This window comes from Embiotoca jacksoni, unplaced genomic scaffold (assembly GCF_022577435.1).
Source record: "Embiotoca jacksoni isolate LCO1_2020_lvr unplaced genomic scaffold, fEmbJac1.0.p SCAF_11, whole genome shotgun sequence".
NCBI lineage: Eukaryota > Metazoa > Chordata > Actinopteri > Embiotocidae > Embiotoca > Embiotoca jacksoni.
In genome coordinates, this window is record NW_027185241.1 from 2,363,029 (window position 1) to 2,421,797 (window position 58,769).

At 38.0% G+C, this 58,769-nt stretch overlaps 1 protein-coding gene across 2 annotated transcripts; it reads right to left on the reverse strand.

Moving 5' to 3' along the window:
- Positions 1-10,699: 10,699 nt before the first annotated feature.
- rspo1 (R-spondin 1) lies at positions 10,700-29,382 on the reverse strand. 2 transcript variants are annotated; one of them, XM_069141929.1, is made up of 6 exons: positions 29,170-29,382; positions 24,369-24,979; positions 22,108-22,302; positions 19,733-19,876; positions 18,227-18,451; positions 10,700-14,138 (listed from the first exon to the last, which is right to left on the reverse strand). In XM_069141929.1, exons 2-6 carry the CDS (start codon positions 24,463-24,465, stop codon positions 13,885-13,887), a joined length of 915 nt encoding a protein of 304 aa, XP_068998030.1. In that variant the 5' UTR covers positions 24,466-24,979; positions 29,170-29,382; the 3' UTR covers positions 10,700-13,884. The 2 variants fall into 2 exon arrangements, with proteins under 2 accessions (XP_068998030.1, XP_068998038.1); XM_069141937.1 differs by having other exon boundaries at positions 24,369-24,982.
- Between the last annotated feature and the right edge of the window lie 29,387 nt (positions 29,383-58,769).

Below are 58,769 nucleotides of genomic sequence, written 5' to 3' on the forward strand. Positions count from 1 at the left end.
TATAGTTTCAGGATATTTTTTAAATGGGAAAAAAGTAGAGTGAGTGCATATTTGTACAGATGTGTGTATGTGCTTCAATGGGTACACAGTACATACACTTCTGTTTATGCTGAGTCGACTGTTTCATAGCCTTGATGAAGCACGTATACACAGACCACGAGATACACTCTCCTGTTGGCGTTGGTGAAATGTCCTCCTCCCTGCCTCGGTTTCAGATTTTTTCACCAAAAAAGGAAATGGAAAACTCGTAGCTGCGTGGGGGAGGGCGGGTGCACTGGTGGTCGAAATAGGAGAGAAAATACTGTGGGAGACAGAGAGGAGAGAGAAAGAGAGGGAGGATGTTCACATCTGGAGTTGCTCCACGGCACTTTCACCGGGGGTTCAGTTCCACACACGGCCCCCTTCGGATTTATTAGAAGGAGGAGACAGGCTAGCAGGAAGGGTCAGAGGCAGACAGTTAACTGTGTCATATGGTACACACACTCTACATGTAGGTCAGTCATTTACAGTTGTTACAAGTGAGAGGAGAGAAACGAAAAACTGATTATATGAACAGCCTCATTCTGTCTTTGGTTTTCAGAAACAGTATGTTTTATTCCTTTTTTTTTTTTCTTTTTTTTATCACCATCTTTGTTGTCTCTGTCACCCGGAAGTTCAACTTCCAACAGAAGTTCCTGGAAAAACAGGACAAGTTTGAGAAAGTCTGGCATTTTGTTTGGGGTGAAGTGTGCAGACAGCAGTAAAGCTGGGCGCGGTGTCACGTCAACGACTGTAGTTCACCCGTCAGTCCACTGGAGGATACTGTGTCATTGTTGCATTTTGCCTTGCTAAGACGTGAAAAGTACACACATGCATGACCAGGGTTGAAAAAGGAGGTCATGTGATGAAGCATGAAGAGTAATAAAGAGAGGTGATTGGTTGGAACAAGCCCAGTACTTTTATCTCGATGTCCAGTGTTCAGGTTTGTGAGAAAGCAGAAATCAATGTGGATTTTCTTCTGAGCAATGCAAGTAAGTTACGCACATAAAGTTTATTTATGTTAATTATGTTTTAAGGGCTTTGTGCTTCGAGAAGACAAACACATTCATGCGTCCAGTGCAAAATCTTTTGTAGTGAATACATATTATAGTGAATACTAGATTATAAACAGACACTTCGCCACACATTGTATCACCAAGCTATCAAAAATGACAGATCATAGAAAATCCAGCATGGCACGAACCGTTGCTGCTGAATTGCACATGTTGCTACTTGTAAGGTCCATAAAAGATATCAGGAGATGAGAGAGGCTGATAAAATATGTTACTACAGGCTCATATCCCAAAGGCACTTCTCACGGTTTGAGAAAAAGTATTCTCAGAGTCCAAAGTAAATGTGCAACAGAAGTATTATTTGTGTTTAATCTACAAAGTGCAGTCAGTTTAACAATCATAGCCCTCTAACGTGTTAGATTTAAAATTAGGAGTATGAATTAATGACTGTATAGATCTATCCATGGCAATTTTTTCCACGGCTATTTCAGTTTCTTATTCAGAGCTACTGTTTTACGTAGCTAATCATATTTGTGTTAATCTCAAAGGCTTTAATGTTTACATGTTTGGATTAAATTAAATGGATTTCAGAGTATTACATTATTTACGGAAGGCTAATTATGTTTGTGAAACAAAAACTCATCAGATGTCTTTCGGTAGCCTATATCCACCAAACTATGTGGAACATAATTGAACTGATGCCTCGATATGAGAGGACAAAATAGTTTGATAGATCCATATCACACACTTTTTACTTGATACACAACTGATGCCCAGTTTCTGCAGTTTGGCAGGAAAGAGCAGATGAGGTTTGTCACTTTCAAACTGAAAAGTTTACGCAACCGGAGTAACAGTATAGAGTATTAGCTGTGTCGAAATGCTAATTCTACCTCACCAAGGGGTCAGTCTTTAAGGAGGTGTGTTTGTGTGTATAAGTGTACGGTAGGGATATTCTCGCAAATGACACAAAAAGGTAATATCAGTAAAGCATTTTCTGAATGGCCAGAAAAAAAAAGTAAAAGCCAGAAATGTAAAAACTTTATGGCTCCAAAAAGGCTCTGGCTCTATAGACTCCCATTCAACTTGTCTCATGAAATACAAAGTCCGTAAATTCATTCCCTTGGTGTTGTTAGCTAAAATCCTTCTTTCTTATTAGTATTCTGGCGGTCCATCTGAAAATAATCCCATCATTAATTAGAAAATAGGCCTCATCAAGGCATAAACTATCAAACTGAACTGTACTATAAACAGTTGTTTTGCTCCACTGGGGTACAAAGGGTTTTTTAATACTCAATGCTCAACATACAATAAACCACATCTTGAGTTTTTCTGGACTCCAGTTTGTTCTTCCTTGAATTAAGGCTTCATTTTCAGTCATCCTTTGCTCTGACACTGTTACAGAGATAATTACTGTAACCGTTGTCTTTCAAAATTGTGAAGTAAAATTTTTTTTTAGGATGAAAATGTGTTTGTAATTGCTTATGTATGTTGACCACTTGTGATAGTTTGGCAACTCTGAGACCTACGAATCAGAGTAAAGACTTAAAAGAAACTCGATAAGCAAGTGAATGAAATAATGGAGTGAATGACAATCCTCCTGATTTTCATTTGTCAAATATCAAGGCAGACATAATCAGAGAAACATGATCAAGCTTGACCCAGCTACAGTGAATGTTGCAGCAATTTGAGGTCATGTCATGTAAAATGTCTAGACGAGCACACCGCAGCATGAGTCAGTTGTACAATGCTACTGTTCGTACTGCAGCACGTTGTACTCCGTGTTGCCAATACACTTCATCAGTCTTATTTGTCAGGATGAGGGGACGGGCGATAATTTGACGAGCCTTGCTTTTCTTGTTGTATCTTTAAACACTGAAAATATTTGTTCATATCTGACTCATTTATTTGCAGAAGAGTCCCTCTGACTCTTGTCTGGCTGCATTGGCAACTGACACACCTGGTGGAAACAACAATTGTGTCAAGTGTGTCTCACCGGTTGATTACCGATTGGGAAGCACCTGTGGTGAGTGAAACGGTCTATATATACTGAGGTGTGTGCTTTACTGTTCTCGCCACTTGAAGGAATTTAGTAGAAACAAAACAGTGATCAGAATGTTGTTGTTTTTTATGTTTTGTTTTTTAATTTTTTTTTTTTTTTTTTTTTTAAGACAACTGTTATTTCAATGTTGTGCAAATTCATGAGGAGTTTGAGCAAATTAAGGAATTCCTCCAAGTCGTCAAACTGTGATGTCACATTAGAACTGTTGAAATTTGGATTCCTCAGAAACAATTAATATTTAATATCAGTTAAAATTTGATTGTTGTTCTCAAAACAAACTAACATCCAAATATCATTGATGTAGTAACATCTTCAGACATCACATAACGACACGAATCCTGGTCCTAATCATACTTCAGGCCAACCTTGAGTAAAGTTGATATTGGATAAACAGATCTTTCTGCTGATATTGTAAAGGCAACACTGTAGTGACTCCAGCAAGAAATGTATGAGTCCCTCTAACTTCCCATAAATTCGGGACCTATTCAAACTGCATCTGCCACAGATTCATAGATCCTCTTTATCAATCCAATCGCTGAGTGTAACAGGAAGTGTGCGAGTCTACAGCTTAATTATCATCGGTGACACAACAAAGGTTCCAGGTGAGGAGGGCAAGGTCTTTCTTTTCACTCCAGACCCGTCACTGGGTTTCTGTTGTGTGTGTGTGTGTGTGTGTGTGTGTGTGTGTATAACATTTATTGTTATAAAAAAAAAGGTGATGTTCTAACGTGTTAGAACACATTAGAACATCACCTTTTTTGATTCACATATAGATTAGAATGAGGAAGAACCAAGAATTTACAGAAGAAGCAATGGAGGCAGTAGCTAACTAAAAAGTATTTTGTTTATCAAGCAGCACTCCGTGTTAGTTTACAATATTTTTTGTTTTCCATGTGCAGTTTGGGAGAAAAAAAAAAAAGTAGTACTTTTTGACAGGAAACTGACTTTGAATATTTTCCACAGTGAAATGTGAAAACTGCCACAGCTGTCAGAAGAGAGCATAAAACCTGGGCCATACCTCTCCAGAGTTTCTCCATGCTCTCCGCTGGCCTGTGTATTATTCAGTTTAGTGTCTGGTGTCCACTTGACAAAGTGCACTGGTCCACCGCAGTCACGTCTGTAGTATGTAACCTCAGCAGACGTGGGTTAACCCCAAATGTCTGAGAGATTATGCTCGCATTGGTAATTCAGCATACCTCAGTGACGACTTAACTGCATGTTTGCTACTGGAAGATGGGGTGACACAGAGTCAGGATGAAATTAAGTTACAAATCATGACAGTGTGCAGTTGAACTAAAATACTTAAAATGTTCCTATTTGATAAGATATTTTATAAAAGAGTCGCAAACACGATTTATGCAGACCGATAAGTCACTGAAGCCCACTTTTTACTTGCCTCTTTTCAGAGGGAACACATCGTTGTTAAAAATGTTATCACCTTCAAAAAGCTTGTTAAAGTTTATGGTTGAATTATTTTAAGGTACACTGCCATAAGGTTTGGTGCTAACATTCACATCCCACTAAAGATGCATTCTGATGACTTTGTTAATCCCTTAACTTTTCCTTTAGCACCATCATCAGGTCAAAATAAAAAAAATATATAACTGGCAAATGTTCGCATGCTAATGCATTAGACGATGGACAAGGCAACTTTGTACCTTCTTAACATGAACATATTGCCATTTTATTTGTGAGTAGCATGTTGCCAAAGAACAAGTAACAGTGATATTTCCCCATTGGTTAACTTCCAGCAGACACTTATTGATCTCCTACTTACAGTATTTTTCTAAATTCATCCTCTTCCTTTGGCTGAAGTACCCCAACAATACGTAAGGCTACACAGCAGCTGTGGTGGCTCACAGTGAGGGTCTGTGATGCTGTGGATGGAGTAAAAAAACAACAACAACAACAATAACATCCATCTGTGTCCCAAGCTAACACTCACAGAGCTGGTGCTTGTTGGTGAGGTTTGGAGTCGGCCTGTGGCTTGGCCCAGGCCTTCGTCCTTTCCACTCACTCACTTCCATCTGAGGTTAAGGAGTTGTGCTTGCTTATGGGAAGCTCCTTATACTGTCATGTAATGAGTGCTCTCAGCAGGAAAACAAGGCCTTGTTTTTCCAGAGTTCAGGGTCCGTTAAAATCTTCCCTGTCCTCAGGGTGACTGAAGACAACTCCAACTTTGGATGGCATTCTAGTTTAATATTCTTATACAGCAGATGTGACGCTTCAGTTCTTGTAACTGACCACATAAATGCATTTCAATTAAAATACAAAAAAACATCGCGGCTACTAGAAATGTTTGTGTTTAAAAAAAAAATCCACTCATACTGTTAAACGTCCAGTAAATGTTGTCTATACTGTCAACCTATATTCAGTGTACTTGCGTCTCACACCCACGCTGCAACACTCACACATTGGGTGCAAAATGTGTTTGTACACACAGTTTATTTGTTCTACGGCTGTTTACTCCCTCCACATACATTTTACACTTTTAAGGATTTGATGTGGCTTTGGAGTTCAAACAGTGAATTAATGTGGGAGCGTAGGAATGTGATAAATTCTCATAAAGCAATTTAGATTTGAATATCCTCCAGACACGAGAATATTACGAACATCTTTTGTCTGACTGCGGTTTGGAGCTTTGTACCTCTGTTTGGTCTGGCGAAAAACATAAAAAATATAATGCCTAAAATGTACTGTATGTTGTAAAAGCTTTTTTCTTTCTTCCTGAAGAGGAGAGCAATTTGTATCAGCAGATTATTAGATTAGCATACATCGTTTTTCTTACACTTTTGGACTACATTATCTACAACTATCTCTTGAAGATAGAATATATATTTGTTTAATTGTAATGTCATTCACAAATACTTAAGCAATATTAAGCAATGCTTTAGATTTTGTTTAGATTTGTTCAAAAACAAACGTTGGTCAGCACATAAGGAAGTTGTCAAGAAGTGACATACATAAAGACATAAGCCCTGAATAAAAATATATTTATACTTTTTGCCTGACTTTGAGGCTGAGTGGTGCAGGTGCCCAGATAGCAGTCCGGTTTGTCAGTGATGTAAGAAGGTAATGAGGGTTTTTTTTGGACTGAAATGTGAAGGATAGAAAAACAACTGTGTTAAGTATCAAAAGGATTCAAAGCAACAGTGGAGTGTGGATCACAGTTCAATGATTCTCCCAACGATTGTTTGGCAAGAATACACCAGTCAAAAGCAGATCAGCAGTGAGCGTAGTGAGGAAGACATTGAAAGATGTATCCAATGAGCCAAAGCTGTTGACAGGAAATGAGGGACCTCTTGATAACTTTTCTGCTTCAGTGGAATTGAAGGAGGATGAGTCTGAATCTGCAAGCTTCATAAAAAGAGAGGTGACTTAAGGGACAAAGGGTAAAATTGAAATCTTCTGACCATGCATGCTTTTCTTTGATCAGTTTCAGCTTAACATTCATACAGATGCATCGTTTACCCTCTTGGAGCAGTCCAGCTTAACTACAGTCCTTTACTGCTGGCAGTCGGGCAGCACAGTTGGAACAGTTGTTTGGAGATGAGATGTTTGGAATGAAAGACGTTTGAGGAGTGGACTGACCATGACTGACTGCAATTCAAAATGTTAGAAAGATTAAGTATTGAAAAAAGCAGGAAAACTCTCCAGGTTTATGTGAACAGTGATCTGATTCCTGTCTTTCTAGAGAGATTCCAGTCTTTATTCTCAAATAAAAAGAGATCAAAACTTGTTTGAGAGTATGTTGCTAGTATGAAAGAGAAAAGCAACAGGGGATTTACACAGACAGGCAAACTGAGATGATATGTAAGATTTCAAGCAACCAGTTTGCCAATGTTTTGAATATTGTGAACTGAACAAATAGTGCAAAGTAAGTTAAAAAAAAATGTCTTTAATTATTTTTCACCATTTTCATAAGCTGCAAATGCCTGCCCAAACAATCTCCCATAAAATTACAATAAAAGAATGAAAAGAACTTCCAGAGGAATGTGTAATGAAAGGTTGAGGAAAGAAAATGAAAGTCACACAACACCCATTAAAGGCAATTATCTCTGTGCACAGATAAATAACATGTAGGTGTAAATATAGCTCTGTGACAGGTTTTTCTTTGTGACTATTTCTGTTTGACATACTGGGGGAAAAAAAGGGGGAATTTCGATTCTCTGTGAAATATAGACAGAGACCGATCATAACTTATAGGTCACAACATTACAAATTTTCCTTTCAAACGTGGCACATCGAACGACTTTTATTGTTTTCTTTTGTCTCTTGACTTTATGTCCTTCTTTCCCCGTCTTAAAACTTTCCAAATTTCTTTGAGAATACTCTAGAAAACAATAAAGACTTTTATATGAATTATTTTCAAATATCACATTGTATATGACCTTTCACTGTGATCTCTTAATACAACAAACCTTGCATCAGTTTCAGATATTAAAGCCCTTTGTCTCTGTCACTAATATCTAATTTGTATAGGTTGACAGCCCCCTCTTGTGGTTATGTCTTTTTTTGCAACTATATACCAAGTGGACCAAAAGACTGAATCTGTTCGCTGAATGAAGCTATTGTGCACATAAAAATTCAATTGTAAACATGAAATGTTTTTTTGAGTGCTGTTTCACAAATCTCGAAATGATCATGGTCAAGCAAATCTGCTCTTGCTGCTTGTATAGGATTTCAATTTGAAAAAAACCTATGAAAATATGTTTTATTTATTTACAAACTAGCTAGGGCAAATTTGACAATCAATCATGGTTTCTCCTGCTGTAGGCCTGTAATGTTAGAATCTGTTCATGCCACACCAAAAGCCCTTCACGGGGAGGAACTTCATCACAAACGAAACAATGACTGCAAAGGCATTTAGGCTCTTTTCATTTAGATGTATTGTCAAAATAGATGCTATTTAGTTGTGCTTAAAGAAGTATGTTGTCGAAAATAATACTACATTTTACAGGCAAGGAACACATTTATATGAAACAATAATATGAAAAAGGTGTTTGAATACTGTAAGTTTCATTATGTTAAAAACTCACTGACAGTTAGACTCTGTTTCTCATTTTCTATTTCTTTTAACATACATCAATAGAGAGCCATAGACACCCTGAACTCAACTGTATTAAAGACACTGCAGCTTCCTTTCTATGTAGTACTGATTAAATCCAAAAGGAGGCAGTACATATCAAGTATCTTGTCTAATATTCTGCACGAGTCCTCTAAACTCTTCCTCTCCTGTATCAAAAGTTTTGAACCTTTTTATCAGCCCAAGACATTTGTGGGTGGAATTAAATTAATTAAAGAGAAATTAAACCTTCTTTAAAGTGCTTGTCATTTATTATTGGAAATCATGTTTCTTGCTTCTTTCTGCAGTTAGTGATTTGCGGTTAGTAAAATGTCTGGGGCTGACACTAAACATGGAACCCTGAAATATGTCTCTGCAATACCTCTGTTCTGATTTACATATCAAATGACTTTTGTCTGTTAAATATTATCCAGTGCAGATTTTCTTTCTCCGAAAGACTAATGCCTTACCTAAATCACAAAATAGTTATGTTATTTTGACTTAACAGACCTAACTTTATAGATATCTGTTGCTGATCAACCGTGCCAGGCTGTCAGTGTTGATGTACAGTTCTCTGGAACAGTTTGAATCAAAGTGGACATTTTTCTCTCTGTAGATTTCCAGAATCAACCTCTCAGATCTTGAGCCAAAGAGAGATGACGTTTGTGGAAATTATCATGGATCAGTGGGAATTCTGATGGGACATCTGCAAGGGCAAATCTTTGAAGTGATGGAAACCACAAAAATGGGAGGGGAGAGTCGAGTGGATGCTGCTGGTTGTCACTGGGCACTCTAGTAGGGCCCATATCTCTTCTTCACCCGGCTAATGACAGACAAGGGCGTAATAATGGTATCAATATTGCGGGGGTTCAAATTACATTTCGTCCCACTGTCATTATACACAGCGGGGTATACATATATACATTATACATGCATACATATAGACATATATATCAAAAAATTTCATGCTATAGTATGTCATCGTAAAAGTCCTAAAAATGTCATACTATATAGTATGTCATCCAAAATTTCCCAAAAAAGTCATAATACTGTATGTTGTCCAAAACGTCATAAGAATGTCATACTATAGTATGTCGTCTTAAATGTCATAGAAATGTCACGCTATAGTATGTCGTCAAAAATATAATGAAATTGTCATAGTATAGTATATCTTAATAAAAGTCATAAAAATACCATACACATGTCATCCTAAAAGTCTTAAAAAGGTCATGACATGTCTAAAATGTCATGAAAATATAATAATACGGTCTTCTATTGACCATGGTCATCAGGATAAACTTTGCATCCTTTATTTTCTCCACTTTGGAAACCTACAAACCTAAAGTATCACTGATAAATATCACTGATAGATAGCAATATATCTGTATTGTGGATGTTATGCTATATACCCATAGTCCCATATCGCTCTGTTCAAAGCCACCAAACTGAAGTCCAGTTAAAATTATTGTTTTTATTCATGGAGTTTAGTGGCTTCAAGCAGAGCAATATTAAAGCTGTTTTCTGATCTAACAGAAAGGCCTAACATTGTCGGAATCCTTTCCATAACACTGATAGACACTTATAATTACACTTTGAACTTGTCAGTAGCAAAACAAGGCGTGTTCGCTAACTTATCTAAAAGCAACAGTACAGTGGTAACAGTTGGCTGAGATGTCAGTTATTATTGCTTCTTCTGCTAAGCTGTTACATGTTCAGGTGTCTGTTACTTAAGGTGTGAAAAAATACATGTCGTCCAAAATGGGGGAAAAAGTCATAGTATAGCATGTCATCCAAATTGTGAAAAAAAAGTCATACTATAGAATGTCTTCCAAAATGTGGGAAAAAAAAGTAATAGTATAGCATGTTGTCCGAAATATTTAAAAAAGTCAAACAATAGCATGTCGTCCAAAATATGAACAAAAGTCATAATATAGCATGTCGTCCGAAATATTAAAAAAAAGTCATACTATAGGATGACCTCCAAAATATGAAAAAAAGTCATACTATAGCACGTCTTCCAAATTATGAAAAAAAAGTCACACTATAACACATCCAAAATATTACAAAAAAGTCTTACTATACGTCCAAAATATGAATAAAAAGTCATACTATAGCAAAATATGCTATTTGAGGTCATGATGCCAAGAGACTTTTTTGTACATCTTTGTGCGTTACACATGTCCACCGAGTTTCGTGCATGTAGGTGAAACTAGGTGCCGGGGCTGCAGTTTAAGGGGTGCTAGTGAGCCATTTGGCCACGCCCACTCGCGAAACCACTACAATATGGAAATGTTTCACCACGACTAATGCGGGTTCTACGTTTCATGAGTTTTTGAGTATGTTAAAGCCGCCAAAAAGGCGATTAAGCTTAAGGAATGAGAATAATAAGGAAGAAGAATTCCTTGAAGAACAATAGGGCTTTCGGACCATCCGGTGCCCGGGCCCTAATAAACAGCAAATAACAAGAGACAGAAGCGTTGATGGTGTTCATAAAAGGAGAATATATTTAACACGTTTTCTAGTCAATACTAGGTCAATGCTACATCCATCCATTATCTATACCCGCTTTATCTTGAACAGGGTCATTGGGGTTGAAATTCACCTTTTTTTTGGTAAGTGTTCACTTTCTTCTTTTGTAACCACCTTACAATGTTCCACATATTGGTCAGATGATAACATCTGAGCCAACTCCATTCACTGATGAAGATCATGATATGCACACAAACTATAAACAGCATTAGAAAACAAAAACTAATTAGATTAAGTTGTTTTCTTGTAGTAATCTTTATGAGCATGATATAAAATTCTGATCTGGAGATTTGGTGTAGTGGTGGTTACCTTCTGTTTACACTTGGATCAGGAATTCTGTGTTTAAGTCAAGCGGACATAGACAGGGTTTTCCCTATTGATGTGATACACTCCCTGGGGCCTAACTTAAAAGCCAAACTAAAGTAATGAAATCACTCAGTGTTGAGGATTCTGGCGTATCAAGGGCACCCATATACTCCAAAGATTTACCATTCATTTCTCTTGGAAAACATGGGAGTGGGGAACAAGAGAGCGAAAAAAGAGAGTGGGAGGTGAGGGAGAGCTCTGTCCAATGGAGCCAGGGTAAGAATTTATGGTCAGGAAGAGCGATGAATGTGTAATTTACGGTGCATACTCTCCCGTTCCCCCTGCCCTCCCCTTTGGTAATGAGAAACGGCTGTTTTGTTTTGGGGCCAATGCATGGTAGACCCCCTCCCTTCTGGCTATGACACACCATTAGTTTTTATTTCTGTCTCTGCCTTTACGACCCCTGCCCAGGCGCCAGCATTTGGCCAGTGATCGGGACCATCACACCATCTAAGCTCTTCCACCACCCAAGATGGCTTCCTGTAGCCTGAGCAAAACTTTACCGTAGCCACAGAGGGCTTTGAATTGGAGATGGATAACAACATACTCCCAGCAGAATTTATTTTTTCTCATAATGCTGGCGCCTTATGATTCTACTTAATTTACAATATTGTCAAAATATTTCCATTTGACCAGGAATGACCTTCCTCGCCATGTATTTGCTTCGTTTGGAAAACAAATTTATGATTACTGTTTTTAATTTTGGCTATCGAATCTATTGGTTATGTAACTGTCCTCGCCAAAAGTGATCGCTCAGATCTGAAAACAAGGCAACATAGCGATAGTTTGACAGGGCAGAAACAGAGCGGAGCAGCAAGACAGCTTGGTAACACAGCAACAGTTTAACCAGATAACTGCCATTTTAATTGGGGGCAAAAACAAAAAGCAAACCCACCCATGATGTGGATTATAATTTCCTCATTGCAAAGGAATATGATTGCAGTAACGTACAAGAGATCAAAGTAAAACCACAAAGTTGGTAAATTGTTATGGAAGTTTAGGATTTGGTTTTCCTGTTCCTCCTGAATAAGCTGGAGATTTTTTTTAAACCAGTCTGAGTTTGACTGATTGTGTTTCTTCTTTGCCAATGTTCCCAATGGGTAAAAGTAAGCATCCAAGTTCTAACAAACTATAATCAGTTCATTATTAACATTGTTAGTTGAGTTATCATTAGAGTTAGTCCTTATTTGTAAAATATGTCATTAATATTAAATGAGAAATATACAAGTATACACATGACTCTGCTATAGATTGTAAACAAGAAAATTGAAATAAAAAACAAAACAAAACGGAAGATAATTATATAGACAAAATTATTAAAACGCCATTTCAAAATCCAATTTGGTGGAAAATCAGTGCATGATTGAAATGTCATCGGCTTCATCTTAACTTTATTTAGGCTTTCACAGAATAAGCTATACATGTTGATACTAATACTTCTTACGTTTGATGATAAACACAGCTTGACATAGTCAGTAAAACGATCCATAGTATGAATGAATATTGTAGCATGTAACTTCTCCTGAAACCAATATCAAAACAAACAAACCCATGGAAAAGAAAAGTTTCGCTGTATCTGCGATGTCATGAAGCCAGCTTTTGGAGTATACATCTGTAAAATGCTATGATTGTTTTGAAATACGAGCAGTAGGAAACATTATAGTTGTGCAAAATCTTCAGACCCTGTTGCAAACATACTGATTACTGAACGGCTGTTGATTTGATGGCTTATATAGTCATTAGTGTCTTTTATTTACTGCATATTTGATATAGCATTTCCTCCCGCTTGTGTTCCAGACCTTTTTCCTTCTATCTATGAGACCAGTATTAACACATGTGCAAACATCAACACATATGTACGATCAACTAAGCTCCGTCGACAAACAACTCGAGTCCATGCAGGAATACACGTATAAAGTACACAAACACCCGGACTTCAGGTGGAGACAAACAGACGCACACACATACACACGCACATGCAACCTTGTACCATGCAAATACTCGTTTCTGTGCAGAGATATTTTCTGATACAAACATTGACATTTAATTCAACACAAACACTAAGCTATCGAATGGCAAAAAGTTCGTGTTAAGAGACCAGAGGAGGATGTGAGCAGTGATCCCAGTAATCCTCCTCTACATCTTTTCTTAGGCTTGCTTTGTATTAGATTCCCTCCTCAGAGTGATATATAGAAGACCTTCTGTCCTCAAAAACCACAAATGATTCCAGTGCCTTTCTTTTTGTTTCTTCCCTCAATAGGAAAGAAAGATACGAAGACTTAATGAGTAGTGATTCATTGTCTTTGCATCACGTAGAGCGACTGCTGAGAAAATCCATCTGCCACCTCTCACAAACAAGAATACAAATGAAGAACAGATTGTGATTAAAATCTGACAAACAAAATACATCATCAAGCAAAAAAAAAAAACCTTCATTCATTATCAAGCTTCCAGCTTGAATGTTGCGTTTGAAACACAGGATCTGTTCTTAGTTCAAGAGTGACATACTGTAGGGTGGGTTCATGACACAAACAAAGTCCACAAACCACAATCTTCAATGTGGTTTTGCTGTCCAACAGTGATCCCTTACGAACGAATATCAAGTCTTTCAGAGTACCACAAAGATACAAGTCTCCTCCAGATATGCGCACCTATTAAAAGGTTCAGGAAACCTTTTGTGTTGCAGCAATTCTCCAGTTCTCTTTGCATCTTCTACAATGCAGCATAGCAGCATTAATCCATTCCTTCATCGCGTCTCTGTGTCTGTGGCTGGTGCTGCCAGATGAGGCCATTGTCTCCGTTTTTCTCTCGGCCTCATCGGCAGGCGTTCGAGTTTAGGTGACAGAGCTGGTTGTGATGCTGGAAGCGGTGGTTGTCCTGCTCTGGCCTTTCCTCCGCTTCCCCCCTCCACCTCCCCCTCCACCTCCACCTCCTCCCCCACCTCCACCTCCTCCCCCACCTCCACCTCCACCTCCACCTCCTCCTCCTCCTCCTCTACTACCATCTTTGCCTTCTCGTCCTCGGCCACGTGCATTCTCCCTCTCTCTCTTGTTTGTATCATCTTGCCTGTCTCCCTTATTCTTCCTCTCTGAAATGAGAAAGCAGAGAAACTTGATTAATTAGGTTGTACTATTTCTCAAATAAAAGTCTTGTAAGGCTTATGTCATGTTGTATGTTGAAGTGATACTGCCTGGCTAAACCAAAGTAAAAACATTGATTCCTGAAGGCTGAGAGAAGATGATATGGGATGTGTGATGCATCAGAACTTGTGGTTGTGTGGTTTTTATTACCGGCAGAGTAAACATAAATCCTGCACATACAGGATATGTACAGCACAAGTGTGCAACAAGTAGCCAAAAACTAATAATCAAACCATATAGGACAAAATAATACATCTAAATATTTGGCTGCTAATTATTTTTGGCTGTGTTCACCGATTTGTCCACCACTGGACTAAAATATTGCAACAACATTTGGATTAATTGCTGTGAAATTGAGTACAGACAAGCCTCATTTCTCTGCCGATCTCCTGATTTTTACTGGCGTGTCACTGAGTTTCACATCTGTGTTTTTGAGTGAAATATCTTGACAACTACTTGAATTTGATACAGACACTTTTGTTCCCTGAAGGACAATTTGTGATCACATTGTTGATGCCTTTACTTTTCCTCTTGTACCAAAACAAATTTAAATTGTCTAATACTTTGGTTTATGACCAACTATCTGAATTGCCTCAGCTGTACTGTCTTGCTAAATATTAGTATGCTAAACATCATCATGTATTTTCAAAGCATGCTAGCAGGCCAATGTTAGCACTTAGCTCAAAGCACTGCTGTATCTAAGTGCACCCTCACACAGGTGCCATCCAAGGCTGCAGACTCTTAGTCAGTTTAATTGTCTATTTCAGCAGCCTCTCACTCCCTTATTCCACTTGACACACTTACAAGCCCCGCTCACCTCTCTGTAAGTACTCTTGCATTACAATTCACACCTGTCACACACTTTAAGAGTATAATTGCTCTCTAAATACAAACATCCATCACTGTGTGCCTAATGTCCACACATAATCTGTTCATTGACGGGAAGGGACCTGCTGATGATTTTAAATTGCAGCACATGTACGGACTGTAAGAGCTCTGAGGACAGTGAAGTAACAATTTTCCGTCACATTAATCACCTTAAAATCCCTTGTGGCATAATGAGTTAAACATTGTCAAGGGGCCAATAATGGCCATTAACAGCGAGAAGAGCTGTCACAAAGTGGAAATGGACATTATGTCCGGAGTGACGTGGCTGTTGTTTAGGCAGCACTAAAAAGTGTTTGATTTTGTATATTTGAGAAAGGGCAGTTACGCCGGAGGTTGTTTGTTATGAGCTTGTCCATTGAGACTCTGCACATGCTGAAAACTGAGTGAACACACGCCAAGAACTGGACAGTTTTCATGCACAGCTGACAACAGGAGAGCTTATGGCGCCACCATGTTTGTCTACTGCATTGCAGTAATACGCTCTATGTTTATCTCCCTACCATCATTTTTTAACTCGTACAAACTGGTGTTTTTTGGGGGGGGTTTAAGTGCAAACTACAGGAAAACAGCCCAAAGGTATAACATTTCACAAACTTCTGCAAAAGCATGTTTCTACAAAGCCAGTGAAAATCATTATGCGCTGATAAAGTAGATCTGGTGTAGTTGAATGTGGACAGACCAAACACAATAATATTTATTTACCGCTGGCCCATGCAGAATCCCAGTTGCTTTACTCTCAACTGAAAGCTATAAGGCTCAGTCCCACACAGTAGTGCACAAACTGGAATAACACATCTTTTTTGCGAGCCATTAGTGCCAGAATCATGAAAACATAACTGAAACCTCATTTGTTTAGTTGGCTCAAATTATAGATTCTGTCCTATCCGGTGTGCTCATCATTTATGTCTTGCATCAATAAACATATTTCCGAGCTTTTATAACAGCTACTCAAACAAACACTTAATATTGAGCAGTAATAGTTTCAATTTAAATCAATGAGGCATAGTGAACGAGAGTGGAGTCTGAGTGAAATAAGGGTCCTCAAACACACTCTGCAGCATCTGAGCTGATGTGCTTACTGTGTTAGGATTTAATTACTTCTCTAACAAATCACTAATGGAGCCAAGAGAGGGGGACTCCATCAGTTTATGACAGCCCTGATTGCACCTCCTCTCCATCCAAGCTAAACAATTTTGTCTGACAAATTAAATAACGCATCCAGAAAATTCTGTTTTCGCGTGAGACCTTTTTGTGGAGCGTCAGGAAAAGGGGGAAAAAATTTGCAGCCAAATCAACACAAAGCGTGAGATCTGCAGACCACTAAATCACTGATGTTATACAAGGTCTGCCCCCTGTGTTTTATATAGCTAGCCTGCCAGCCAACTCCCACAGATGAATCCACAGCTGCACTTTTTTTGCACAGTTTACCCACATGAACTACATTCAACGGAGTCATGGTACTATCAGCCATGAATTACCTCACAGAGGAAAATTCATTCCTATGCATGTTGGGAGCAACATGCATCTTATTTCCATTCAAGTTCAAGTATTTAGCAGCAGAATGGAGGAAAAATAGAACTCAAAGTCTTCCTAACGTCAACAGTCGACCATTTTACAGCCCACAAAGTTCTATGACACATCACTTATAAGACAAAACCTCACATATCATCCTTGCTTTTCTGATAAGACCTACCTTTGCTCCAAGTTAAGAAATTTGGCAGTCAACATAGCAGTTCTTATAGAGCAGTTTATAATATTTGACTGTTAATTATTCTTCAGAATCCAAGGCTGAAATATTTTCCAGGATGCAGGTGTCAGACCGAGTAAGTTTGCTTCTCGTTTCTCAAATTGTGCTGTCACAGCCTGTCCGCTGACGAGCCCGCTTCTCGCCAAGCACTTAGAGGCCACGCCAGCCTCTTTCCCTCCAGACATGACCACAGATCTACAGGGACCAGCATCAGATCGCGTTGTGTTCTTCACACTTAGAGCCTTGAATGAACTTTCCAAGAGGAGAGGATGATCCTGGAATATGCAAGCCGTTACCATGTTTACTCGTATATATCGAGGCATGTCATCTGTAACATTGCAACATCTGTACGGTCGCCAACACTGCAAATATTGTTATGCAATGTTGCTGCTGTGCTTGAAATCCCTTAAGCGTGCCATTATTCAATAAAAACTTTAAATACTGCTCATTTACAGTTTTCTTCCTCCTTGTAAATAAAGTTCAATTTCTAGCTCTGGTGAAAATTGCCACATTAAGTAAATCACATTAATATATGGGGGCATTTAGATACAAAGAAATTCACTAAAGAGTCTTCATTAGTAAAAAGCTCAATGCAGTTAAAAAGGACAAACCTATAAATAAAAAGGGTTTAACTGCTCCATTCTTATTAGTGGATTTTGTAAGGGATATCATTTGAGCACTGTTGTAGAAAAAGTCAGATTTCTTTGCCTCACTGTTAAAGACCAATTATTTAAAATGAAAATAACCAGGATCCTTGCTGTTTTTGTAGCACTTTTCATTTAATACACTGTCAACCAATTGGCCAGATCCCTCATTTAATAGCCTTAGCTGCAAATGATGCCAGGAGTGCCTAATAAGCTGTTATGAAAGTTGATAATGGCCACTGACTGGCAAGAATGACTGTTAACCTGCTGGAGAGAAAGCTGCTGTGTGGATGAAAAAAGCCCGAGCAAATATGTCAGGGTCGTGTAAACCTGCCGCTTCAACGGTCTTCAGAACAAATAGCTCTCTCCAGCTCTGATCCCGGTCCAGCTTTGCAGTGCGTAATGTCCGCCCTTCATCTGCTTGGCTCGTACATTAAGTTTTTTGTTTACATGCTGAACAGTCAAGAGATTCTGTATCCTTCTGTGCGCTTTGCCAAACCAAACCCAATCAACACGTTGCGGGTCACATACACACTGGCGTGACTTCAGGCCTTTGAATATTGAGTAATGGTTCCATCCATCATCATATTAACTGTGGAGGCTTTTCATGAAACGCATGCAATTTATTGCCTGCTCATCTGTTATCCGAGTGCTGTCATCAGATCACAAAGCTGACACTAGCTGTACTTTTTTAATTAGAAACTAAATATAATTTCTTCTTCAGTGTATATGTTTTCTGTACGTGTATTTGTCTTACCTCTGACACAAGGCGTCTTGGTCACGACACACTTCCTCCTCTCTGTCTCTTGAGTGCAGGTCTGTGAGGGTACAAAAGCAGGCGAGGTGTCCAGACTGTGAACCTGCGGAAGGGGCACACGAACCCGGGACTGGGAGCCTTTTTTAAATCCACATGTTTTGTTCTTCTTCATACAAGAACCCCATTGGCTCCACTCACCCAGTTCACACTCTGAAGCACGCTGACCTGGGACACAAAAAAAATTATACACAATTAAGGTAGTCAGGGAACAGTCTGCAGCTCCAAAATTTTAAATTTTCTTCATAGCCACTCTGTCTGCTTTATACAACTCAGGACAATGACTTATAGTCATTTAAAAATCTGAACATTTTAATTTTGTAGGAGAGAAGAATACATTGGGAAAATCGCTGGGAACATGAAAATGTACTGCACTGTATAGCCCTTGAGTATAGTGTGCATATGACAAAGTCTAGTTTTTTGGGTTTATTATCCATCCATCCATCATCTATACCTGCTTGATCCTGAACAGGGTCACAGGGGGGCCGGAGCCTATCCTGTCAGAAGGCAGGGTACACCCTGGACAGGTCGCCAGTCCATCACAGGACCAACAAATAGAGACAGCCGGAAACAAAGACCTTTCACGCTCCCATTCACACCTAAGGGCAATTTTTGTAGAATCACCAATTAACCTGAGATGCATGTTTTTGGAGGGTGGGAGGACACCAGAGTACCCAGAGAGAACCCATGCAGGCACAGGGAGAACATGCAAACTCCACACAAAAAGGCCCGGGCCCAGATTCGAACCCAGAACCTTTTGACTGAGGTGACAATGCTAACCACTGCACATACACTTGCCAGTCCACTAGAGGGTAGTGTGTCAATGTCACGTTTTGCCTCACTGAGGTGTGAAAAAAAGCACAAGTATAACCGTGGTTGAAGAAGGAGGGCATGTGATAGAGGTCATATGACAAAGAACAAAGAGGGATACAGTCCGCAACTCAGAAATTGTATTTAATTTGAATTACTAACAATTCACATTACTACTATGTTATCTACAATAAAATCACTTATTTTAACCCAAATTAATAATTTATTTCCTAAATCTAACCAAGTCGTTTTTGAGACCAAATGTAGGACACCTTGCTGAAGTAAGACATGACACTGACATGGTTTTGTGCAGTAGACTGACAGGTGTATTACATGCTTTGTGATACCGGGTTGTTCTATGTGGATGTGTAGGCTCAACTATAAGGAACATCGTGATGCCAAAAGGTCAGGTTTTCAGGTCTTTGAAGCCCTGTGCAAAGATGCCTGGAGAGACATTTCAATGTTAATACTGTCACTTCTAACTGATGACAGAATGATCAGCACCAGAAAAATAAGAACAGAAAGCAAAGCGCAAGTGTTGGTATTAATAAGTATGGTTTATATGTTACATGTTGCTTTCAGTGATGCTGTGTTTAAGTTTTGAAGTTGGTAAACAATGGAAGGTTAAAGGTCACTCACCGACACACTCCATGGTCTCATTGGCAGTGCGTTGGCCTGGAGGGCAGCTGACATAACATCTCCCACTGTGTGAATACAAGCCCTCCTTACATTTTGTGCAAAAATTGCGATTGAAACACGCTTCACAATTGTCTATTTTACATTCTGAAAAACACAGGGGAGACAAAAAGAGAGGATCAAATAGAGATAATTTCAGTTTAAAGTCACATTGAGTCTGAGGATGATGAGTGTTAATTTTATTGCTTTCAAATTTGTTTATTTTTTCTTCGAGAAAATTTCTGATGGAAACAGAAATAAGTATTAATTGAATATTAATTGTTCTCATTCACAGTTCTCAAGAGAAAGTACAAGAGGAACTTGAATTTTATTTCCTCTGAGAGATTTATTAGTGATTAAACAATAGATATATTTGAGGGGAATAAAACTCTTCTCTTAAAAACATATGGACCACAGGCTTTCTGTTTTTTTTTGGAAAGCCGGTGTGAATGAGTACAGCCAGAAGTCTATTGCTTCAGAGGACTTCTCAAGGTGGGTTTCTCCACATCGCTGACTCATTAAAATCTCTGACTCAAACAACAAACTTCTTGTAATTTAGATAATTACAAACACAAGAGGATAAAACCCAGTCATTGTAAAGGACTTGCAAAAGCTTCATCATTAAAGACACTTCCTTATTCTAGACAATTCATTTCATCAAACAAAAACAGTGGAGACAGATGGAAATCTCTAAATATCTGTCTGTATTTCTATATATGGAATTTATTCAGATCTAGACTGTCTGTATTCATGTCTGTTAAACTTAAGAATTTGTACTGCATTGCTGGTCTGATGCCAAGGTTAGAAATGATCTAACACTGACTCCCTCAGTGAAATCTTAATGTTCTTGCCTCCTGCTCCCAATTACTATTTTTAAGCCCTTGACAGCTAAATTTGACAGCACTGACATTTGTAGCCCTATAATGTAAGACAAATGTTATATTAACAAGAGACTCTGGGATGACATGTATAAAGTCAGATGATTAGATAATAATACAGGTTAGCCACTGGGGGCCTCCAAAAAGAATGTGTTGAGAAAATAAGCCCACTGTACAAAAAAACAATGACAGTGAAAGGATGCTGCATTTAAAATAACAATAATTCCAGTAGTATCACTTGTACAGATGCAACAAACTTTATATGGAAAATAAGATTACTCTATTAAGTATAATCTTTATTGTAAATGCAAATTAAAAAACGGAATCTATGAAAATATATTACCGATAAAGCTTTTGAAATCTCTTTATCTGAAATATTAAAACTTGAAAATGTTGCATGACCAAAACAGGGTAATGAGTTTTATCCTCATTAAGCTTATGCAGACATGGATTATCCAACAGACACTGTGTGGTGTATTAAACATGTGGAAATAATGACAGTCATTATACATCTTGTAAAATAATCTGGAGACCATGTATACAAGCCGTATATGACACCATAAAGAAGTATCATAATAAAATATGTGTCAAACAGAAAGCATAACAAACATGGATTGTGGCCTGGCATGAACCCTTGAGGCCAAATAAAAAACACAGACATCCTCCCAAAAGCAGACAAACAACACTGTATTAGAAATGTTTTTGTCGGGATTTTTGTTCCAATCCTGTTTTCTGCCCACACATAAGGGGAAACAGACAACGTACGGAGTTGCTGGCACTCCTCGCCTACAAGTACAGGAACAGTGCTACCAGATCCAGCAAAGTCAGTCTGGTAAGTATTGTGGCCACCCTTTTGCCCACTTTCCAAATGAGCCAAACTTGCCCATAACTACAATGAACACAGTTTCAGTTACAAATTGTACTCACATTTAGTAAATATTTTTCTGTATTTGGTAATTTTGTGCGTCTTGTTACTGGAATAAGAAGCAGCAAACAAAAAGATTTCATCATCATCAAGTATTTTTTTATATTTACTTATTGTTGGCCATTTGCCTCTTGTTAGTGCGCATTCAGTAATAGGGGGGTGCATCTTATTCACTCACGAGTAAGTGATCTATGTAAAGATGAGAATAATTTAGATCTTTGTTATACTAAAAAAGTGGCAAAGAAAAGTTAAAATATTCAAATAAGATACACAAGATAAAAAAAAAAATGAGCAGGAGCACCCCTGTACTTCTAAATACCCCCATGTTGTACATAAACAGGAGAGGATGAGTCAAAGATAAACAGATTACTTCCAAAGGCTGGATTTGACACCAGCTGTGTTGAGTTTTACAGAGTAAAGAGTTAGCTGGAGCCTTCATGTATCTGGAAGATTTCTCCACATTCGTATTTACAAATGTAATGTGCCCTCTCACATCCCGCTCACGTTAAGAGCCTACAACACAAAGTCAAACTCACGGGTGCATCGGTTATTTCCTTCTGGGTTCCTCATGCCAAAGTATCCCATGGGGCAGGAGGCGAGGCACACGCCTATCTGACGGATGTCATTGCGCTCCAGGAAGATGAAGAGCTTGGGCTTACATTTAATGCAGCCGTTATACTCAGAGCATCGGTCACAGCCTTTGGGGCAGGATGGTGGCCCCTCAGTACTAACTGTGGAGACATAAGGTAAACAGAGAGAAAAGAACAGCCACGTTGAGGTAGGTAACAGAACAGCATGGTGTACCATCATGTAAAAAGATGAATTGTTTCCAGCCACACATGAATTTTAATGACGAAATTCGGCCTGAGAACAACATCGGGGAAGTGCAATATTTCGCTGGCGTCCACACAGATAGTAATAAACATGCCAGCACTTTAACATTCCAACAAACAGGGGTTAAAGCTTGCAGCTTAATCTAAGGGAGGGCCCGGCCAAACATCTTTGTTTGAAAAGTTACTCACTGTTTACTTCAAACTGCTTGCCGGAGATCCTTAACAGATTTTCATTTGGAGAAACCCGGGTAATTGGGGCTGACACTCAACCAAGAGCCAGTAACTAACACTGGAGTCAGTCAGAAACGGTCTTGGCATAAGAGCACCGCGGTAGTGACAGACGTGAATACTGTATGTGCTTTAATCTTAGTGGTACCAACCAGCAAGTATCCCCTGTCCGAAACTACACTACAAATGCACTCTCACATTTAATCTCAGTCTCAGACATGAATCTTGTTGCTTTAAAAGGCAAAGATACACAACCAGAAATCAAGATCATTTCGAGGAAAAGTGTGTTAAAGTGCACATTCTTTTTCTGAAAACCATTCAGCGTCAAAACAACAGTTGTCCGAGTTGATTTAGAGTCCTGTACTACGTCCTGTACTATGTCAGCTCTAAATATACATACAGCAATCAATCTGCCGTCTAGCCTCCCAGAAATCAGATGGAGAAAGTGTTAAAAGGGTTCTTTTTTTCCACAAACAGAACTCCACGTCTGAGTCACGGCAGCCAGCAACTATTACAACCAGGTCTCATTGCTCTCTACCACTAATAACGTTAAAAGTAATAATTGTCCTAGGTAATCATTTGCAACCGAAGGAGTATATAAATCCACAAATGTGATTAAATGTGATGGTATAAAGTGTTTTTGACAGGTGGTGTATTGTAAAATGAGAGAGCTTGCAGTGTTTAAAGCACAAGGAGTAATGTGTTACAATGTCTACTCGCTTCTCCGATGTTTCCAGTTTAATGTTTGCATGATGCTAAATTAATTCAGAGAGGGAACACAGAAAGCCCACAGGGAAGAAAACAAGCCGTACTGTTCTCAGCTATTTGCCCACCAGGAGGGACGTTTAACAAAAATCTCTGAAAAAGCTGTAAATCAAATGTTAAATTACAAATATCATCTACATCTGAAGGGGGAAACGCCTCAACCGCCTGTGACAGGATAGAGGGCACTCACACAGGACTGGTGAGTGAGCCCAATCCTTCTGTCTTCATTACAGTGCCAAAAGATGAACTGTGACAGCATCACTGTGCATGTAGGCCTATATGTGAATGTACTGTACACTGTATTCAGTTCCTGAGACACAAACAACAGCTTTTACTTCCCAGTATGTGTGATTTTAAGAACGCCACATCTGCTGCTGTGGCCAGTCATGGTATTAAATTAATTCTGGTTCAGCGAGGTTGGGGTGAGCTTGGCATTGGCTGAAAGCTCCTCGTGTGTAAAAGAAAAATTATTTAAAAGCTGACACTAACACCAGCGCTGAGGCTCTGGGGCTACTCAGAGTATACTCATAGTCGACGTGAGGTCAGAAAAATGCTTACAACAATATCGGCAGCACGGTCCAATTGAAAGCTTAGAACTGTCAGGTACTCACTCCATTATGTGCCCACACAGCCAGACACGAAAAGAGCGATGGCTTTAAGAATGAATCCATCAAAAAGCCCTCTATAAACAACTCTAATGCCCATAAAAGTTTTACATAAACTGAGAGAGGGATGATCTTAAAAAGAGGAAGAAAGATGAGCCGTTCCAGGGAAACACTGAACCTAACACAACCCGCCTAGGAAAAACAAATAGGAATGATGAGAAAATAAACAAAATGTTATCTTTACTTTGCTGGTTCAATGTTTATAAGACATCCACCACAGTGACTCAGACCACAGAACGAAAAGCAGCAGTGCTGCAGTGGAAGAAAAACAAGAGATCAAAACAAACTGACAAAGTGAGAACTCACCGCGTCTCTGCCTTCTCGCCTTGGAGAGCTTGAGAACATCGCTGTGACCCATGGAGCCGAGAAAGACCATTGCCAGCGCCACCAGTCCCAGCTGCATAGTCCCTGCTGCCTTCCAGGCTATGCAGGGTCCCCCCCTGCAACCGGATGGATCAGGTGGGGGGGTCCCCCTTCCTCTGTGGGACAGGTGGATCCCTCTGCTGCTGGCGCTGATGATCCCTCCTCTCTCCCGCAGCACTGCTCTCCTTCTCTGTCTGTCCCTCCCCCCAGTCTCTCTGTATCTTTCACTCAAACAAGCCCGAGGCACAACAAGCCATCACGCTGGTGGTGGTACTGGAGCAAACAGAGCAGGGGCTGTAGGATGGAGGGAGGGGGGGTGTCATAGGATGAAGAGGAGGAGAGTGTTCAACATCTAGTGGGTCAACCCATGAAGCTTGTGGTGAGCTGGCAGGGGAGCACAGATTGAATGGCTGTTTGATGCAGGTTTGCTGTCAGTAAGTGCTCACAGGCATGTTTCCTGTTAGAGGAAGCTTTAAAATAAGGGCTCGCCAATTGACAAAAGATGGATGCAAGTTTTTGACTATGTGTGACTACACATTTGCTTGTAGCAGGACCTGCTGAGAAAAAAACGGGGCAGAGAAGACAAAAAAAAAAAAAAAATGGCAAGTTTACAAGCAGGAAAGATACAGATACTTTACAGATAAACTGTAAAGAAAACGGCAAAGGAATATTTTGACATTTTGTAGGCTTATTAGCTATCTTGCTGAAAGTTAGATGAGAAACTCTGTCAGGCTTTTCTAATAAATACAAAACTAAAGCCAGCAGCCCATTAGCCTAGAAGAAAGAGTGGAAAGAGTGGAAACAGAGAAAACAGCCTGCCTGGCTCTATCCAAAGGTGAAGTCTCATTAGCACATTATATCTTGTTTAATCGCTCCAAAAGTGTTGTGCATAAATGACAAATTGCAGTCTTTAGTGAGATTATGCCTGCACGTCACACTATTTATTAGCCAGGTGCTGTAACTCGCTGTAGTTTCTGCTAGTTGCCTAGCATCCTAATAGTTATGAAAAGACTACTGCGCCCAGCCAAGAAATATCCCCCAATTTAACCCCTCGTAAAACTACAAAAGTCCAGTGATTGTACATTTTTAGCTTCTCTTTTCTTCAGGCTTTATACAAAGAAAAGTTAACTGGCTGCTGGCGGTATCTTCATGTTTATAGTAGATATGAGAGTGGGATTCTTCTAAAGTCTCAGGAAGCAAGCAAATAAGCCAAAATTGTAGTTTGATATTTCCCAAAATATCAAACTATTGCTTTAATATGTTTTTCCAACAGTAAGAGAATAGCATCAGTGTGCTGTCAACACATCTGTGTACTCGAACCACATTAAACATTAGATTCTAAACTGATAAAACACAGTATTATTTGGCCTGCATTTATTTCAGTATGATGCATCAGAAGTCTCTGTGATCTGAAGAACTAAAATCATGATCGGCTAAACAATTGATCATTCGTGCAACAAAGAAACCAAACACCACAAACACTTTGGGGGAATTGCATTTCAAGCTGTGTTTGTCCCTGGATGACAAACTGAGCAGGTTTACCCTTCGATAATACAGTGAAGTCAGCGCTCTCTGGGGAAATGCAACACACACTCCGACTGACTGAGGGCCTTTGTCATATTTGGTGCTAAGATCATTTTTAGATAGTGCCATGTGCTGCCTGTATTTACAGCTTTTGTGTGAAGAGGACACACAGAACATGTTAGTATCTAAGCAATGGGCGGTCCTCCCTCGCAGCTCAATATAGAAAAATAGGACCGTATTTGGCCGCTGAGTTGGTTGTGGCTCTGAATCACACAAAGGACAATGCCATTTGGTGTGTCTAAACATTCCAGCATGCGACATTACATTCTTTGCTAAAGTATAAATCAAAAGAGACAAAATCATTTCACAATATTTCTCTTAGCTGGACAATGAACCAAAATATTTTTAGCATCCACAATATGAGTTTAGCTTGACACGACAAAAAAAAAATAAAAAAATAAAAATACAATTCCCATAAATAACATTCTTCTTTTAATTTTATTTCAAACTTAAACACAAGTACCAGTGAATGCAGACTGATTCCCAGTGCGGATAATAATGACTAGAAACTGTACTGTGAAGCTGTACTCTATTTCAACAATGGAAGAAAAGAGAGTCACTCGGCACAAAACAGTCATATTATTGCAAAACAGTTTATTACTACTTCATTTCATGAGCTAGATGGAGTTTAGTAGCATCGCTCGTAAAGAGTGGCATCTGTCGAAGCCTTTTGATGTTTAATGAATCAAGAAAATTCATCAAATACACACGTAACCAAGCACAATTTCCTAATTATATACAAATACATTAAAAAAAAAAAAGAGAAAGAAAAATAAATTCCTTTTCTAAGCATTACAATTCAAAAGATTTGCTTCATACCTAAACTTAGGTCAGGGGTATTTGTATCCTCTCCTACATGACAAACTGTTCACACTCTCAAAGTTTATTTAGCTCTTAACGCTAACGACTCAGAATCTCACCGACACCTCTCGGCTAAAGTCATATTTACAGGAAAGATCCAAGAGTGTCTTTGGCAGCACCTGTTTGTTCCTTGAGAGAATGGTGATTGGAGAGCGAGACATGCTCTCTGGATCAGTCAGAAAATAACCTTTCCAGTACTAAGTAACTCAAGACATGTGCCAGAGACTCTTTCATAACCCAGCACTCCTACGACTGTGATACCTGCCAAAAGCCCACCTCAGCCCATCCATACGAGCTCTCACACAGCAGAGATAAGTGACAAGCAGAATCAGGCGGCAGAGTACAGCAATCAGAGAAAAGTTGTTGTTGTGTAGTCCATCTGCATTGTTTGTAATGCCCTATTTTAACTTGCCACATCATAAACAAGCAACTGTGGCACCTGTACATTTTAAAAGTTTTCTGTCTCTGCTCGTTCATCCATTTAACTGCGTGTCTTTCCCCACCAATAGCCACATTCAGCTGAGCCCAATGAAACTCAGCCCGGCTCATCAAATAGTCAGGAGATAAAATTGCCTCCTTTGTAAGTCCAAAGTTTGATCCATCAATTATTCAAATCCTGAAAGGGAGCTCCCACACTGGGAATTTATTGAACTCGAGAAGGTGCCACAACTCTGAGCTCAGAGTTACAAATGCCTGTCGGTGAACTTTAAGCCTGTAACTTAACCTCCTGGTATATTTAAGAGCTGAACAAAGATCACCTATATGTTTCGTGTGTGCCAAATAGACCTACTGAGAAGGCTATGGAAGGACTAGAATTGGAAATGTCTGACAAGTCTGAGACAAAGTAAGCAAAAAAAAAAGAAAAAAAGCAAAGAACAATGATTTTGTTTAAGTCATTATATATTTTACCTCACATGGGACCCTTTTACTGTTCTGCTGCAAAATTACACAAACCAAAAAAACCCTCTTCCATTCAAAATTAAATTATTCTTAAGTGGCATCTACTACATGGACACCAAAAGTAGAATTAGCGGTAAACTCTTGTTTTTAAATAAGTCATTTGGTTCCTAAAATGTGGCTGCTCGTGTGTGCCGGGTATAAAGCGACTACAATTTGTGGGTGATTTCACCCGGTCATAGTGCTCACTCGGTGCTAAATTTATTTTGATATTGGTAAAATCCCTGACGTGTACATGCAAACTATAAGCTCTACTAGCATGAGACAATTTCGCCCACCATGACAAATGGAAAGAGAGGAGCAGAAAACAGAAAAAAGGACGACCAAGCTTCACTATCATCCTGATACAGGTTCTCAACAACTTTCTATCCAAGTCTGTAAAATGATGAGTCTGTCCACATCATCTACAAGGAGTGTGGCCGGCTGCGCCAGGTGTTTGTCTATCCACCTCACTATTCTGGTAATCATTTCCTCTGCTCTGCAGCTTAAAGAGTTCACAGAGTGAGAGGTCAAATATGAAGCACTTGTAAGAACAAAGAAAAAAAAAACAGCTCTTCCTCCAATCAAAACACTTCCAAACTCTCTTTTTAAAAAAGTTTTCATGTAAGACTGAAGCCTGCACAGACGGAGGATTGATCCGGCACAGCTCAGTTGAGCACAGGTCAGCTTATCTTCAAAGGCTCACACACCGTCCTAGATTACAGCCATTTGCATTGCTCTTCCCTTCAGGGAGAAGGAAAATGAAGCACAGACCTCCACCTGTTCCCACTCCAGCATCTCTGCTGTCACCTCCACACTGTCCTGTTGTTATTTTTTCTAAATCTCTTCCTGCATGGTCTTCACTTTGAAACTGTGGAGGCTGACATTTACTCAGCTACCGAGGATGACTTGGAGGTAGTGTGGTGTAACAACGCGTGTAAGAGGAAAAACTCTACAATTCTAAAGTTCAATTCAGTTTTTATACAGAACTATTTCTTATTTCTCACTATCCTTGGTGTTAAATTATATATATAGATATATAGATATCTATATATATGTTTAAAAATGAATTTCTGGAAAGAAAACATTAAAATATTAATGATTGTAAAATAAAATTTAATAGACAGGTATAATTTATATCAACCTGACAAATAATAATAATAATAATAATAATAATAATAATAATAATAATAATAATAATAATGTCAATTATTTTTTTTAAACGAGAACGTTTAGTTTGTTTAGGGTGCAACAGAAAATAATTTTATAAAAAGTATAGACCCAAATCTGAGATGAAGCTTTCATGGACCACATTGGTTAACCCAATAGAATAAAATTTTGAAAAAAATTACAATGAACTCACCTGACCTGCACATCAGAGACGAATACAGCTGGTCATTGAACGGTCGGACCTCAGTTTCCTTTTTTATAAGGGAAAATCCGTTACTTGTTTGGTCACAAAGAACTCCTCCTACAGGATACCGCCATGCAACTTTTGTCTGTCATCATTTAAAAAGACATGATTTTTATGATCTGACTCAATTACGGGGTAACTCCCTATTTGGCTGCTTAAAGGATGCAACAGACAGAAAATGTGCAATGGATTTGAAATGAAGTCTTCCAACTAAGATGACATGCTAAAAAAAAAAAAAAAAAAAAAAAAAAAAGAAGAAAAAAAAAAAAAAAAGATATTCCGATGAAAAGGGTCACTGAGACTTTCCTTCGTCTTCTGAAGTCAGAGCGCGTGCTTGCACTGAAGCTCCCGCGAGGTGCTCTCTTTTATATCCACTTTAGAGCTCGAGCTGCATCCAACTCAGGCAAGTAGTTACAAAGCCGTGATATTTGCATCCAAACCCCAGCACTGCCAGCGGGTATTACAGGCCACGCCCCTTCAATTTTCACTGAGAGATGAAAAACCTGCGGTGGACTTTGAGTGTAAAGGTTTTATGTTCAACAGCAAATTCACATGTATTCCATCTTTTAAATAATTTGAAAAATATTGCAAAGACAACTTAAATATAACGCCCAAAACATCAAGAAAGTAAAACTAAGATGACATTTTTTCAACATAAGAGACACAGATGAGTTTCTAATTGTTCTTTAGCGTCTGTTAGTCACTTCCATTTCACCAGCTTTATCTTTTTTTTAAAGTTCTGCATGGAAGTTACTGACAAGTATTTTTTACAGAAAATTGAAAGACTTATTTAAACAGGTACATCCAACTGAGGGCACACTTAAACAAGAAAGATGGAGCACAGAAAGTTAAAATACAGTATAAAATACAATGTGGTGTAAAGCAGAGAACAGAAACACACAAGGGGGACTTTGAAATCAATTTATAAACACAACAAACAAGCTATTTCCCAACATCAAGTTATTGGTTCATATGTGTTTTGTAAATGACTGAATTTCTGACACTTTTAACAACAATTATGAAACTGTTATGGTTATTCAGCAAGTACACGGTGTCACTGTGCGACAAAATATAGTTTTACCTATTAACTGAACTCTGAGATGGAGGAAAAATAATATGAAGGAAAGTTTTCTATTCACACGTGTTTTGAAAATCCTATGAAGCACTTGAGATCATTATTATAGGATAAAAATATCCCAGTCCTCAGGTTAACACAAACAATATACATCTACACATACAATAAGCAGACATCAGAACAGTCTGAACAGTCCCCATTTCCTTGTTATCCAACAGGGGGCCATAAACCATAAACATCCATTCTTGGAGATCATACAGACCAGCATTCCTTGTTTTGAGACCGGGACATTTATCAACAGTGTTACGATGAGAAGGACTACTGGATAAACACCAGCCACATTCAGTTACACTTATCCTGCTGAAGGATTTATCATGAGAATAAAGTTACAGTGCAGCCTGTTTGTTTTTTCGTCCTGTGGCCAAGAAATAAACTGAGCCAAGAACCTGAAAACAACCCATCACCACTCCGTCTTTATGACAGCCAGTGATGGAGTCATGACGTCTGTCATGAAAGAAAACCAGACATGATACCGAAAGTTAAATTTAAACTGACTTAGTCCTGCATGCAATATCCTATCTGGTACATTCATTTATTTCCAATGTGTGCAACCTGGTTTTGTTGAATCAAATGTGATTCATCTAAAGACTCCACTGAGAATCGGCTGGAACAACAGAGGTAATCTACCATACATGATGTGGAATATTACTATTTTACATTAAGAATGTAAAGTGAGAAGTAGCACCTCTGAATTGGCCTGTTGGATTTTTATTCTTAAAGCATTTTTGAGTCACTTTGACAGCCCGCTAAATCATGAGGACGTCCACCGCCTGCCAATAGATGGCCCAGGGGAACCCTACAACAGAGCCAGACAGTCTTTTTGTATCACTTGTAAGATGCTTATGCATGCAAATATTGCAAAGTCGGCTTTATTAAGGTCATAATTTCTGTCATAGAATAAAGGCCAAGGGTAGTTATGGGCTATGTAATACCTCCAGAGTAGACTGCAGAGCAGCCCACTTTAAGAGAGACCTGGGGATTAATGATTACTAATGATAGGTTTATGACTCCAACATTGTGACTGTGCAGAACAGAGAGAATGTCAGAGAAAGATATACAGATGTTCTTCATATCCATCATCCAAAGACGGAAATTATACGTTTGTTTGCAAAAAAAATTGTAAATCAAAAAGAGCTGATTTTTACCACACAATATATCGTGATCAGTCCTTTAAAGTACACATCATACAGATTTAGATTTGACATCCGTGCCTACATTTAGGATTACAAATCGGGATACAAGGAAAGAAAATCATTGTTCAGCCGATCTTTCTTCATTTGATTCTCACAGTGAGGAGATATGTTCCCTACTGATTCCAGCACGGTGTCCTAATCTCTATTGCTTTCAGACAATGTCTCTTTAATGTCTTTTAAACTCAATTTATGTACTTACATTTAACAATCTATACATGGTATATGTATACTTTGACATAGGCCAATTGTGATAGCTGGACGACTGGTTCAGAGCATCTAATGGTTGATTTTGTTAGGTGTTCCTGGTATGCAGTGGTTAGAGCCTATCAAAAGTGTTCCAAGGAAGGACAACCAGTGAACGGTGGACAGGGTCATGGGAGCCATGAGGCTCATTGATGTGCGACGGGAGCGAAGGCTGCCTCGTGTGGTCTGATCCCATAGAAGAGCTTCTATAGCACTAAATGCTGAAAACCTGAATTCTGGCTCTGATAGAGAAGTGTTAGAACAGACAGTGCATTGTAGCTGCAGACCCTACACATATATATGGTCTTATTTGTGTGTGTGTGTGTGTGTGTGTGTGTGTGTGTGTGTGTGTGTGTGTGTGTGTGTGTGTCGTGGATGGGCTATGAGGTAATGTGGCTTGATCAGCTTTGTTCTCAAGGCAGTTCTTTCTTCCGGCACATCTTTTCATGTGCTGTTAGAATTATTTCAGACTTGGCCGTTCTTGCAGGATGTGTCAAAAGTAAATAAACAGGTTTGTTACAACGTTTGTGTGTGCTACACTTTTCTGTAACATGTCTCAAAGTCCTCTAAAGCTTGTTTCAAAGTCAAATATCTTGCCAGGCATCAGTGCAGAAATCCTCATCACTGCGTGCTATTGTGTCAGAACAAACTGTAGCTCAATTATCAAACAAGCATTACACAGCGATTATATAAGGCATCATCAGATGCTTTAAGATAAGATACTAGAATAAACACTTTCAACTACCTATTGGTCATGATAGAATTTAAACATCACAACATAAGATAAGCAATAAAGGACCAATCAAGACAGGATAACAAGAAAAAAATGGTTTATGGAAGTACTGTATGTACTTTCCTGTGCATTATTCATTAGAAAGCCATGCTTTTCATTACCATTTCATGCGTTTGACAGCATAAGATTTCAATTAAATGTGGTACATTATAACAGAACAGCCAGTACCCTTTGTCATCAAGTGCCTTAATTAATCAAATGACGGTCTGGACAAAATTAAAATGTTGCGCACAAGTGGTGGTGTTTTTTATGTTTAGAGTATAAAACTAATGGGTGTAATGTTGGCTTAAATGTTTACTTGTGAGGCTGTTGGCAAATTATGTAATTGCTGCATATAAAATGAAAGTCACAGAGAAAGAAGAGGCCAAGGGCACCCAGCCTTTCCCCATAAAGAAGAATTTCACACAACAAAATCCAAATTAGCATCAGAAAACACACACTGTGCAAAAAGTGATGGCAAATGTCAAACTTGGTGCATCTTGAACAGTAATGGCAATGCACAAACACCAAATTACATCTTAAAAATTACGTTTTTACACATTACGTTTTACACTAGATTATGACAAGATGTGGTGCTGACTGAGCTAAATCGGGACTGATTAAATTACCCACAAGTCAGTGATTGACGCAGATGTTTCTCACAGCTCTCTACAAAACTGATTCATTTGTGTTTCTGCTGGCTATTCTTTATGATGCAAAAAAAACAAATCCAGAAAGTAAAAGCTGAAAAGTCATAATTGATTAGTCGAAATAACGCAGTCGATCAGTTTTATCACTGCATTAGCTTTAAAGAGCTAGAGAGAACAATAATGGCATTCAGAATGAAAGCATAGTTTAAAAAAGAAAAAAAAAATTGGAAGCTGCAGTCTGTCTATGTCTCTGTCTTCTGGCTAACATGGCCGCTTTACTGAACTGTCAAAAGTACTAAAATAATCAGACGGTTCATAATTTTTTATGTCAGACAAACAGCAGGAGGCAGAAGAAAAGAGGGTTAATTACTGCTATGCTGCCCAATTTAACTTAAGTGACCAAAAAATATGTCCTAAATTGGTGCCTGTTGTTTTTTGTAACACCAAATCTTCTTGCCTTGTTTTCCTGGTGAAGTGCAGAGACATTAATTGTTCCTGGGAGAAAACACACCATTTCTGCAATGGTGTTCATAGAGGGATGGTTTAACATTAGTGTTGAACTCATCTTTTCGTTAGGAAGACCATTTGTGGATGAAACATTGTCCTGTCAATATAGAATGAACGAAGAGTTGGAAACAATATTGTGTTTGTTGTTTTATGCAGATTATTGTTACCCCGCAAAGAAATACATATGAAAAATAAACATAGATTCCCCTTTTAAACTCAGAAACAGCTAGAAATAGTTCACCTGTTACTGCTCTTCAGAGTGAGTAGAATCGTCCTTCGTTAGTTCATGAATCTTAGAGGTAAAAACATCCATTGAGTTTTCTCATTAAAATATTTGATTGCATATGCGCTTTACTCTTTTACAGGTATTAAGTATCCAACTCATCAGTGTAATAACAATATTCACAGTGTATGCAGTATATAATTAGCATCTTGGGTAAAAATGAAAATGAAAAAACAACCCCAAAAAATTCATGGCTCACAGGAGTAAGTAAGAGAAGAAAGAAAGTTCAAGTTCAAAATACCCAGTCCATCATTTTCAGACTCGTGTGGTAATGGGGTCATGATTAGAGGAAACTAATGAATTTTGTTGGATCATTGAGTGACTACGTCATTTGTTTGGAGACAAAATGTTAACACAGAGTTTCTTAAAACTGATGAATGCCTTGGTCATATTTTAAAAATCATATAAATAACCATATGTAATATTTTTGAAGTGTAATATTTTGTGTATGTTTCAGGCTTTGGTTTCAAAAGTAATTCCCCCTTTGAACCTCAAGTCTTTTACTGTATGTTACTTCTGAAACCCTATCGAAGTCCTGTTTACTGAGGAAGGGAACTCTTTCACTTTTGAACCTGCAATACATTTATGACCATGTGAGTAGTCATAAACATCATGCACACAGCAATTTATCACCTCGATTTATTCAACATCAACATTACGATTAAGGACACTTAAATAAAAGCCATCCTGTCAAGTGAATAGAAGATGTATGTGTAGCTCAAATGTCATGGGAAGCCTTTTCTTTGAAATTCTTCCCACTACTTGAAAATAAAGATTGATCACATTTGAAACAACGTGCCCAGAGAGTTAGCTGCTGCCAACATGTGTTTGCCATATTGGCCCTCAAATGAACAACCGGAATATCACCTTATTCTTATACACGCAAGCCATGTGGTTTGTTTGAACAGACGTGCAATGCCAATCACCCCATGTTCTTTACAAGATAACCGCCATATTGTACATACCTTACCAAATCTTGAAGCCAGTAAATACAGAACATATTCCATCTCTAATATAACCTCAGTTAAGAACTGTTATATTCAAATTTTAAAGGAAAGAGTATTCCTCTTACTTGTCTGACAAGTGACATGTCACCATTTAACACAAAGTGAGCTGACACAAAGTTTGCATGCAAAATGTACAAAATACAATAATGCAATATTTTTTTTAAGGAAGAATAAGAATGGAAAGTAATAGCCCCTCATTTTATAAAAGAAATCGTATTTATTTTAGATTACCCTTTGGAATGTCTTCTTGGATGACACATAAACATGTTGTGTTATTCTCTGACAATTTGAACCAGGTGAGCTGCATGCTCTAAGATTTCAACTGAGAGAAAAGTCCCAAAGTAAACAAATTCAATTTACTTACTACAAAGGATTCTAAATGTTCGTCTGCAATTTGATCTTGGTGCATATGATTTGAATTACAGTACAGAAAAGTTTTATTTTCAGGGCATTAGCTAACGTGAATGACTAGGTGAGAGACGGTCTCGTGTCATGAAGATTTCAGGCGTAACATAATTTAGCCAGAGACGGAAAGAAGCCTGCAAATGTAAGAAGCTCATAGCTTGACTGCAACAGATGTTTGAAGATCCAGATGTGAAACTTAGACATTGTAAATACTATGCTTAAGCTTCATAAAACCAGAATGTCAGTTTTCAATCACAGTGCTTGCTGGGAAACTTATAGTTTATGTCATATAAAAGATTCTTACTATTTTAAGCAATAGCCAAACAGTGTATTTGCATTGTGTAATGGCCTGTCTGCACAATGCTGTCCTGCACAGGATTTAAACAGCGCAGGTATCCACCAAGGACTCACACAAAACACTGTACTATACTGTATATACTGAACGTGGTGCACAGGACAAAAGCCAGTGCATGCATGCATTCACATAATACGTAAGAAAACATTTGATCCCGAGCACTGGTTTGGACAACATTGTTGGCTGTCTTCTTTAGTCTGCCATATTAAAACAACGTGACATGATGAATCCTCTTGGCCCACAGTTTGTTTGGGCGAGCTGTAAACAGATTCACAAGTTGTTCTTCTGTTGCGATTCTGACAGAGTATCTGTTTAAGGCGTTTTTGCTGCCTCCAGAGTACCTTTCTGTGAAACAGAGAGAGCTGCCATTAATACACTCTTGTCCACAAGTCTTAGCAAATCGATGAGGAATGTATAGCTTTAAAACTGCAAATCAATCTTTTTAAATCAACAAAAACTCAAATTACATTGCGTAATATGAAAGAGATTGATTGTGATGACAAACAAAGAGATTATTGTCACTTGACTGGACAATTTCCGTTCCCATTACAGAGGTTGTTTTTTTTTACCATTTTACAATCCATTGATCTGGTTTTACAGCCTACAACTTCAATTAAATCTCAACACTCTCATTAATCTGGTTTTCAGTTAAAACAGGAAACTTTTTTAAGTGAAATATCTCAGACCAACTCCCAGCATGCTACCTGATCAGCACTAAACAGCAGACAGACAAAACTGATTAGCTTATGAACATTTTCAAGTATTTATCAGGTCAAGAGACAAATGTTTTATTCAGGGGAATACAATGTAATTCAAAACACTGCTTTGGTGGACACCCAAGCAGAGCTAAAAGAAAAATGAATAATGTATTGAATTTGTATTTATCATTGGTCAGAAATATGTATGTTAGTGTTGTTTTGTGTCTTTTAGATGAGTACATTGGAAAATGTTTGCCAACAGCTAACAATGTCAGTTTTACCAGGTGCTAATATGTTTTATATTTTATAGCACAGCTGGATCCAATGTGGCTAATCCAATGATTTAATGCTGCTATAATGGCTTGTTCTGATGTAGCAGAGGCCAGCACAGAAGTTAAGCTTTTTTGCATTTTGCCCTGTTCTTTGTATCTAACCACCCAAAAGAATAAAATATCTGTCTACACACAGACATTTTACTCAAAATTAACGAGTTATCAACATGAATTTATAACAGAAAAATGAACGTGTGAAAGCAAACTATTAGTTTGACTGACGTATCCAAAGCCAAGGCAAAGGTATTTTAAGGTGAGCGTGGTCATGCAGGTCAGTGCCATAAACCTGCTGTTGTGCTCTGGCAGGTGCGCAAGAAGATGATCTACATTAGCCAGTGGAACGTAAAAATAGCTCTCAGGGATTTTATGCAAAATTGATGAAGGCACAGCTAGTCACCAGTTAACATTTACTCCATTGATCATAAAAAGAAACATGTGAACAGACAACTTGGCTGCCGGCTGCTACTGAGATTCCATATAGTCTCATATCACTAAATCTTGTTTTCATTTTCATGCCCTCCAGACACCAGCTTGAGTCAGTTCTCCAAGGCACTCTTTGATAATCATGTTGATTTTCTTTTATACTTTTACTTTTTTCTTTGGACACTTGTGAATGGTAAATTTATGTATGATATCACATTTACATCTTTCTGAAATGAAGAGTTGGAATATATAAACACTTTATTGTCAACTTCACTGTGGTGACTGAATCTACAACTACTCATCTGAAATTAATTACATGTATCAATAAGAGGTTCTTGAAGTAGTTCTGTCAGATGTTAAACTTGATATAGTCCAAATTAATTCAATATGGGGCCTGAAAGTGACAGAGGACTGCTTCAAATAAATTAGTAGCCAACATTTGGTCAAACTTTACAATGCCATATAACCAATTCAACATAACCATAAAACAAATATGTCAGAAGGAAAACGAGCCTGTAATGAATGGGGTTTTAACTGTGTCAACAAGTGCTGGTGAAATCTCCCTCCAAGTTTAGTTTCGACTGAGTTTAAAGAGGATCAAACTGGGAATGCTGACATCTGTTAGATCTGTCAGAAGAAAAACGGATTTGATCCAATAATCTTTAGATATGTTGTTTCAATTTGGTTGCAGACAGAAGCAGAAATTGGTTTTCCCTTATCTGTGCTGTTATAAAACCAGACTGCCCTCCCTAAAACGTATACGCCCTATAGGTCATCTGAGTAAGGAGCTTAATAGGACTCACATTCACATTCATTGTAGGCAAAGGAGAAAGTCAAGTGAAGAAGTTTAAAAAGTGACAAAGTCAGTGTCGATAGGAGGTTGGGTGGCTTTCACTAAGGAGACTGATGTTCGTGTCCTGTGTGAAAACAAAACTCAGCGTTGACTTATTTTAACTTATGTATACAAAAGTTAACTTACGTAATGTATTTAACTGACATTACGTAATATACATCACATAACTGAACAGTCACCGGACTCAGGTGGAGACAATCAGGGCGGGACAAACAATCACAAAGGCGGGAAACACTAGGGACCAGAGGTGAAGTAATCTGAAATGAGACAAGAGCTGAGTAACAAAATAAAACAGGAAAAGACAGGACAGGACGCTTCCAAGCTTGTCTGAATATTTACTGCATAAAATTCTCCAAATCCAAAAGATCAAATGTATGATTCAATACAGATAATTACCAATTGCACCCTTAAATTATCTTTTATTTGTATAGCAAGCTGTTGCATGTTTAATGCAACTTATCCTCATACCAAAACAACAAATGTCTATTTACAATGAGCTCACTTCGGTTCAATAAAATGTTGCCAAAAATGTAGTTAGCTTTATGAAACAGTTGCAGTTTGGTTAGGTTTAGGAAAACATGATGGTTTGGGTTTGAATAGGTATGCTATGTTAGGAGTCAAAATCTATAAACTACCTTTTATTAGTTTATAGGTTTATACTGTAATGCCATTCTGAATCAAGATTATTTTCACTGACTAATGATCCACATGGTGAAATCAAGTTATTTGACCAAAACAGCAATTAAATACAACAACAAAAATGAAAATATTGCAAGTAATGTCTCTGTTAAGACACACCTTTGGCATATCAAGAAATAATTGTTTTTTAATGTACCACAAAGAGTGAGTCATGGCAAAATTGATCATCTGGTAAGATACTCCCTATAATTTTTTTTTTTATAAATTAATTGGCTGATTACACGCGTGCATGCTAAAGCCTGCGTGAAGGCCTCGGTGAATACAAGCATTGCAGCAGAGCAGGATCTTTAAGAACCAAAAACATCCATTTAATGTCTGTCAAATTAAATATCCAAATGCTAAGTAAGAAGATATCAGTGCCACTGTTGTGTTTGATAAAATATAAATAATTAACATAGTTGATGGAACCTGTATTTAAAATTTTTTGCTTAATTTTCCCTGCGACTCTCTATCTGCTATTTTCCCTCATCCCATTTCTCCGCATGGTGCGTGCACTACACAGCTCCAGTCATGCCTCTTTCTCTCTGACCGATATTGTTTATGTTTCACTCAACCGCGATTCGCCTCCCACAGATGTTCTGGAACTGTCCAGGGTGTTAATCACAAGTAACGTCCGCCGTGGTGTAAAGGAGCCTGGCAATACTTCAACCCCAAACTCCTCTATGAGGCTGGTATGTTTTTCTCATCCTGAGGCTAATGAGTTCATTACCACTTGAAACTCAAAAGAGCCTCTTAAAGTTGGAAAAACGTACAAGACAAAAGATTTTAAATGTAAAATACTGTGATTATTGCCGGGACAAAAAACTTTTTATTGCACTTTTCATTCAAAAGTCTTAACATTGTTAAGAAAAGCTAAAAGTAGATTTTCCATCAGAATTTTTTTTTTAATTGCTGGCAAAATTCTTTCTTTTTTTTATTAATAAATTCTCTCCAATCTCTTTGAAATACAACAATTATCTATCCAGTTTGAGAGAAGATCGATGGGTAGATGGGCAGCCATTAGAAACATTACTGTCTCTTAATGTTTACCTCGGAATAATAATTTTTTTATAATAATTTAAGTAATTTGTATGACGCATCAGTTACAATAATAGGCAGTAATTCCAAAAGAGCACTATTCTATAGAAAATATACCACAGATCAGACGAAAAAAGTTGGTCAAGCTTTACTGTATCGCAACTGTCCCACTCAACAAAGAACACATTTGGCCTGTTGTTCTGACATTCAACCAAAAATCTCCAAATAAACAATCTAAGTTTCAATGTTTAGAGGTGGATAATTGGCTTATAGAGTTGGGCAGCTGTGAGATCTGAGTAGAAGTGCCAGCTTTAAAGTACTGCTTGTCTAGCAACACAAGAAAACAACTCAAAGACTGGATTAAAAAGTTTTTCCTTAAAATCCCTAATGGTACGACTGGATGATGTAAGCGCAGAGACATTGGATTGCTTTGCGTGACTTTACAAAATTGCAGTTAGTTATGTAACCTCCACTCCTCCGTTAGCTTGAAAGGCAACCAGAAGCCACAGATCTGATGCTCACCATAGTTGTGATGTGAACCATGCCCGGGAACTGCGCTCATTAGGGTTGAACTGTGATTCAGGCAACACTGAGGATAAACGTCAGGGATTTGGTAAGTGTGGAGTTGCACAGGCAGCAGCAGGCTAAATTGATCTGCAGAGACTTGTAGTTTGAAAGAAACTTTTGTAAATTTATTGTTTTTAAATGGAGTGCTTGTTGGGTAACAGGTCAATGGATTTTTAGGTGGAACAATTTTGTCATTTTAAGTTTATTTACAACAGATAGAAAAACAACCGTTTTAAAAAAAAAAAAAAAGACAGCAGTCATTAAGCTTTATACAAGAAAAAAGCAAGCATTTAACAACATAAAAACTACCCATTATAACGCATCAAAAATATCCAAGCAGCAGATACATCAGATATTTTTACCTGCATTGGAACCATTTTTACACTTTTATTACATTTACAAGGTGTCAGTCTGGGCATACTCAGGCTTTATGAAACATTTTTGTTGCAAGTGAAAATTGGTTGGGCTGTACAGCAAAAAATTATTACATTACTTATTGCCCTCAAGATAAATCATAACAGCCTGTAACTTTGAAGTCAGGCATGTCTTGCACATTTCCAGCCATCATCAAATTGTAAACATCACTGACACTCAATAACTCCTTTATAGAACAGCATGCAGATGGAACAAACACATCTGCAGCTATTAAAAGGCTTCAACCTGTCACATAATATCAATATCATTTTCATGATCAAATAGGTCCTTCTGAGAAAGCATGCCACGCACCCTTAAATGTGTTTATTTCATAGGTTGTCTAAGACAAAAGAAGGTGGTTGCACACAGATAATTCTGACTTATTCAGAGGAATTATAGCTACCATTTATCCTCTTGACTCATCCGTCCTCATGTGCTCTTTCCAGGAATGTTTCTGTTTATGGACATACTGGGAATCCTACATTTTTGTGGAATCCCAGACACAATAAGGAAACTGAAGACTGTCCTTAATAGAAAAATCACTTGTGTCAGTGGCCTTGAGCTCATTTAGGCTTTGGCATGTTACACTGTTGGTTTTTCTCACTGGAGTGGATGCTTATAGTTATCTTTAAATGAGAAATATATCATCCTGAAGCACTTCTGCTCTTGAGTTCTCCCTTCATTACCAGTCACTGGGATGATCTGACTTACACAATTTACAGCCTCGTCTCGATGACAATAGCTATTTCAAAAATATTTGTATTTCTTGATTTTCAAATGTTTCTTTGGACTTAGAGTAGAGAGACCATGACAGAGTCTGTCTTATGCAATCTTAAAGGCCACGCATTAAAAACAGCACAAAGCACACCAACAAAGACAACCATAAAATTAAAAAAAATATCATCTTTTAAGTTGTTTATTGAAACGGACATGAGATGATTAGTGAGTGGGTAGTTTTTGCCAGAGCCAGATGTGTTCCATCGTCATTTGGTGTTAAACAACTCAGAGGAAAAAAACATGCTGGTTTATTACAGAAACGGTTATCTTTATTTGCCAGTTCTTTAGCCATTCATGTTAGTTGGCCAGTCAACCCCTCTAGTCCAGGCTGAAATACTATGATTACCGATAATCTTTTTATCTAAAACCATCATGAGGTACAAAATAAGGTTAAGTGTTACATTAGAATCGCATGGTGCTGCAGTTGATAGTGCTGTCGCTTCATGGCAAAAAGCATCTGGATTCAAATCTGCAGATCGACTTGTGCTTTACTTTGTGAAGTTGTTCTACATGTGCCTGCATGTGTTTTAAGTTAATTGATTATTCTAAACTGTCAGTAGGTGTTTGTGACCTTATACCCTTAAAAAAAAAAAACATTCTATCTACCTCAGTTGTACTTGATGTTTAGCACTAATTTGCAAATATTAACATGCTAACATGCGACACTAAGATGGAGACTATGGTTAACATTACACTTGCTGCACATCCTCATACTGACATGACTTTTCAACCCAGTATCACGGATAAACGTGAAATAGACACGCCTGTCCACTACAGCAAAACGTGTAACTCTCCCGCCTAGAGATAGCCAAGCGTAGCTAACCCATGTTTAGCTGTAGTGGACAGGCACGTCTATTTCCCACTTTACCGTGATACTGGGTTGCATATTAATAATAATAATATTCTCCACAACCTGACTTTCTCCTTTGCTCCTGCCATTTCACTATGACCACTAGAGGTAGCATTAAAGGTAAATATAGGTCGTATTAAGCTGCTTGCAAAGACGACTGATACTGCCGTGTTTTAAGGGAGGACGGTTTTGAAAGATCAGCATGTGATGTTAGCATTTACCCTAAAGCACCTGTGGGCTTTGGCAGCAAACGCAAAGGCCAATTCATGGTGGCCTCATCTGTGTGGCAGTAAGAAGTCACTTTGAAAATAGCACCCTGTTTTTTTTAGTACATGTTTGGAGCGTGTCCAAATCCCAATTGTTGTACGTGTAGAAGCCGGTGTGCATATTTTTTTACTTGTTTCAAGATGATTAATGTCTACCAATTAAATCCTCAGTCAAGCCAATTTATAAATGTTTTCCTCAGGAATTTGTGTCCTTTTTATATTTAAGTAGAAATCTCAAGAGTACATAAAAAGAACATAACTTTCATCATTTCTTTGTATGCCAAGACTCTAGACCCCCTGAAACAGGTTTTGGGCCGAAGGAAACAGCATAATATTTCTTCATTTCTAAACTCAGCTGTTAATCATAGGAAACACTTCCCCTATTCACGCTTTGTTGATAATGTAGTGATAAGGAATGAATAATAGTGATGTGGAAATGGCCCCACTCATGAAGCAAACAGCTCTACGCGTTGTTAAGGGGAGTTGTGACTCACACTAATACTTTTCTCTGATATGGGGTGGAAACTTGAATTTGGATAAAATCGCTCCTTTATTGTGGGGTAATTTTACCCTTCCTGTCTGATCCTTTGTTTTCTGTGCCCACTGATCATCACTGTAACGTACTGAGTACCCTGTAAAAACATGCTAGATCAATGGCGTGTTTCATTCCAGCCGTTTTTGGTCTCCGTTTTTTTTAATAGGTTTAGGACATGATGTTTTTTCAGTAGCATGTCACAGTCATGCATTGATGAGCCAAACCTCAAAAAAAATAATTCTCAAAATCAGTTACAATTATTCATGCCAAATTGTACAAATGCCTGTTAAATCATCACAGCACTCTTTATAAGCCGTTAAATTACGTTTAACCACACCATGCTGTTCTTTTTTGTATTAACATAATTCAGTAAGTTTACTGTCACTCACTTTCAGAATGAAAAACAGTTTTCAATTCCTTGTTTTCTCTCTGTGGTCAGGCTATACGTTTTATGACCTCTGAACTGAAATAAAATGCGTTTTAAAGTAGTTTTGTTTTAGTTTTCGATCCAAGTGAAAACATGTCTCTAGCTTTAGATTGTGATCATATCTTTGAACAAGGCTGAAGGCAGCGCTATGCAATTTACCTGCCTGCTGCAGATACTTGACAACTTGTTAGGATTGGAGAGGCCATTGAAAACACTCTCCAAAATAAACACATTTTTGTAAGTTAAGTCCTTCTCTTGGTTGGGCCAGGAACAGATGTCCAATCTGGCTGATGAATCGAAAACATCTGAAACAACTCTTTTAGCCTTAGTTCAATAAATATACCTTTCAACACGTTCATAGGAAAAACACACAGACACAGGCTACGCTTTTGTGGTGGCCTGTACCTGTAACCTTTAGAGTTATTGGTAACTCTTTACTTGAAGAAGTGTGCAGGAATCTGACATGCCACCTGTCTGAAATATGAAGGACCTTATGACCATTCACAACTGTTGTCATGAAGTGTCATCCAGTCAATTATGTAATTTCTAATGCAGTTGAAATTCTTTGAAATGCATTTTTTATGGCAAGGCAATATTAGCTCATACAAAAAAAGCCTGTCATAAACATGTAATCCTAATCCTAATTTGTTCCAAATCAAGAAAATTATTCATGACACTGTTAGAAATAGTTAGGGATTAATTAGTTAAGGTTTCATGTCAAAAACATCCCAGACAATGTCAACTATGATTACTATCACTAAAAATGATAGAAGTGACCTAATGACAACAATCATTAACATTTATTGGGACTCCTTCATGTTCATGGCAGGTATCATTTCAGTCTTAATGCACACTTCCTGAAGTAATGTGTTACAGAACTAAGATTGATTAACTGTCATTTCAATTAGTAGTGGTCTACAACAGCATTTTTATTTATTTATTTTTTTACTTTTACTTAGCTATACAGAAACCCTTTTTGTTTAACTCATCTAGACATCTCTAAAGAACTCCCATGACACCGCAGCAGAAAACATGGTTGTAATAGTCCGATTACACAATTTTCTTGCCAACTGTTAAACAAGAACAGAATTTCGGGAGTGGTGGTGGTGTCCCCTCATGCGAGGGAAAGTGAAAGAAGCTCTTTTTTGTCTTTTATTTTACATGATTTTTCCTCTTCAGTGCCGTTGACCCTGAACAGGTGTCAGACTTGTCAAACACACAGTTTTTGTTCACGATGTAGTCACTGTGCTGTGGTGTAAAGACAATATTAGAAGAGACAGCCCCATTAGACCTACTTTGACATCTCTGTATATTTACAAAGGAATTACTGCATGTTTAAATACTAAACGATGAATAAGTAAAGTAATTTATTTTTTAAAACCAGCATAGAAAAACAGTCTTAATAGAGTGGATGGTCCAGGTGCTACAGGTGTGTGTCATACATGGGCAGAATGGTTTGTTCAAAAAACTATTACCAGATGTGCATTTTAAAGAGCTAGTGTGTACACATGTAAGTGTTTTAAGACAAAATAAATCATCCATATGCCGCAGACCAACTCTCTGAACATGTACATATTTCCCACTGAAAAGATTATTGGTAGTTTATGGCAGTAATAGGACTTGTTTTCCATCTGTATAAGTAAAACGTAAGAGGAGCTGCGTATTGGGAATCTGAATGTGCTAGCAATTTTGTATGTCACTGTGCAGTAAACACGAGGATTCGAAACCCAATGTGAACAACAACTGCTCACAAATAGAACCGCTCAAACATCAACTGCAGACAGATGGACCCCCAATGGCCCTTGAACAAATGCCACATTTGTCGTAACAACTCCTAATTGACCTGCAAAAATTACTTTGATTTGACGTGAGTTCATAAGTAAAACAAAGAAAAGAGAAAAGAGGAAAAAACTCAGACAAGATTCTGTTTCCCCCAAAGGGCTCGAGAGTCAGTTAAACTGTCTACAAATTGCTCACAGCCCAATAATTGAGCTCGAGTGCTGCAGTAGGAGACAGACCCTATGGAGGATCGAATAACTGATTACTTAGGAAAAGAAATTGAGGATGCCAGTGAAGCTTTGTTGAGGAACCAAAAGACCCGTTTGTATAACAAAAGATATGGCACAGACTGGAAATTCCTGTAAATCAAATCTAGTGTGTTTTAAATGAAAGTTTGGGGAAAGTATGCAGGAAGAATGCCATCGCTGCGGTTGCAAATTCAGTTGCACAACTTCTGTCGAACACTAAAGAGCACAGAACGGTTGTTGCCATTATTCACCTCTGTTGCTTTGTGGCCCTATAGACAAATACTTTACTTTCAGATCTTATTTTCTGTCTATTTTCTACAGATGAAATGTCAGTGAATTGTGAACAAGATACTCTTAGTTATCTGATAGAACTTTGAGCCATTAAGTCACATGTAACCCTGTACAATGATCTCAACACGTGATTTTCTCAACAATTGTTCACATATTGAGCTGTGCAACATACTGCCCATATTATTTGTGGTCATAACAGAATGCTATGATTCTTAATCGAATATGGACTTAAGGATTACTGAAAAAGCAAGAAGCATACAGTTAGAACTGTCTATAGAGTACTTTTTGTTTGTGAGATGTGCCTGAAGATATACAATCAAGGAAAAGAACACAAAGAGACCGGGACATCAATGAAATCCCAGACTCGCACACAAAAGAACAACAACAAATAGGACACTGATCTTGGTTTCTCCAAATGCAACCCAGCTGTCTCAAAATAGAACCACTATTTTGCTGCTAAAGACAACATTTAATATCCTGAAACGTGGGTTTAATAGACTGCAAAAGCATTCTTACATGTCATACATGAAGACCTTTGACCCTACGCTTCCTTTAGCACACAGTTCATGTTCATGTGGACTAATGTTATCTGATGGGTGGTCAGTATATTCTATTTACTACTTTGGTCACTAGGAGACTGATACAATACAGTTTTGGACAGCCAGTAAATTGAGTGTTCTTATTGAATAATTTGGTATGGACACGTTGTGATTGTTAAACTTTCACGATGGGAAAAAAAAAAAATCATTTGAAATGATGTTATTTAGGCAATTAAGAAATGAGGTGAATGGACTTTCTTTTGTTCTGTTTTTTTTTTTTTTTACCTCCAAATACTGTATGAACCCTTTTGACCTGGTGACAAATAATTGACTTTGCTTGCCATATTGAAATTTTTTTTTTTGTCTCATGACTGCATAATTTGATATATATCGGGAGTAAAGAAAAAAGGCTCTCCGGTTGACTCAATAGCTATGTGATTAGAGTACATACCTCATGGACCCGTAAGCTCTAAGCAGCAAGGCAGCAAGACCCCAGATCCTTTCCTGACCAAGTGGACCATTTGCTGCATGACATTTCTCTACTCTCTTCCCACCTTTTCAGTCTCTCTTTCTAAAAATGCATGTTTGTCTTATGTAAACTAAGTAGTGAGATAGTTATAAAAAAAAAAAAAGTACAAATATCTTTGACGGTTTTGGTACATAATACTTACAGGAGAAGACCTAGAGATTGAGGATGAGCACATGACTCTTTAAAGAAGATGTAACATCATGACTGGATATTAAAACAGGCCATAAAGGAGTACAAATAATTTGAAGAGAGGAAAGGAAGGATGCATATTCCACATACTACTCCCCAGTTACACATTCCTGCAGTGCAAGTAGGTGTAGTTCACACATCCTATCTGCTCGCTCAATTTAAATATTTTGCTGTGTTTTTAAGTGCTTCTTAATTTTTCATGGTCTCCAGTACTTTTAGCTGATCCCTTCCAGATGTGGTTCAAGTGTGAGGCGAGTGAGGAAGCAGGGACAAACACATCCCACCACAGACACACATACGTATAGCACACACATTAAAACTCGTGCTTCTCTACACTCAATGGCTTTCCTTCACACTTTACTTTTTCTCTTATTTCAGAAAGATACGCACTGAGCACGACGGGACACACACACAAACAACGGCAAGAGTATTAGATTTGTGTCCAGTGTTTTCCCCAAATTTCTGTGTGGTATCACAGATAAACTTCTCTTAAAAAACTCAAAGAGGGAAAATGATCCCTGCAGCAATTGACAAACCACAAACTGTGCTGCTGGGCCAATCACAGTCACGACATGCAGACATGCCATATTTTGATCAATCACAGAAAACTTGGGTTTATTTGCTGCATGGTTCAAAAACATTTTGTCTCAATAGACCCTGGAACAAATGAATAGTGGGATGATTAACTCTAAAATGCTGTAGAGGAGCTCATTGCCACATAATCACAAACAAGGGGGAATGTTCTCATGCACAAAAACATATTTTCATGCTGCCTTTGCTTTTGCTGGACAGACGACTTTAATTTCTTTGACTATTGATTAATTGTATAATATTTTCCAAAATAAATACCAAAGTATTCAAGTGTGGAGGAGTGCTATTAATTTTAAACTACTGTTCTTTAAAATTTTAGTTTTTGAATCAAACCACTTGTTGGAAATTTATTTCCCAGCTTCAATAGGTCACTAGTTTGAGTGTATTTATGTACAATATGAAAATTGATTGTGAACAGTTCGACAACTTCCATTTTTTTTCACCATTTAAAGGGGCAAAGAAATTAAAGCAAAGCATGATTTTAGAACTGAACATTTTCCTTTTCTAACATTTTTCAGCAGCCTCTCAAACCAAGGAGGAGTTATTTTCTCCAAAGTCCATTCAAAGGCAACATTGACATGTTCATAATTTAAAAAAAAAAAAATTACACAAATATTTACAAACAATATTAAGTGGAATGAATCAAATCTTAAAAACATATATTTTGCATTATTGGTGTTAAACAAACAAACAATGTGATCATTTAAATTCCATTAGGTTCTTTAATCATATTTGTGAAACCTCAAAGCTTGTACTGAAAGCTTGTAAGCAGTAATCATCTATGTAACGCCACAACCACTGTCCTCAATAATTCTACTGTTATTATATTCTATATTCTGCAAAGTTTAACATAAAGAAGTACTAACACAGTACTTCTTTACGTTAAACTTTGCAGAATACTGAGCAGAAAAACATGTTTTGTGATTTGCGTGAGAGAGAGAGAGACCTGATGTAGTAATTTGGGATCTTCAGCACATCAGAAATTAGCTGGTAAGAATTTGTTAACATACTGTTAAAAAAAAATATGATATATATATTATGATATTTATGTGACTAACTGGCCATTTAACTATATCCCTCCTCCCCCTACATTAACATCTTTGTTCTGGAAAACTGTATATCCAGTACATGGACAACTACATCGAGCAGATGCTATACACAAAAGTCTTCACCAGAGTTTTTGTTGATCTTATGTTCGCCTGCTAACATATCGTATGACCACAAAGAAGAAATGCAGTCACAAACGTGTCAAAATTGCATCCAAGATTCAAAGACTGGAAAGAGTGATCCAGGGAATCTCACATCCATCTGCACCCAAACTTAATGGTGCACAAATGATGGAATGTTTTTGAAAGTAGGTGAGGCATGAAAGAGCCCATAAATAGGCTACCAGGCACAGGATTTGGGAAAGGTTCAATGCAACATTACCCTGATGCAAAACAACAAAGGAGAAAGCCGAGTGTCTTCATGTCTCTTCATCCTCCAGACAGACAGAGTGAAGGGAAAGGCAGATCGACCTCAGTAACACCAAAACTCAGCTCAAAATTTATGGGATTCTGCACAGTGAGACCGTCGGGGCGATGCCAAATCCCCTGCTTTTGTCTGCCCGGATAGAAAACACCATTAGATTCAGTCAATTCATCAAAAAACAGGGCTTTAGGCAAGCTTGTCTAATTTACAGGTCCTTAGGCCCACCATAGAGAGGGTGTTTGCCAAAACTGCAGCCAATGGTAAATTGTTCTATTCTCTTCAGGTCAGGTCAAACTAAAACCATTAGAGAGGAAGTGCAAAAGAACTGAGGTTGAAAGTGTTCTTGAGAAATGTGGCACTCACAGAGATCTGCAAGCCAACCTCACGGAAACCCTTTTTATTTTTTCAACATACCGGCACATCAAACCAACAGATGCTGAGTCGTGTAGTTAATAGTCATGAATCTTTGAAGAGAAAAACCTAATTTTCCCAGTTCAGTGGACCCAGGGAGTAGAGTCAAACACAAAGACGAGTGTGGAAAAGGAAAAAGGGGGGACTGGAGGGCGTAAGGACTACATGGGAACTAATAATCCCTTCACAATGGTCTACACGTCTGGGTTCTGATCTGCACCACAGAATCTCTCTTTGGTTTGGAACATTCCTACAGACCCAGGTTTAGTTCCTCCTGGAGACAGACGCAGGTTGGCTCTTTATCCTAACTCCCCCGTCGAAGCCAATATTTCAGATCTCATATAGCTCATGGCAGGGGGCCGGCCGACTAACTGCTTATCATTTTCCAAAAGATTTTTTTTATAAGGACTTTACACAAAGTAGTCAATTAAAATCCAAGTGAGGTTTTGTCATCATTTGTAACTTAAAAATTAATCTATCTTTGAGATGCCTGGCTTTCCTAAACTGTTTGGGTGCCAAAAAAGTTGTTTCTGGCCTCTGGTCAATGGGCCATGGCGATATAAATTATTGTTTTTGCATATTTGTAGACAATCCTCTGAGCTACAGCCAAAGATGCCAATAAATTGTTTATGATGGTTTAGTTTGCATGTCAGTCCTGATTTATTCTATGAAGAACAGAAGAATTGTGGTCTCTGGCAATCAGGCCGAAAAATAAACTTGATAGAAAGCCCTGCAGGTCCAATGCCACTTAACGTTGTTACAGACAATTCCCACTGTGGCAAATTGAAAATGTTATCTAAAAAAACCATTGTTTTTGACTGTGATCATTCCAGGTAGATTCAGAAAGCCCCCCCACCCCCCACCCCTGCCCATAAAGGTGTTATTGGTATAGTCCACTGCACTCTCCAAACATGGTGAGTGCACTTTTGCCAATGATGAGTACTTCAGGGGAACCTTAAAATTAAGGTAGCTAGTTCCAAATTCTCCGTGTGAATACATGGGTCTGTCTATGTTCTGCTGAGCATTGTTTCCAGTTGTTGCTTTCTAAACTCTTCTTTTTCAAAACTACTTGAGCAGCCATTAACCAATTGGCAGTGACCACTGCATACTTTATGTTGTCTACCCCACTGCCATTGTTGAAACTGCTTCAACATCATTACACATTACCACCCACACTGGTCAATGATTGGTTCACCCTTGAAAGTGGCTGAGAAAAACCTTAATGCGAACAGGGTTTCCAGGAGCTCATTCTCATTCTTAGGGCGTCAAATACTGCTGTTTTGTCACAGCCATTGGTATCTAAGACATACGCACAAGGTACCGTAGGTGTTATGCTCCATGTTGAGGCGGGTCCAAAAATGTCATGTAATGAAGTACAAAGGGGTGAAGGCTGCGAGGGTCGGGGTCGTGGTGGTTGGATTGAACAAAACCAGGGCTTTCACTTTGTGTGCCTATAAAAGACACCAAGTTGTGCGTCTATATGAGAAGCCAACGATTTTGATAAAACTTCAAAATTTCATGCCCTCGAAATGAGAAGTTCATAAGCCAAGTTCACTATCTACCGCAGTGAACATAGAGACAAAAAAAAAACATTTGCTAGGTCGGAACAATTTCACTTTCATTATTGGGTAGAAGTCGAGAATGACTTTTTCCTGGATACTACCTCGTAACATTTGTAGATGATTTAATTTGCCCTTTTTTATTTTCTTTCCTCTGAAAATGCTGAGCACCCTTGTCCTGCATGCACAGCAACAGACCAAGAAAGCATCCAACCACAATAAAATGCAGTCAGTATGTTGCTTAACAGTTTCATATGACCCCAATAAAGCACACAAAATTGATTTTTCACGGACATGTATACCACTGCCATATGCACAAAATATTGCCTGTATGCATGCAATATCAATTTGTGCGTAGACATATTTTCTGACCACTGGGAACACATTTTGTATCCCTATCTTTTCTTTCCTCTTCGTCTTTTGTTGAACTTGTATGTAAAGAGTTTAGTTCCACCTTGTGATTCAGCACCAAACGTGCCTTTTCTCTTGTACTGAGAACAAATTTAGGTATGTTTGTCACAGGGTAGAAAGAGGGGTAATGTGTCCGCCAAACCACACTACTGGCCCACAGATAGGAATTTAGGAGCTAACATTTTACTTACTCTTGTTACATCCCTCTGTGATATGCAGTATTTTTTTTTTCCATATTTCTTCCTTTTCACTGCATTTAATGCACTTCAGTGAAACTGCTTTAACCACTGAGTAATTTTTTTTTAAATACAATTATTTTTTTTAAATCGGGTTATTTTTTTTACATTTGTGATGCTGTTGTTATGGTATCTGTGTAACAAGTATGTCCATAAAGAAAAATAAAGTAAAAAAAAATGGAGTTTCTGTATTTCTTTTCGCTCATATGGGAATTGTTGAATTGTTGGGTTTCTCTCTATAATGTTGTAAGGTTTCAGCCTTATTATGTTCATTGCCCTTAGATGACTTATGTTGTGATTTGACGTCATATAGATAAAATAAATTGAATAAATCACTGTTGCCAAACATGTGGAAAATATTTTTTAAAAAACCAACACTTTAACTATGAGAAAGAAGTGTGAATATAGTGGTTGGGTATGTGGGTGCAAATTCTCTTACTTTCTGTGCCAGGTCCTAACTAATTTATCAAATTTTCATGGGGGTCCAGAAAGACATACCGGAATGCAAAGACACAAATTGTTTAACAAAGGCGACCCATCCAACTTAAAATCGAGTCTTCTTTCTTCCAGAGAAAAGCCATGGATCCGTGAAACCAAGATTTCCTTGCTGAGTTCTCTGATTTGTCTTTAAACTGAAGCCTCCTCTCCCCAATCACTCATCTTCATATATTTGAATGTGACATTGAAAACTTAAAAAAAATCACATTGGAAGGAAAGGCGGTTCCTCACTCAAAGAGCCAGTGTTCTCACGAAGATCAGAATGGTAATGGGAGGCACAGTGCTTCCCAGAGTGTCTCAGCCCTCTACAGGCCAAGTCTTCTGCCAAGCAAAGTTCCAGGTGGTCTCCAGGCTGCCTTTGATCCTCACCAAACAGGGTCCCTTGGACAGATCAGTCAATGTAATCACTTATGTTTCAGAGTGCTCAGGGGAAACAGTAGTGCTCCATTTCCCTTTTATAGCATTACCTCAGCAGTGGCAACCATAGCCTTGAGGTGACACAGACCTCTGTCCAAATAGGCTTCTCTGTTGTCCCTATCTAATTGAAAGGGCAGCAGATAAATGCAAGAGACAAGCTGCCTTGGTGAGCCACAGAAAAACAAGTAGCAAGAGGAGAGAGGGGTGGTGGTGCCCACCTCCAGTGAACACTATTTTGTTTCAAGTGGGGAAGATTGTTGGCAAGAAAGACCATGGCACACAGCCCACCCAAAACTTGCCATGCAACACTTACCATTAGCTGACCCTTCAAGTTTACGTCACGGCCAACCCGCATTCCCGTTACTGACGCTCAAAGGGTTGTAAAGGTAAAATCCATGAACACCCTGCGTTGGCAGGGGCAAGCTGGTGCTGCTAACCAGATGAACAGGCATGGTGCAAAGAAGGGCATGGCAAAGAAGGCCAAAGAACTCCATGGTAGCTCATCTTTGGATTTTGGATTGAAAGGAGTGTGTTTGACTTGGACAAGCTATAGATGAAGCTGCTGCCAGCTTCTTTGAGCAAGTGCTAAAACCGCACCCAAAAAGGCTTGGTACATCAAGATTACAGGAAGGGGAGCATTCTCGCACTTCACTTAAGATTAGCATGAAGTTTCTGAGAAACCCTTGACACACATATTTTTCTTATCAGTAAAAGGTTATTTTATTGTTCCATTTAACACAATGGGATAACTTGCATTCTTTCCTTTCTTGGTGCATTTTATATTACATGTAGAACTGCAAGAAAAGGACGAGATGGTTGCAGGCACCAGAAAGACAGAAAGACTTCAACTTTTCAATTTTTTTGTTCTTTAAGAGTATGGGAGAGTACTTCGTGGATGCTCTGTTGTCACAGAAACTGTAAGACACAAGCCTGTCTCTGTTGGGTCAGTCATGTGCTATGGTTTAGCATTATAGCGGCTCTTAATATTGTTCCATTAAAATCCCTTCAAATTGTGATTATTTAGGCCTTTTAGGCCTATTTTCCTGTAATAGTTCCCACATGTTTTTTTAAGAGATATCAATCTTATCAGGCAAATTACTAACCAAAAGGGATAAAAAACAAAACAAAAAAAAACATGTAAAAAAAACAATAACAGGTAATCAAACGACTTCTTGTAAAACCCGGTTTTTCCGTAAACGACATTCAGTTGCGATCACCTGGTTGCCTAGCCATGGGATTGACAAGGCTTTTTCTGTTTTTATAAAAATCCCATCTGGTTCAGACTTGCGTGTCAGTGATGAAATGATTTTGCATACATGTCCACCAAGTGGAATATGTCTAAGTTGAAACTTGTAAATGTTTTCTAATTTATTTTAATGTTGAGGTTCTCAGTGACGTCAGAAAATAGTAAATATTTTGGCCTCACATTCAAATCATAACTCAAACTGACAAATGAACATGTGTGCCAAGTTCATGAAGTGTACAGCCTGCACATAGTGGGAAATACATTTTCACCTTATTGTGGCTTATCTCAACCAAAAATGATGGTTTACATGCCACAGATTAGCACTCATAAACACCATTCATTTAAGTTTTCCGCAAACGCCTCCCAAAGGTCCTTGCCAACAGATTATGCTATGATTTATATGGTGTGAAACTTGTGGTCACGACAAGCTGTGAACTAAATAAAGTGGAAGATTTAGCTTTGGTGAAAATAAACAGAGAGTATTTTACATATTAGTGAAACATATCCTTTTTAAAAACAATATATTCTATTACTTCATGTCCAGCTTGGTTTTTCAAACATTGGGTTTTCATTTGTCTGATGATTCATATTTCTCACTTCTTACTATTCCTTCATTTGTCATTAAAGTAAACTGGCAATAGTCGCTCTATATAAATGAGGTGTGATTGTTATCTGAAGACAAGAGCTCCTCGCGGGAGTGCTTTTCTCATAATAGTTCCAAATTTGTAATCAGGATATATTTCAAGATGTCTTCTGTACCTAAATTTAGAGGCAATTAATATTTAGGAAATTGACCTGACATATAACGTACAAAATTTGTAGCAACTAGGTTATTGAAAGTATACTGTTTTCCATGATTCAAACTTTTGTCCTGGAAATCAATACTTTGGTTTGTGACCAATACATGCAAAATAAATTACATTTCCATCTAATATTTTGTGCTTTAGCATATCGGCTAATTAGCAACCACTAGATGGTGAACAAAGGCCTATTGTAGTTCCTCGTTTAAGTGTTGTATTGCATATGCTGTCAATCCTTGCATTTATGTTGTTTGATGATAACACATTTTTTATCTATCTTATTTCGTATCTCATACGTATTTGTAAATTTTTTTCATATTGTCTGCACCTTTTTTTGTCTTTTCGATGCTGTTGTGATGAGTAAATTTCCCCACTGTGGGATTAATAAAATCTAATCTAATCTAATCTAATCTAATCTAATCTAATCTAATCTAATCTAATCTAATCTAATCTAATCTAATCTAATGATAATCATTACACCTGCTTATTAGCATGTTAGCATTGTGATGTATGCACATCTTAAAGCACTGTGCCTCACTGAGCCACTGGCAGGCTGTATAGACTGTCTAGTTTCCACATAAAACGCATGGAGCTAATGTGTTTCTGCATTATCAGAGCCTTTTTGCAGCAGTGATACCGGTCTAAATACAAACTACATTGGTGAAATGGCTCTTGACACAGCAGTGTCAGCCCTCAGCACTTCAGTAGCCCTCCATTTAAGCCATGAAACACCCTTGAAAATATTCTCAAGAGTGAGGCTAAAAGGAGGAGTGCCCTTTAGGCCTTCGTCAATTTTTCTCTTTTTGTTTAGTCAGGCCCACCAGAGTCTGTGCTCCGTCATGGCTGGTGTTCCAATTTCAACTCAAAGCATAGACTCTGCAAGTGAGCCAGGCTGAAATATTATCCACAAATGCACACATTCACATGAGCAGCTATGGGGAGCTTTAATACACTGACAATGAGTTGTGAAGCAGCATACATCACACTAACCCCATTTTACAGACTTCTGTCTTTAGCCTATAGCAGTTTCAGAATCTTTACCACTAAAACCCTCTGCACCTGGTATTTCTCACTAAGTGAACACGGGATGCTGGGGCGCAACATTTTTTAAAGCAAACTGCCATTGCTCATTAGCCTTGGTGGGCAACAGTAAGGAAGTAATAGCACAACGGTATTGTTGATTTATGAAGAAACTGTGTATTTTTTTAGTGCTGTGGTTTTACAGTTCCATAAATGTGTCATTGTTGTGAGTCTATTAGATTCTCACTGTTTACACTTAAATAAATCAATTTTAAAATAAAGTTGTTGAGTTTGTTTTGTTTTATTATTTTGTATGTCAGTATTTCATTCTATAGTAATCCCACTGGAATCTTTTTGCTGGAATGGTTTTTATTTTAACTGCACAGGATCAAAGCAACAGATATTTTGAAGATTAATACTTTGAGGATAATAGCAGGTCTTACTCTAGATCTATTCCATGTTTGCAAGTTAAAACAAATCTTCTCCTTTTGATGATTTTTATACCATTACTCACTTGGAATGAACCTACTTGGCTGAAAACATAAAATCTGAGACAAATGATGGGGCAAGGTTCTGTTATAACCTTATTAAACACAGGTGCTCTGGTGCTAACTGCTGATGACCCCACTCCCTATAACTCTAGAGACAGTCACAAATTGTGGAGACTGATTAGTTGATTTTAATATCTGCCTTAAAGATGGATGATGTGACTTCAGTAGTTGGCTCTCTATTGTTACAAAGAAGTAGACAGGCTGTTTGACATTGTCCACCGCTACAAGACTAAAAAGTCGGGGTAAATATGGGAAATTTTCACATCATGTTTTAAAGTGTTCTTACTCCAGTACCCTTTAAAAAAATGTGTTTTGCTATTACTGTATGAGTCTATACAATGTTGTGTACGTGCTGCCCCCTAAATCAACTATCGGTGTGGTTTAATCTGCTGTAAATATTTTTGTCACTATGACAAAAAAACTGAGGAATTAACTTCTATGAATAAACAATAACATAAGGGACGCGTGTAATAAGTGGCCAATATTGCCAAAATTACCTGATTTTCTACTTCCTGGCAAGCAAATGGTCATGTATTTTATTGGTTTAAAATTGTCTTATAAGCCTTGCAATTGGTCTGCTGTTTTTCTCACTGCTCATAAATTGTGGTCAGTCTGTCATAGATGGAAGATGAATTGCTCAGTCCCTGTCCTGTTGCATGCAAATTGTCATTAGTGCTTGTCCAATCAGTTAGTTTTCTTTGTGGTGGTAGTGCCTTTCCTAACTAGACATTTTCATGCAAATTACACAAAGAAGGTCACATGAAGTTCAGCCAACCTGTTGGTTTTGCAGCTGTAAAATGTACAACCACTGAATACAGATGTGAGGACAGACAAAATATATCCTACATTCATTCTGATGACAGATGACTGGGACTACAGAGTATAAACTATGTTCAGTGCTTATTCTTATTGAAGAGAATAACTGGTGGTGACTTATTATAAAATGAATACCCTCAGGGCAACAAAAAGGTTATCTTCATTTCAGTCTTCTGCAACAATGTGATTCAGCCAGTGTTGGGAATAGAGGTTTTAAACAGGTTTTCATAATGGTGTGTTGGAAGATACTGCATGCAACTTTGAATTATAGAATGCTAAATGCGTTAAGGTGCATCAGGTGCAAAAATATAAAAAGGCAATTGCAACATGCAGAAATGGTTGTACATTTTATGCCAAGGCTTTTTGAGGCCCAAAATGTGATCCAAGGTCCTCGGTGCTGTGAATGGCTTGTTTAGAAAAATGACAGAAAATTGTTGCATTTAATGGTAAAAATGGTATGAATAACAATATCTGTTTGTATACAACCAATAACAGTTGGGATTGAAATGAAGTGAGCTTGATGTAAAAAGGAATTTGACCCCATTTGTTTGTCTCCTTTTTGCATAAATAAGAACAGGAAGAATATTTGTATTGAAAAGACAGATTAAAAAAAGAAAGAGAAATGTTTTGATTCAACTACAACAGCGACCTTTTGTTTTTCTTTGCTAGAATTTTCTTTTGCCTGTGTTTTGGCTAAAAGAGGATAAAAAAAAAAATTTGACTTTTTGGTTTCAAAAAATCATTTATTGCAGTGGATTGCTGATGCAGTCCGTTCCAATTTCTTCAGTATGAAAATGAACAGGGAACATTCCTCAGTCTCCCTGCTGTATAAACCGAATACTGGATGGCGCCTCTCCAGACCGAAGTCTCTACGAACTTGCCTACCTTGGCACAGAGCCACGCTCGGGTAAAATACCGTACACATTTTGAAGGCAGCAGCATCATCATAACCAGAAGAATTTACCTTTAATACCTTCCTGGTATCAAATAGGCATGATTGTAATTCTGCATTAAAAAAAAAAATCATTTGCCTGGGTGATAAAAGTATATTATCCTAGGAATGTTTTGTTGCTTTTGCAAAATGCCTCCCAGTCAGGCTACTTTAAAATGGCTAGGACATTATGATCTATGTCTGTTTACTATTAGCAATGTCTGTTTGTCTGTTTGATTTGCTATAAGCTATTTACATTTCATTTGCAGGACCATAGTCCTGAGGTTATGTTCTTTATACTTTTATGACATTACAGGAATGAAAGATTCACTATTTCCCATCGCTTTGAATCCATCTACACCTTGATGTAGGGGACAAAAAATAGAACATGTATAATTAAACATTTGATTGGCAAAATAAAACATTTATAATTTGTGGTAATTAATAACACTAAGGACTTTTTTAAAGTTGGACTCACAACCTCAGTGTTTCTAAATTCCGTGACACTGGCCTGTTCATGAATCTTTATGCCGCCTTTGATCCTAATTATTCAGTTGAAATTGCATGCAGGAGTTGTTCAGGTCATGAAGGGCTAAAGTCAGCATGGCA

Excerpts from the sequence above, each read along its gene's own strand:
- rspo1 (XM_069141929.1), bottom strand. The coding sequence starts at position 24,465 with ATGCAGCTGGGACTGGTGGCGCTGGCAATGGTCTTTCTCGGCTCCATG. Across the intron at positions 19,877-22,107 it reads AGGAAATAACCGATGCACCC|AATGTAAAATAGACAATTGT; the intron begins GTGAGTTTGACT and ends TGTGTTTTTCAG. Across the intron at positions 18,452-19,732 it reads TGAGACCATGGAGTGTGTCG|GTCAGCGTGCTTCAGAGTGT; the intron begins GTGAGTGACCTT and ends TTTGTGTCCCAG.